Source organism: Macaca nemestrina, chromosome 20 (genome assembly GCF_043159975.1).
Source record: "Macaca nemestrina isolate mMacNem1 chromosome 20, mMacNem.hap1, whole genome shotgun sequence".
In the NCBI taxonomy this organism is placed as follows: Eukaryota; Metazoa; Chordata; class Mammalia; order Primates; family Cercopithecidae; genus Macaca; species Macaca nemestrina.
The window spans coordinates 14,413,578-14,480,809 of NC_092144.1; the positions used below are offsets into that span (position 1 = coordinate 14,413,578).

The 67,232-nt window shown below is 50.2% G+C and overlaps 2 protein-coding genes and 1 pseudogene across 5 annotated transcripts; 2 read left to right on the forward strand and 1 right to left on the reverse strand.

Annotated features, from left to right (window-relative positions):
* Positions 1–12,705: 12,705 nt before the first annotated feature.
* On the forward strand, positions 12,706–20,360 carry LOC105495830 (synapse defective Rho GTPase homolog 1). The gene is made up of 8 exons (XM_011765704.3): positions 12,706–12,835; positions 14,367–14,708; positions 14,934–15,578; positions 15,749–15,963; positions 16,540–16,666; positions 16,860–17,020; positions 17,576–17,801; positions 18,959–20,360. Exons 1-8 carry the CDS (start codon positions 12,748–12,750, stop codon positions 19,360–19,362), a joined length of 2,208 nt encoding a protein of 735 aa, XP_011764006.1. The 5' UTR covers positions 12,706–12,747; the 3' UTR covers positions 19,363–20,360.
* A 7-nt stretch (positions 20,361–20,367) lies between these two features.
* LOC105495883 (ilvB acetolactate synthase like) lies at positions 20,368–32,214 on the reverse strand. 4 transcript variants are annotated; one of them, XM_011766030.3, is made up of 16 exons: positions 32,107–32,214; positions 31,374–31,518; positions 29,870–30,071; positions 29,611–29,738; positions 29,386–29,524; positions 29,187–29,298; positions 25,562–25,661; positions 25,006–25,103; positions 24,754–24,890; positions 23,457–23,591; positions 21,783–21,897; positions 21,527–21,696; positions 21,376–21,446; positions 21,212–21,283; positions 20,928–21,033; positions 20,368–20,816 (listed from the first exon to the last, which is right to left on the reverse strand). In XM_011766030.3, exons 2-16 carry the CDS (start codon positions 31,506–31,508, stop codon positions 20,638–20,640), a joined length of 1,899 nt encoding a protein of 632 aa, XP_011764332.2. In that variant the 5' UTR covers positions 31,509–31,518; positions 32,107–32,214; the 3' UTR covers positions 20,368–20,637. The 4 variants fall into 4 exon arrangements, with proteins under 4 accessions (XP_011764332.2, XP_011764175.2, XP_011764257.2 ...); XM_011765873.3 differs by having other exon boundaries at positions 31,834–32,211; XM_011765955.3 differs by having other exon boundaries at positions 31,830–32,211.
* Positions 32,215–51,650: 19,436 nt separating this feature from the next.
* LOC139360562 (U6 spliceosomal RNA) lies at positions 51,651–51,741 on the forward strand (annotated as a pseudogene).
* The last annotated feature ends 15,491 nt before the right edge of the window (positions 51,742–67,232 follow it).

Below are 67,232 nucleotides of genomic sequence, written 5' to 3' on the forward strand. Positions count from 1 at the left end.
CTGTAGTTCCAGCTACTCAAGGCTGAGGCAGGAGAATCGCTTGACCCTGGGAGGTGGAGGTTGCAGTGAGCCAAGACTGTGCCACTGCACTCCAGCCTGGGTGACAGAACAAGATTCTGTCTCAAAAAAAAAAAAAGTACAAGAACACTTCCATGTCTCCATGTGAAATTTTATTGGATGATTCAAAGCAAATCTTGAGATTCAGGAACTGAGGCTCAGAGAGGAAAAGTGACCATCCCAAGGCCACATGCCAGATCAGGGGCAGAGTGGGGGAATCCAGCTAGGGCTGGTGTGACCTCAAAACCCATCCCCACCCTCCCTCATGATGCTGGTAGCCTCCCAGGTTGGTGACTTGCCCAAGGTCACGCTGCAGTTTGGAGCAACTCAAAGCGTGTACCAGGAGGAGGGAGCAGCCCGGTATGGGACTCTGGGGAGTGAAACGTGGACAAGCCAGCAGGAGTGGCCACTTCCAGGAAAGTGTAAGAAAGATTCACTAAGATTTGGGCTGAAGGTCCCAGAGACAGGATTGGGACAATCCTCCCAATTGTCCATTTGCCAGGAACTTGGCAGGAAATGGAGGTGGTTTTGTTCATGTAAACCTTTGTGGTTGGGGTCCCAAAGGCATCCCTCACCTCTAATGATTTGCTAGAAAGACTCACAGGGCCGGGCGCGGTGGCTCAAGCCTGTAATCCCAGCACTTTGGGAGGCCGAGACGGGCGGATCACTAGGTCAGGAGATCGAGACCATCCTGGCTAACACGGTGAAACCCCGTCTCTACTAAAAAATACAAAAAACTAGCCGGGCGAGGTGGTGGGCGCCTGTAGTCCCAGCTACTCCGGAGGCTGAGGCAGGAGAATGGCGTAAACCCGGGAGGCGGAGCTTGCAGTGAGCTGAGATCCAGCCACTGCACCCCAGCCTGGGCGACAGAGCCAGACTCCGTCTCAAAAAAAAAAAAAAAAAGAAAGAAAGACTCACAGAACTCAGCAACTGTGTTATACTCGTGGTTTACTGCAGTAAACAGATACTGATTAAAATCTGCAAAGGGCGGGGCGCGGTGGCTCAAGCCTGTAATCCCAGCACTTTGGGAGGCCGAGACGGGCGGATCACAAGGTCAGGAGATAGAGACCATCCTAGCTAACACGGTGAAATCCCGTCTCTACTAAAAAATACAAAAACCTAGCCGGGCGAGGTGGCGGGCGTCTGTAGTCCCAGCTACTCGGGAGGCTGAGGCAGGAGAATGGCGTGAACCCGGGAGGCGGAGCTTGCAGTGAGCTGAGATCCGGCCACTGCACTCCAGTCTGGGCAACAAAGCGAGACTCTGTCTCAACAAAAAAATAAATAAATAAAATAAAATAAAATAAAATCTGCAAAGGACCAGCCACAGTGGCTTATGCCTATAATCCCAACACCTAAGAGGCTGAGGCGGGAGGATCACTTGAAACCAGAAGTTCGAGACCAGCCTGGGCAACATGGCCAGACCCTGTCTCTACAAAAAATTTTAAAAATTAGCCAGGCATGGTGATGCACACCTGTAGTCCCAGCTACTTGGGAGGCTGAAGTCAGAGGATCACTCAAACCTAGGAGTTCAAGGCTACAGTGAGCTAGAATTGCACCACTGCACTCCAGATGGGGCAACAGAGCAAGACCGCTTTTTTTCGAGACAGCATCTGGTTCCATCACCCAGGCTGGGATGCAATGGTGTGAGCACAGGTCACTACAATTTCTGCCTCCTGGGCTCAAGCGATCCTCCCTCCTTGGCCTCCCAAAGCAATGGGATTACAAGTGTAAGCCACCATGCCTAGCCCCCATTTAAAAAAAAAAAAAAAATCTGCAAAGGTAAAAGGCAGATAGAGCAGCATCTAGAAGACACCAGGCATGAGCTTCCAGCTGTTTCCTCCCGGTGGAGTTGTGCAGACAATGCTTAATTCTCACTGCCACAATGTGTAACAACAGGTGCAGAGTGTTGCTAACCAGAGGAGCTGACCCAAGCCTTGGTGTTCTGGGCTTTTTTTTTTTTTTTTTTTGACGGGGTCTCGCTCTGTCACCCAGGCTGGAGTGCAGTGGTGCGATCTCGGCTCACTGCAACCTCTGCCTCCCGGGTTCAAGCAATTCTCTGCCTCAGCCTCCCGAGTAGCTGGGATTACAGGCACCCACCACCATGCCCTGCTCATTTTTTGTATTTTTAGTAGAGACGGGGTTTCACCATCTTGGCCAGGCTGATCTTGAACTCCTGACCTCGTGATCCACCCGCCTCGGCCTCCCAAAGTGCTAGGAAGTGTTCTGGGTTCTTATTGGAGGTTGGCCACTGTATTACAATAGTTCCCCCTTCTTCGTGAGGTTTCAGTTACCTACTGTCAACAGCAGTCCAAAAATACTAAATGAAAAATTTGAGAAATAAACACTTTGGGCCGGGTGCGGTGGCTCACGCCTGTAATCCCGGCACTTTGGGAGGTCAACGCGGGCGGTTGACGAGATCAGGAGATCAAGACCATCCTGGCTAACACGGTGAAACCCCATCTCTACTAAAAACACACACAAAAAATTACCTGGGCGTGGTGGTAGGCACCTGTAGTCCCAGCTACTCGGGAGGCTGAGGCAGGAGAATGGCATGACCCCAGGAGGCAGAGCTTGCAGTGAGCCGAGATCACACCACTGCACTCCAGCCTGGGCGACAGAGCGAGACTCTGTCTCAAAAAAAAAAGAGAGAGAGAGAAAGAAATAAACAATTTGTAAGTTTTTTTGTGGGTAAATAGTACGCGTATATATTTATGAATAACATGTCATATTTTGATACAGGCATGCACACATCAGGGTAAATTGGGTATCCATCCCCTCAAGCATTTATCCTTTGTGTTATCAACAATCTGATTATACTCTGTAAGTTATTTTCAAATGTACAATTAAACCACTTTTGACTACAATCACCCAGTTTTGCTAGCAATTCGTAAGTTTCTGGTTTTGGGTTTTGAGACAGTCTCACTCTGTCGCCCAGGCGGGAGTGTAGTGGCACAATCTTGGCTCACTGCAACCTCCGCCTCCTGGGTTCAAGCAATTCTCCTTCCTCAGCCTCCTGAGCAGCTGGAACTACAGGTGCCCGCCACCACACCCAGCTACATTTTTGCATTTTTAGTAGAGATGGGGTTTCACCGTGTTGGTCAGGCTGGTCTCAAACTCCTGATCTCAGGTGATTTGCCCACCTCAGCCACCCAAGTGCTGGGATTACAGGCATGAGCCACTGTGCCCATCCACAATTCATACTTTTTTTTTTTTTTTTTTTTTTTTTTGAGACGGAGTCTCGCTCTGTCACCCAGGCTGGAGTGCAGTGGCCGGATCTCAGCTCACTGCAAGCTCCGCCTCCCGGGTCTACGCCATTCTCCTGCCTCAGCCTCCTGAGTAGCTGGGACTACAGGCGCCCACCACCTCGCCCGGCTAGTTTTTTGTATTTTTTTAGTAGAGACGGGGTTTCACCGTGTTAGCCAGGCTGGTCTCGATCTGCTGACCTCGTGATCCGCCCGTCTCGGCCTCCCAAAGTGCTGGGATTACAGGCTTGAGCCACCGTGCCCGGCCCACAATTCATACATTTTAAATTGCATGCCATTCTGAGTAGTGTGATGAAATCTTGCACTATTCCACTCCATCCCAGCCGGGATGTCAATCATCCCTTTGTCTGGCCCATCTATGCTGTAAACACCCCACCCGTTAGACCCTTACTAGCCTTGGCAGTTATGAGATCGACAAAACAGTATAGCTAGGGTTCAGTACTACCCACGGTTTCAGGAATCTCCCGGGCGTCTTGGAACATGTTCCCTGCAGGTAATGGAGGATTACTAGTGTCCTGGGACTACCATAACAAAAGACCACAGCCTGGGAGGCTTAAACAACAGAAATTTATTTTCTCATAGTTCTGGAGGCTGGAAGTTCAAGGTCAAGTTCAAGATCATTGGCAGGGTTGTTCTGCGGCTTCTCTCCAGGCCTTGGAAGTGGCTGTCTATTCCCTGAGACTTCACACTGTCTTCCTTCTATGTGTGCACACATCTGTGTCCAAACTTCCTCTTCTCGTAAGGCACCAGTCCTACTGGATTAGGACCCACCCTAAAGACGTCATTTTAACGTAATTACCTCTGTCTCTAGCTCCGGGGTGTTTATCCACCAACTCCCCTTGACTGCCACAGAAGTGCTGAGCTCTGCCCAAACCTAACCAGTCCCTCCACCTGCATTTGGTCTTTCAACGAATTGGTCTGTATGTGCCTGGGGCTGGTTAACCCACCAGGTACCAAAAGCATGGCGCTTCAGGCCTGCAGTCAACGAGAAAGAAAATTGGGAGAAGAAAAATACACACATGGGGGGCTAGGTGTGGTGGCTCACACCGGCAATCCCAGCACTTTGGGAGGCCAAGGTCGGGGGATCACTTGAGGTCAGGAGTTCAAGACCAGCCTGGCCAATATGGTGAAACCCTGTCTCTACCACAAATACAAAAATTAGCTGGGCGTGGTAGCACGGGCCTGTAATCGCAGCTACTCGGGAGACTGAGGCAGGAGAATCACTTGAGTCTGGGAGGTGGAGGTTGTAGCGAGCTGAGATCGCATCACTGCACCCCAGCCTGGGCGACAGAGAGAGACCCTGAAAAAAAATAGAAAAAAGAAAAAAAGGAAAGGAAAGGAAAGGAGAAAGGAGAAAGGGAGAAAGGAAAAGGAAGGAAGAAAGGAAGAAAAATACATACATGGCCAGGAGCAGTGGCTCACACCTGTAATCCCAGCACTTTGGGAGGCCAAGGAGGAAGAGAAGACTCTAGCTCCAAATACAGTCACATTCTAAGGGACTGGGAGTTAAGACTTCAACATAGGAATTTGGCAAGGGACGGAAGGGAACATAATTTAGCCCACGGGTGTCCAATCTTTCTGCTTCCCTGGACCACACTGGAAGAAGAATTGTCTTAGGCCACACATAAAATTCACTAACACTAACAATCGCTGATGAGTTAAAAATCGCAAAAAAAAAAAAAAAAAAAAAAAAAAAAAAAAAACCTCATAGTGTTTTAAGAAAGTTTACGAATTCACATTGGGTCACATTCAAAGCCTTCCTGGGCCACATGCGGCCTGTGGGTGGCAAGTTAAACAAGCTTGATTTAGCCCATAACAGCCACATAGATATGGCTGCCCATTTGTGTGACTGACCTTCGCTACTCAGCCTCAAGCCCCTCCAGAGGTCAAACTGATTCAGGGAGGCCCAACGCCTCCGCCGTAAAACACATTTTTGGCATAAACTCTGGCGTGACCTCCAGGTATACAAAGAGACTCTCATCACACAGGATACTCCACCAGCTTGAAGGCAAACTCTTCAGGAGCCAGACAAGGGCCAGACTTTACTTTGGAATGTGCAGGAGAGCCCAGAAGCATGGGAGGAAAGAGGCAGGAGCTAAGGATGATGTGGGGTGTCTGTCAAAGCCCTGCCCACCCAGCCACCTGTCCTCCCCTGATCAGCCACCTCTCTGCAGGCTGCTTCTGCTTCCTCTGGTACACCCAGCCTGTAAAGTCTAGAGGGTCCACACCAGCAACCCAGGCCTGGGAGTTAGACATCAGATAAGCTTTGTTTAAGAGACAGGGCCTTAGCTGGGCACGGTGGCTCACACCTGTAATCCCAACACTTTGAGAGGCCAAGGAGGGCGGATCACTTGAGGTTAGGAGTTCTACTAAAAATTATAAAAACTAGCTGGGTAGGGTGGTGGGCATCTGTAATCCCAGCTACTCGAGAGGCTGAGGTGGGAGAATCACTTGAATCTGGGAGGCAGAGGTGGCAGCGAACCGAGACGGTGCCACTGCACTTCAGCCTGGGCAACAAGAGTGAAACCCCATCTCAAGAAAAAAAAGAGAGAGAGAGAGAGAGAGAGAGGGTCTCACTCTGTTGCCCAGACTAGAGTCAGTGGTGCAGTCATAGCTCACTGCAGCCTCAAACTCCTAGGCTCAAGTGATACTCCTGCCTCAGCCTCTGGAACAGCTGAGACTACAGGTGTGAACCACCATGTCCAGCTGGGAGAGCTCTTGGCATGGCTGCAGGTGGCCAGTTGCTGAGTCTATCCCTGAGGCTGTGCAGAGGCCTAGCCAGCAGGAAAGTTCCACAGCCTTGCAGCTGATAAACAGAGACCACTCTGGAGGTGGCATAGAGCAACTAGAGACCCTCCTGCACCTCAGTTTCAGCTCTATAGCTGTCTGGCCAGATTTTTCCAAGGGTCAATGGGAGGCTCTGGTCAAGCAATGCTGTACCACTGTCACCCAGGTGAGACTGTGCTCTGCCTCAGGAAGCTGATTTATGGTAACAGAATTCATAACCATTCATTATATACAATCATCCTCCTCTCCCTCCAGCTCCTGAATGCTACTCTGATGGCTATCTCTGGGCAGCCACCTCTTTTCTGGTTCCTCTGAGTCTGACTTCCAGCCAGGGAGGCCTAGGCAGGCTGACGTGTTCACTTTCTTCTGGAAGATGCTAGATAGAAGCAAGCCTCAGGTGTGGAAACAAATGGGAATGACCACGGCGGGTGGAGGAAGCTTGGGACCTGCTCCCCAAAATCTTCTCTATCTCCCATTCCCCAGGAACTGAGCACGGCAGGGAGCTGGTAGAATGGAGATGTAGCCCCACGGAACCACGCCCCATGCCCATAGCCTTGAAAACAGCCTAATGTATTCTTCCTTTTGCACATCAAACAGAGGCCTAGAGAGAATGTCTGTGTTTGGAGTCTGCCAGAAGCCAACCCTGAGACAAGGATTCAAGTATTTAGGAAATAAACAGGAAATACTGTAAGTGGGGTGTTATGTGGGAGAGGGAAGGGAAGGAAGTCAGCAAAGAGCGTATTGATAAGCAGGTTTCTACAGTGGGCAGCTGGAGCTTAATCCCGTGGGTGAACACTAGGGGTCAGTGTAGAACATGAACCTCAATCATCCCACACAAGGGTGAGGGAGCTGGGGTATTTATCCATCAACTCCCCTTGACTACCACAGAGGTGCTGAGCTCTGCTCAAACCTGGCAGGAAATGGTCTTTTGATCTTTCAACTAATTGGTCTATATGTATCTGGGGCTGGTTAATCCACCAGGTACCAAAAGCACAGCGCATCGGGCCTGCAGCCAATGAGAACATTTAGGGGAAAGAAAATACACACATGGCCAGGTGCAGTGGCTCATACCTGTAATCCTAGCACTTTGAGAGGTCAAGGAGGAAGGATCGCTTGAGGTCAGGAGTTTGAGACCAGCCTGGGCAACATAGCAAGATCCTGTCTCTACAAAAAAAAAAAAAATTTAAGTTAGCTGGGTATGGCAGTGCATGCCTATAGGCCTAGCTACTCAGGAGGCTGAGGCAAGAGGATTGCTTGAACCCAGAAGTTCAAGTCTGCAGTGAGCCATGATCACACCAATGCACCCCAGCCTAGGTGACAGAGGGAGATCATGTCTCTAAAAATAATAAGGCCAAGCACAGTGGCTCACACCTATAATCCCAGCCACTTGGGAGGCCAAAGTGGGAAGATCACTTGAGCCTAGAGGTTTGAGAACAGTCTGGGCAACATGATGAGACCCTATCTCCACAAAAAAATAGAAAAATCAGCGTGGTATGGTGGCACATGCCTGTAGTTCCAGTTGCTTGGGAAGCTGAGGCAGAAACATCACTTGAGCCTAGGAGGTTGAGGGTGCAGTGAGTTGTGGTAGTGCCATTGCACTCCAGCCTGAGCAATAGAGCAAGAAAAATAAATAAAATAATAATAATAAAGTAAATAAAAATAGCATGAAAATAATTTTTTTAAAAAATTTGAGACAGAGTTTTACTCAGTCGCCCAGGCTGGAGTGCAGTGGCATGATCTCGACACACTCCAACCTTGACCCTCCAGGTTCAAGCAATTCTCCTGCCTCAGCCTCCTGAGCAGCTGGGATTACAGGTGCCTGCCACCATGCCTAGCTAATTTTTATATTTTTAGTAGAGACAGGGTTTCACCATCTTGGCCAGGCTAGTCTTGAACTCCTGACCTCATGATCCACCCGCCTTGGGCTCCCAAAGTGCTGGGATTACAGGCATAAGCCACTGTGCCCAGCCATGAAAATAAATTTTTTTTTAAAGAAAAGAAAAAGGGCCAGGCACAGTGGCTCACCCCTGTAATCTCAGCACTTTGGGAGGCCAAGTTGGATGGATCACAAGGTCAGGAAATTGAGACCATCCTGGCCAACAGGGTGAAACCCCCTCTCTACTAAAAATACAAAAATTAGCTGGGCATGGTGGTGTGTGCCTGTAATCCTAGCTACTCAGGAGGCTGAGGCAGGAGCATCATTTAAACCAGGGAGTCAGAGGTTGCAGTGAGCCCAGATCGTGCCACTGCACTCCAGCCTGGGTGACAAAGTAAGACTGTGTCTCAAAAAAAGGGAAAGGAAGGAAAAAGAAGGGAAGGGAAGGGAAGGGAAGGGGTACACATACAGGCTCTAAAATCTGTACAGCAACTAGCAAAATCCACAAGAATAAGCATACAAACATCATTGTGAAACTTAGAATTCATAACCATTTCATTACATACAATTTGCAGATAATCTGTTCTCACTTATGAAGATTTCTGATTGCTAAGAAAGAATCAGAGCCAATGGTGAATTAAATAGGCTACATGCAGGCAAATAAAGACAACAGGAAAAGTACAAAATGCAAAAAGATTTACAAAAACTAATAATAATAAATATTCATGTGGTATGTGGGTGTCATATGGGTGGGGCTAAGGGTTGCTCTCACCCCCATGTCAGACCCCAGCTCCCCTGAGACTCTGAAGTACCCCATTGGGACCTTAGTCCTGCAGCCTCTACCCTCAACTTATAAAGAGGTATTGTCTTGACCCCTGACTTCTTTCCCCACTGTCAACAGCTGCCTCAAAGGCATCCACGCAGGGATCTCATAGGGAGGAGGGTGCACTCCACCCTTTTATAGACTGATGTCCCCCAAACACACACATCCAAGAAAAGTGAATAGCACCTAGGAGAACTGTATACCAACAGTTGTATAATGAGTATACCAATATATGCATAATGAGAGTCCCAGAAGGAGAGAAGTGAAAGGAACAGAAAGAATATTTGATGAGGCTGGGTATGGTGGTTCATGCCTGTAATCCCAGCACTTTGAGAGGCTAAGGCGGGCAGATCACTTGAGGTCAGAAGTTTGAGACCAGCCTGGCCAATATGGCAAAAAACCATCTCTACTAAAAATACAAAAATTAGCCGGGCATGGTGGCAAGCACCTGTAACCCCACCTACTTGGTAGGTTGAGGCAGGACAATCACTTGAACCCAGAAGGCAGAGGCTGCAGTGAGCCAAGATCACGCCTCTGCACTCCAGCCTGGGTGACACAGTGAGACTCCATCTCAAATAATAATAATAATAATATTTGATGAAACAATGGCCAAAAACTTCCCAGAAGTCCAGAATTGATGAAAGACATTAATCTACACATCCACGAAGCTCAACAAACTCCAAGTAGGATAAACACAGAGAACCACACCAAGACACATTAAAACTAAACACACACAGCCTCCTGGTCCAGGCCTCTTGGACACCCCCTCCTATACAGACCTCCATCACCTGACACCTGATCTCCTACCTGAATATTCAGCAGTGAACAACATAGATAAGCATCACCTGATCACTTGGTGGAGCCCCAGTCTGGACAAGGAGGCAGATAAACCAGAACAAACCACTGGGACTGTTAAATTCAAGTTGTAGCAAGTGTTAGAAGAAAGGAAACTGAGTGATGTGATACTGACTAGACAGAGGTGGTGGACAGAAAGGGCCTCCCTAGAAGGTGCCATTGGACCTAAAGGATGAGAGAGAGGTAGCCTCAGAAGAACAAGGGCTTCCCAGGCAGAAGGAACCGTGTGTGCAAAGGACCTAAGGCAGAAACAGCTTGATGTGAAGGAGAACCAGAAAGGAGGCCATGGTGAGTGAATGGGCAGCCAAAGAGATGAGGCTGGAAGTCTTGTTAGACCACAGTGGGAATCTGGATTTTATCCTAGGTGGGGTGAGCAGTCACAGGAACACTATTCAGCAGGATGGTGCCATAATCTGATTTCAGTTTTAAGTCCACTGTGGGTAATATATGGAGAATGAAATGCAGGGCTAAGGCAGGTTATATTTTCCCAGATGGCCACAATATCTCCCACCCTACATCCATTTGTACAAGGTCACCTTGACTTGCCTCCCATGTAGAGAGGTATAGCCTGTGTCCACTTTCCTTGAATCTGGTGGCAGAAGTGACACAGCATGACACCCGAGCCTGGGTCAGAAGAGATGCAACTTCTTCCTTGTTCACTTTGAGAGGCCTGGGTGGCTGTCTAAGAAGTCTGACTACCCCAAGGCCACCATTGCTGGAAGGAAACCCGAGCCACACGGAGAGGCCTGTGTAGTTGCCCTAGTCCACAGCCCCAGCAACAGCTGATGTCAATTGCAAGACCTCTGAGTGAAGACACCTCCAGATGAATCAGGACCCCACCCTCCACCATTTTTTAGTCACCCCCTAGCCTTGGAGACTTCCCAACTGAGGTACAGGGACAGGCACTGTCAAATCTCCCCTGTCCAAACTGAACCACAGCATCTGTGAGCATCATGTAAAAGGGTATCTGAGACAAGTCTCAACAAATTTAGAAAGTTTATTTTGCCAAGGTTAAGGACACGCATGTGACACAGACTTAGAAGCTCCTGACAACATAAGCCCAGGGTTGTCAGGACCACTACCTTGATTCACGTCTGTAATCCTAGCTACTTGGGGGGCCAAGGCAGGCAGATCACTTGAGCCCAGGAGTTTTTTGTGTTTTGTTTTGTTTTGTTTTGTTTTGTTTTTTGAGACGGAGTTTCATTCTTGTTGCCCAGACTGGAATGCAATGGCACAGTATCGGCTCACCACAACCTCCGCCTTCTGGGTTCAAGCAATTCTCCTGCCTCAGCCTCCCAAGTAGCTGGGATTATAGGCCTATGCCACCACCCCCAGTTAATTTTGTATTTTTAGTAGAGATGGGGTTTCCCCATGTTGGCCAGGCTGGTCTCGAACTCCCAACCTCACGTGATCCACCCGCCTTGGCCTCCCAAAGTGCTGGGATTACAGGCGTGAGCCACCACACCCAGTCAAGCCCAGGAGTTTGAGACCAGTCTGGGCAACATAATGAGACTCCATCTGTACAAAAAGTAGGGAAATTGGCCAGGTATGGTGACATGTGCCTGTAGTCCCACTTGCTGGGGAGGCTGAGGCAGGAGCATCACCTGAGCCCAAGAGGTTGAGACTGCAGTGAGCTGTGGTGGTACCAGCTAGACCAGCTTGGTCTAGTTTTATATATTTTAGGGAGACATGAGACAGCAATCGACATATGTAAGATGCATGTGGGTTTGGTCTGGGAAGGCAGGACAACTCAAACGTGGGGAGAGGGCTTCCAGGTTAAAGGTAGATAAGAGAGAAACAATTGCATTCTTTTGAGTTTCTGACTAGCCTTTCTGAATATGCAATTTACAGAGACAGTCACTTATGATAAGACTAAGATATGCCTTAGTCTGGCTTAGTGAAACAAATAGGCAAGGAAGCGATCAGATATGTGTTTGTCTCATGTGAGCAGAGGGAGTTTTGAGTTCTGCCTGTCCTTTGTCCATAAGGAATTTCCCTGTGGGCAAATTGTGAGGGAAGTGTGTAGCTCTTTTTTTTTTCTTTTCTTCTTCTTTTTTTTAGATGGCATCTTGCTCTAATGACCAAGCTAGAGTGCAGTGGCACAATTTTGATTCACTGCAACCTCCACCTCCCGTGTTCAAGCAATTCTCCTGCCCCAGCCTCCCAAGTAGCTGGGATTACTGGAGCCCACCCACCATGCCTGGCTAATTTTTTTTTCTTTTTTCTTTTTTTTTTTTTTTTTTTTTTTGTATTTTTAGTAGAGATGGGGTTTCACCATGTTGGCCAGCCTGGTTTTGAACTCCTGACCTCAAGTGATCCGTCACCTCAGCCTCCCAAAGTGCTAGGATTACAGGAGTGAGCCACCGTGCCCAGATAGCTTTTTCAACCTTGTAGCTATCTTAGGAATAGAATGGGAGGCAGATTTGCCCTACACAGTTACCAGTTTGACATTTTCCCTTTGGCTTAGTGCTTTGGGGGCCTCAAGATTTATTTTCCTTTCACAATCACGACATGGTTGTTTTACATCATCACGTTTGGGGATGGTTTGTCAAACAGCAGTAGTAATTGGAATTTGGAGGTGAGAGAATTGAGTGGGGAAAGAGTGGCATGAGGAGACCAAGGAAGAGGCTTAAGGTGGGTTGGGTAGTGGGGACGGTCATTGAAACGAATGACACTACGGCTTGCACCAGGTTGAAGCAGTACCTGGGAAGGAGAGCGGTGAGACAGACCCAAGAGAACTTCCTGGATGCCATCACCCAGAGTCCTATCCAGGGAGGGTGGGTGAGGAGGAAGACCAGGGATCGTCACGTCCCATCGAAGCTGGAGCGGATCCGGGCACCCGGAGCCCCCATTCCATCCCCTCCCGGCCCCAGGCAACTACATCTCCCAGCATCGCCCGCTCAGGCCGCGGGAAAGGGAAAGAAAAAAAAAAAAAGTTTGGGCCAAGCATTCCCGGAATGTGCTTCCTGCTGGCTCGGGGTGGGGGGCGGGCGGGGAGGCCCGGGCGGGGCGGGGCGGGGAGGGCGCGGGGCGGCGCGGCCGGAGCCCGGGGCGCGCACTCGGCTCGGCCCGGCCCGGGCCGCAGCATGGCCGAGCCGCTACTCAGGAAAACCTTCTCCCGCCTGCGGGGCCGGGAGAAACTTCCCCGGAAAAAGTCGGACGCCAAGGAGCGCGGTGAGCAGAGATCCGTGGGGGAAGAGAGGGCGCCGAGCCCCGCCCGGCCTAGAAGCGGGGTCCCAGGGCCCCGAGGACAGACGGTGGGGGGGATTAGGGGGAGCCCCCCGCACCCCGCTGCAGACTGCGGTGCCTCCAGCCAGGGGAGGGTAGGGGTCCTGGAAGGAAGGGACTGGGAGGGAGGGGGGCACGGACCGTTATGTGCAGCTGGCCGAGGATGCCAGCGCTGCGGGCTCCTTGGGAGGCCCGGGAGGGGGCCTCGCCCACGACAGGAAATGGGGCTGCGACTGAGAGCCTGGAGGGTGGAGGGGAGGAGGGGCTGGGAGGCCGGGACACTGGGGCCCAGTCAGGCTGGGCAAGGGGCATCAGAAGCCCTGGAGGCGCAGGATGGGAGATGAGGGGTGCACTCCTGCAAAGGAGAGAGGGGCGGCCCGTCAATCAGAGTAGCTGCCGCCCTCTACCTCCCACCTACTAACCAGTGACTGCAACTGCGCCTGTCTTAGCGCCAGGAAACTGTGCCCTTTATACAGATGGGGAAACTGAGGCACGGAGCAATGGGGTAATGTGCCCAGGGCCGGTGACTTAAACAGCTCTTTGGGCTTTGCTACCAATAGAGACCCTAGAGGGTAGACATGGGAGGTGACCAGAAGAGGAGTTCAGCAGAGTAGCAAGTGAAGACCTTAGAGAAATAGCTGCGTGGGATAGGGGGACCCAGGAAGGAAGGAGTTAAAGGAGGAAGGCCAGACCATTCCATGGACGTGCCCCTTCCCCCCAGGCCTTCCCAAAGATTCCCAAGGTTCCCAGGGCAGGGAGAAGGGACAGGGATGCCCAAACACAAACACACACAGGAAACAGCCCAGGACATGAGAGAGGAGAGGAGGGAGGGAAGGGGAAGTCCCAAGGCATTAAGCCTGGGGGGCCTGGCCTGGGCTGAAGGACAAGGGCCCATCCCAGGATGGCGACAGAGTTTGGAAGACAGGAGGGAGGGTAAAAAGGGCAGGAGACTGGGAGTGACTGTGCTGCAGGGAATAGAGAACCCAGCTCCTCACTCCTGAGCACGTAGTGCCTGCTGTGGGCTGTGTACTTTTCCAGAAGGCTCCTGGAAGCCTCCCTGGACATGGAAATCACATCCCCCCATTTCACAGGAGAATACTGAGCCTCAGAGAGGGAAGTGACTTGCCCAAGGCCACACAAGTGCAAAGCTCCATGCCACAGTTATTGAGAGGGGAGAGGAAGTGGAGACTGGAACGCAGTACCTACGGGCCCCAGGAAGCCTGACTTAGAACCCTGAGGCTGCAGGGACGGAGTCCCCTTTTGGGATGTCAGGGATTGAGCAGGGGGCGCTCTAAGCTGATAACCGAGATCACTAGCCTGTGGCTGCCTATTCCAACCAAAAGAGCAGGATCCAAGGAACAGTGACTTATCAGAGGCAGGCCAGGGCTGTACACAGCATCCCACCCACTGATCAATTGCACAGGGCTGCTCTGCAGGAAGTGAGGGGCTGGGTCTCACTCCCCTTGCTCTCCACCAGGCCGCCCAGCCCAGCGCCCAGAGCCCAGCCCTCCAGAGCCAGAGCCCCAGGCTCCCGAAGGGTCCCAGGCTGGAGCAGAGGGGCCCCCTAGCCCTGAGGCATCAAGGAGCCCTGCACGGGGGGCCTACCTGCAAAGCCTGGAGCCCAGCAGCCGCCGATGGGTGCTGGGTGGGGCCAAGCCAGCTGAGGACACCTCTTTAGGGCCTGGGGTACCTGGCAGTGGAGAGCCCGCGGGCGAGATCTGGTACAACCCCATCCCTGAGGAAGACCCCAGACCTCCAGCACCTGAGCCCCCAGGGCCACAGCCAGGCTCAGCTGAGCCAGAGGGCCTGGCCCCCCAAGGTAAGAACAAGCTTCACATCTTCCCCCAGGTGAGCACCAGCCTCACACCCCCTCCCCCTCAGGGGAGCACCAGCCTCACATCCCTTCCCTTCAGGGGAGCACCAGCTTCACACCCCTTCCCTTCAGGGAAACACCAGCCTCACAGCCCCTCCCCAGGGAAGCACCAGCCTCACCCTCCTCCCCTAAGCCCAGGTTCCTGGACCCTGAGGTCTGCTCTCCACACAGGTGCAGCCCCTGCCAGCCCCCCGGCCAAAGCCTCCCGCACCAAGTCCCCGGGCCCCGCCAGGCGCCTCTCCATAAAGATGAAGAAGCTGCCGGAACTGCGGCGCCGCCTGAGCCTGCGAGGCCCCCGGGCTGGCAGGGAGCGCGAGAGGGCTGCCCCTGCGGGCTCCGTCATCAGCCGCTACCACCTGGACAGCAGCGTGGGGGGCCCCGGGCGGGCAGCAGGGCCCGGGGGCACCCGGAGCCCGAGGGCCGGTTACCTCAGCGACGGAGACTCACCGGAGCGCCCAGCTGGGCCCCCGTCGCCCACCTCCTTCCGGCCCTACGAGGTGGGTCCCACAGCCCGGGCACCCCCGGCTGCACTCTGGGGCCGCCTCAGCCTGCACCTGTACGGTCTCGGAGGGCTGCGGCCAGCGCCAGGGGCCACCCCCAGGGACCTCTGCTGCCTACTACAAGTGGATGGGGAGGCCCGGGCCCGAACAGGGCCGCTGCGAGGGGGGCCGGACTTCCTGCGGCTGGACCACACTTTCCACCTGGAGTTGGAGGCCGCCAGGCTCCTGCGCGCCCTGGTGCTTGCATGGGACCCTGGCGTGAGAAGGCACCGGCCCTGTGCCCAGGGCACCGTGCTGCTGCCCACGGTCTTCCGAGGTAGGACACGTGGCTGCAGGGGAGGAGGGGCAGGGACCCCCAAACCCCACCGCCACCCCCGCAGAGTGCCTAGGGGGCTGGGCTCCGGGCAGAAGGTGTGACCTGGAGTAGGGAGGCCGGGGGGGTACATGAAGCTTCAGAGTACCCGGCTCAGGCCCTTGTGTCCTCAGGGTGCCAGGCCCAACAGCTGGCCGTGCGCCTGGAGCCCCAGGGGCTGCTCTATGCCAAGCTGACCCTGTCGGAGCAGCAGGAAGCCCCTGCCACAGCTGAGCCCCGCGTCTTCGGGCTGCCACTGCCACTGCTGGTGGAGCGGGAGCGGCCCCCCGGCCAGGTGCCCCTCATCATCCAGAAGTGCGTTGGGCAGATCGAGCACCGAGGGCTGCGGGTAAGCACCCACCCCACTCCACCCCTCTGGCCCCCAGACCTCAGACCCACTCTTCAGGACACCCTATGTACAGATGCCAGACCCCTACCCCAGGCCTGAGCCACTCCTAGCTCCAATCCCAGCCTAGACAAGGGCAGAAGGCCCCCCCTTGACTGTGGCACCCTGGGCAGAACCCATGGGTCATCCATCGATTTAATAACAGGATCCAAGCCCTCCTGGGGCTCAGAGTCTGATGGGGGAAAAGATACGACTCTAGTCATTCATAAATGTAAAACTAACTGGGACTAGAGTGGGGCGGGGGTGTACCTAGGGTCTGGGAGAGCTTAAAACAAAACCTGGGGTAGTCATGGAAAGCTTTCTGGAAGAAGCATCAGAGTTTCCTAAGTCAGAGGAGGTGGGAGCCAAGACAAGTAGTCCAAGCAGAGGGTTTACAAGGCCAGGTTGTCAAGGTAGTTCCAACCTCCCAGCCCCCAGTGTCCATTGCTGCCGTGGCCCAGAATTCCAGTGCTCACCCCACTGGGCCGATTAGTCTGTGGCCCCAGCAGGAAGATATTCACTCTCTCTTCCCGCCTCCAGGTAGTGGGACTGTACCGTCTATGTGGTTCAGCGGCAGTGAAGAAAGAGCTTCGGGATGCCTTTGAGCGGGACAGTGCAGCAGTCTGCCTATCTGAGGACCTGTACCCCGATATCAATGTCATCACTGGTCAGCATGGCCCCCTCTCCTCTGCCTGCTCACCCCCATTCAAGGCCTCACTTCAAGGCCTTGGGGCTCCTCTGGGACCTCACTCCTCCTATCTGACCTTGCTTTCACCCACCTCCTCTTCCCCCTTGTCTGTGCCCCTCCTTGGCCTTAGAAGCCAGTGGTGCCCTGACCAGAGGGGGCCCTGTGTTCACAGGCATCCTCAAGGATTATCTTCGAGAGTTGCCCACTCCGCTCATCACCCAGCCCCTGTATCAGGTGGTACTGGAGGCCATGGCTCGGGACCCCCCAAACAGAGCTCCCCCCACCACTGAGGGCACCCGAGGGCTTCTCAGCTGCCTGCCGGATGTGGAAAGAGTGAGTTGGGCCTGGTGGGAGTGATGGGACTTGAGAGTGGGCTAATTCCAATAGAATGTTTCACCCATGGCTGGGCCTGCGATGGGCATGAGCTGGCAGCAGCATCATATCCCCAAGAAATAGGTGCTATTAGCATCCCACTTCAAAGATTTGGAAACTGAGGCCCAAAGCAGTTGAGTGAGTTACCCAAGGTCACACAGCCAGGATGTGTCAAAAATGCATACTGAATGCTGGTCTTTCAACCTACAAGGGAGGTTCCTGGCTGAGGGAACCTAGACAAGTTCCATCCCTCTCTGTGCTTCAATACCTTCATCTGTAAAATGGGATTCATGGCAGCTTTGCCTTTCCAATGCTTAGTTACCTTTGGCTTCAGTCTTCCCTCCAGCAAAATAGGCTCATAATACTAATACCTAATGATTAATAGTCTTAACCCGACCACATCCCAGCTATGAGACTGTGAACCTGCTTCCTTACTCTAGCCACCTTAGTCTCTTGCAGGTAGGTGCCCCAGGGGCCTGACTTTGTCTGACTTACATCCTCTCAACCCTCTCCCAGGCCACCCTGACGCTTCTCCTGGACCACCTGCGCCTTGTCTCCTCCTTCCATGCCTACAATCGCATGACCCCACAGAACTTGGCCGTGTGCTTCGGGCCTGTGCTGCTGCCGGCACGCCAGGCACCCACAAGGCCTCGTGCCCGCAGCTCCGGCCCAGGCCTCGCCAGTGCAGTGGACTTCAAGCGCCACATCGAGGTGCTGCACTACCTGCTGCAGTCTTGGCCAGGTGAGCTCATGCCCAGGACCTGCACCACCAGTCTGAGCCAGGCTGCTGCAGTGATGCCACCTTAGGGGACCAATCAGTGTCTTGGGCTTGAAGCAGGCTACGTCCCCTCATGGAGTAAACTGGTACCTGGTTGCCTTAGCAACCAGTTCAGATCCAACCAATCTATCTGTTTTGTCTTTTTTATTATTATTATTATTATTTTGTAAAGACAGGGTTTCTCTATACTGCCCAAGCTGGTCTCAAACTCATGATCTCAAGCCATCCTCCTGCCTCAGCCTCCCAAAGTACTGGGATTATAAACTGAATCACTTTGCCCCACAGAGCAGATTCATCTGTACTTTTTTTTTTTTTTTTTTTTTTTTTTTTTTTTTGAGATCTCTCTCTGTCACCCAGGCTGCAGTGCAGTGGTGTGATCTCGGCTCACTGCAAGCTCTGCCTCCAGGGCTCATGCCATTCATTCTCCTGCCTCAGCCCCCCGAGTAGCTGGGACTACGGGCACCCGCCACCATGCCCAGCTAATTTTTTTTTTTTTTTTTTTTTTTTTTTTTAGTAGAGACAGGGTTTCACCGTGGTAGCCAGGATGGTCTTGATCTCCTGACCTCGTGATCCACCCACCTCGGCCTCCGAGAGCGCTGGGATTACAGGCGTGAGCCACCGCGCCCGGCCAGTCCTGGCTAATTTTTATATTTTAAGTAGAGAGGGGGTTTCACTGTGTTAGCCAGGCTGGTCTTGAACTCCTGACCTCAAGTGATCCACCCACTTCAGTCCTCCCAAAGTGCTGGAATTACAGGCACGCACTACCAGTCCTAGCTAATTTTTGTATTTTTAGTAGAGACGGGGTTTCACGGTGTTGGCCAGGCTGGTCTTGAACTCCTGACCTCAAGTGATCCGCCTGCCTCAGGCCTCCCAAAGTGCTGGGATTACAGGCATGATCCAGGGCACCTGCTGCTATCCATCTTTGATGCAGTCAGAGGCCCTGCCTCTTGACATGCCAATCAGAGGTCTAGTCGCCTAAGCAACCAGTTCTAGCTCCGCCGGTGACACCCTGAAACGGTCGAAGGCCTCTTCCCACAGGCCAATCAGGAGCCTAGTTCCCTAAGCAGCCAATCAGAAGTCGGCTGTCTCCTCCGTGTATGACCCGCCCTGTCTCCCTTCAGATCCCCGCCTGCCCGGAGAAGCTCCAGATGTCGCGCCGTACTTACGACCCAAACGACAACCACCTCTGCACTTACCGCTGGCAGACCCCGAAGTGGTGACTCGGCCCCGCGGCCGAGGAGGCCCTGAGAGCCCCCCGAGCAACCGCTACGCCGGCGACTGGAGCGTTTGCGGGCGGGACTTCCTGTCTTGTGGGCGGGACTTCCTGTCCGGGCCAGACTACGACCACGTGACGGGCAGTGACAGCGAGGACGAGGACGAGGACGTCGGTGAGCCGAGGGTCACCGCTGACTTCGAAGATGACTTCGATGCACCCTTCAACCCGCACCTGAATCTCAAAGACTTCGACGCCCTCATCCTGGATCTGGAGAGAGAGCTCTCCAAGCAAATCAACGTGTGCCTCTGAGCCAGAGGACAGGGCGGGACCCCGGTTACAAAACTGGGCGCCCGGTGGCGAAGGCGGTGCCCTGGTGACCAAGGAGAGTCAGACCTGTTGCCCAGGCCGAGCTCCTGGTTGTTAGGGAGTTACCATGGGACCAGTCGCATGTATGGCTGAGACTCATTCCCCGTTTCCAGGGCCCAGTATTTGGACACTAGTTGCGAAGTCTGGGTACTGGGGATTTTAGGGACCAGAGGTTGTGACCATCTTTCCTGAGCACCAAGGGTTTCCCCTTTTGTTGCCAAAAAGGCAGTTCTCGCGCTTGCTAGGCTGGCCTCTCTTGCCTCCCCTTGACCGGGTCAACACCAGTTACGGTGTGCATCACCCTGGAGTGGTGAGTCACCTCTAGTCGGCCCTCTTGCTGCTGCCAACCAAATCAGTATTAGCTTTGAGCACTGCACTCTTGTTTCTCCCTCTCTTGGACGACACAAGGACTAGAATGAGGCACTGTTTGTGGGAGGCAGCCCCTATCCTGGGTTCCAGCATGGACACGGGCAGCCTGGGGCTTATGGAGAAACAGCTGGTTTCCCCCACCCTTTTCCCGGGAAGACCCCACGATTGGCCTCTAGTCAGCAAATGGAGATAACAGAGTCTGGCCTTTCCAATCCCCATCCCTTCATCCCCACCCCTGAAAAAAAATTGAGCACTTAAACCCCTCTCTTTTGGAGGGGGACCCCCAAAGCGTCAGGCTGGGGGCAGTCTGGTACGGAACATATTTATTGCCTCCATGCATGTGTGTGTGTGTGTCTGTGAGGACTGGTGTGCGTGGACACGTCTGGAGCGTGTGGGGCTCTTTCAGGGACCACAGAGGAGGGTGCAGTTGGCAGTGCCCAGCCACCCTGAAATCCCCAGTAATGGTGCCTCAGTGGGCCCCAGAGTTCCAGTGGGAGAGTATAGTTCCCTCCTGTCTCCCTCTTCTTTTCCGCACCTCCATCTTTGTGGATAATAAATCAATATGCACAGGTTCTGAGACTGAGTATGTGGGCCCACGTGGGCCAGAGGTGGTTTATTCAGTCTCCGTAAGAGAGGGGACAAAGGGCATAGTTGGGTCCGTGGAGAGGAGGGTCGAAGAGCTCACAAGGGAGCCTCTCTGAGCTTTGACCCCTCCATCCCCTCCTCAGGGAGGTTGTGGAGTCATCGGGCCTCATGGGATAGGCCCAGGGCAAGCAATGATGAGACTCCAAACCAGCTGGACACAGTCCAGCCGCAGGAAGGCAGCCAAGCATCCTGACCCACAAGGCCCTATACAGCAATGGAGCCATCGCGGAAGTCCGTCCTCCCAATGAGGATGTTCACCACGACCGGGTGGCCGTCTCGGCACTGCTGCTGGGCATCGTGCAGCACCTTGACCACCTGATCCTCGTTCTCCCGTGAGAGCAGCAAGCCCCGGGCCCCCAGACCCATGGCTGCCTTGTGATATTCTGAAAGAGGAGATTAAGTCAGATGGTGGCAAGGATTCAGCCCACCGCACGTGCAGCCAGCCGGGACTGAAACAGCCTCCTGTCCTCCCAACCTTGCTGAGGCCCCCTCACCAGTGTAGGCCAGGCCACAGGCCACGTTGCTGCCCAGAGACGGCACCTGCTCCCGAGAAATCTGCGTCCAGCCAGCATCATTCCCTACCAAGGCCATTACTGGGATCTACAGAAAGAAGATGAAGGCAGGCTGTAGCCTTCAGCCCCATGACTTGGCCAGCCAGAGGACAGAGACAGGGACAGGGCCTCTGCCAGACAGAAGGCTCCCTCCCCACCTCAGCCCACCCCTGGTGACATCTCCCAGAACCCCAGGCCCTAAGCTTCCCTCAGGCCAGCCCAGTCACCTTGTGTCTGACGAACGTATCCAATTCGATGAGGCTATAGCCAAAAGCTCCATCCCCAAACAGGCACCAGACCTGGTGGGGAGGGGACCCAGGATGGTTAGAGTGGATCAGGGCCCAGAGAGCAGCAAGTCTCCCAACTCCAGTGCTCAACTCCAGTGCCTCACCTCGGCATCCGGCCGGCACAGCTTGGCCCCAAGTGCAAATCCTGCGCCAACTCCCAGAGTCCCAAAGGCCCCTAAGAGGACCAAGAGCAGGTGGGTGTGAAGGCGTCCAGATGAATGGTGCCCACTGCCCCTGGCGGGAGCCTTTCCTTACCAGGATCCAGCCAGCGCAGGGGGCCACGGGGCTGTACCAGATGGGCGGCAGTGCCCACAAAGTCCCCGCCATCCACCACCAGAATTGAGTTGTCAGGTAGCGTTTCCTCCACCAGCTGCAGCACCCGCACTGGGTTCAGGTGCTGGGCCACAGGCATCGCTGCCTTCTCCCTGCAACAGGACAGCGAAGGTCACCAGCGCTGGCAGCAGTGTCTGCCGGGAACCCCCTGCCCACATCCACTCCACCCAGGCCCCACCGAAAGGTCTGCTCCTTCTGCCGGTCAGCTTCCCGCAGCTCCTCCACCCAGTCTGGGGCCCATGTCTGGCCCTGAAGGCCCTCCACCAGCTTCAGCACGAAGGAACCCACATCTCCTGGGGAAGGAAGAGGACACAGCTGTGCGGAGCTGGCTTCCTCCTGTTCTTCCAGCACCAGAGGCCTCAAAACAGCAGGAAGCCAGCAGCAGCATCAAGCAGGCCAGGGGTGCTCCTAGGAAAAAAACAGGTGAAACACCCCAGAACCAGGGGAGGGCAGCCCAGGTGAAAAGGGAGGTCAAGACCCAAGAAACAACAGTTAAGGAGCACAAGGCAGGTGACAAACCCAAGCTGGCCTCGTCCCCTCCCTCTACCTCCTTCTGCCTGGGAAACAATGAAAAGAGCTACATCCACCAAGCACATCTTTCAATTCCAGGCACGTGGAAGCGCACGGCAAACGTTACTGAAGTGAACTAACAAACAGCCCGTGATGTATTATGTATTTTTCACCACCCCATTTTTCTTTTTTTTTTTTTTTTTTTTTGAGACGGAGTCTCACGCTGTTGCCCAGGCTGGAGTGCAGTGGCGTGATCTCGGCTCACTGCAAGCTCCGCCTCCTGGGTTCACGCCATTCTCCTGCCTCAGCCTCCTGAGTAGCTAGGACTACAGGCGCCCGCCACCGCGCCCGGCTAATTTTTTGTATTTTTAGTAGAGACGGGGTTTCACTGTGGTCTCGATCTCCTGACCTTGTGATCCGCCCGCCTCGGCCTCCCAAAGTGCTGGGATTACAGGCTTGAGCCACCGCGCCCGGCCACCACCCCATTTTTCAAAAGATCAAATGGAGGGTCCGAGAAGGTGAGGCTCTCCCACTGTTCATCTCCAGTTCAGGCCTCCTCATTTCTGTCCTGGCCATTTTTAGCAGCCCCGCTGGCCTCCATCCGGCCCCCTTCCAGCGTGCCATCCACGGCTGCTGAGGGGACCTTCCCAACACGGATGCAACGGTGCCACTTCTCTGCTTAACACAAGAGCGTCCTGTCGCCTAGGCTGCAGAGGAGTCAACATCCTCAGAACAATGAACAAGTTCAAGTCCAAGGGGACTCAAATAAGGGGAGGGCATAGATACAGCAGGAAGACAGGCTAAGGGGCCAAAGAGTGTGCAGTGGGCACACTGAGGGCAGTGGGCAGTGTGGGAGGGAACGTAATCACATGCATGTTTTCAAGCTTCCCTCTGTGTCCACCCCACCATCTGTTCCTACAGAAGCATCGATTAGGCCGGGCGCAGTAGCTCTGGTCTGTAATCTCAGCACTTTGAGAGGCCGAGGCAGGAGGATCACTTGAGGCCAGGAGTTCGACACCAGCCTGGGCAACATAGTGAGATGCTGATTCCACAAAAAAAAAAAAAAAAAAAAAATTAAAAATTAGCCTGGCATGGTGGTGCACGCTTGTAGTCCCAGCTACTCAGGAGGCCTCCTCTCTAAAAAATAAAAATTAAAAAAAATTAAAAAAAGAAGCATTCATCAGTTTGAGGGCCAACTATTTGTCTCTGGTTGACAGGCTGCGCCCTAGGGCAAGGTCTGGGCCTCGATCACCGTACCAGGTTCAAGCCAGCTGCAGCAGAAACCAGGAGGAGAGGGACCGGAAGGAGCGCATATGTGTACGGGGGGGATTAGGGGGCTCACCCTGCACAGCCTCCTGGGGCTTCCAGAAGACGTCTGAGTTGAGCAACATATCTTCCCGGTTACGATTGACAATGATGATCTTGCTGCTGTGGCTGAGGACACGGCCATACGATAGGCGAAAGTCACACACGGTTCCTGGGGGGGAGGACAGGAATACAGTGGGTAGAGGCCCCCTGTCCTCTACCTTACTTGATCCATTGTGGTGGACTGGATGCAAAAGACTCCCTGTTCCTCACCGAGTCTCCTTGCACCTGTGCCACCTGCAGTGACCTTGAAGCTCCCCACACCCCCTGAATCTGGGCTGGCCTCATGACATGCTTTGGCCAACAGGATAGGGCAGAGGCGGGTTGTATTTTCCCAGAATGGCCACAATATCTCCCACCCTACATCCACTTGTACAAGGTCACCTTGACATGCCTCCCATGGAGAGAGGTGCAGCCTGGGTCCCCTTTCCTTGAATCAGGTGGCAGAAGTGACATAGCATGACACCCGAGGCTGGGTCAGAAGAGATGCAGTTTCTTGTTCACTCTTAGAGGCCTGGGTGGGGCCAAGGAGTGTGCTCTGTCTGCGAAGTCTGATTACCCCGAGGCCATCATGCTGGGAGGAAACCCGAACCACAAGGAGAGGCCTGTGTAGTTGCCCTAGTCCACAGCCCCAGCAACAGTTGGCATCAATTGCAAGACCTCTGAGTGAAGACACCTCCAGATGACTCAGGACCCCCTCCCCCATTCCTGCAGACTCTACTTCAAGAAGCCACACAGCCTCCACTCTCTCTCTCGAACAACCACACTCCCCCAGCCCCACAGTTTTCTCATCCTTCACCAAGTCGGCTGGCCCAGGCTAGCCTACTGGAGGATGAGAAACAAGGGGGCCATGGAGACAGGGATGAAGAACCCTATGACCCCAGCTGAAGCCATCCCAGACCATCTGCAGGGCCAGCCAATCCCCATACAGGTGAGCGAGCCCAGCCTGGATCAGCACAGCTGCCTTCCTGCCTAACCCAAGAGCAGACTCACAAATGAGCCCAGTCAAAACCACAGCTACCACCTACCTTATAGGTGGGTCTTGAGAAATCAGAAATGCATTTTTAGCCATTGAGTTTGGGGATGGTTGTTACAGGGCAGTAGCTAACTGATACACCTATTATGTGTCTGGTAGGGTTCAAAGTGCTCTATGTGAAAATGTGTATCAAGTACAGTAGGTGCCCACTAGATGTTCATCCTCCTTTGTGTGAAGCTGGGTAACAGGGTGAGGGGGTTCCTGGGGGAAGGAGGGAAAGGAAGAGGCTCAGGCCCACCTGCTAGGACAATGACATCTGCCTTCTTCAGGGCCGCACTGCGGTTCTCCCGGATGTGGAGGGAGTGGTTGCGGCCTAACAGCCCCCGTGCCATCCCCCCAAGGAAGCAGGGAACACCCAGGGTCTCCACGGCAGCCCTAGGAGTCCAGACAGAGCAGAGGTCAGTGTGGCCGGGGCCTCCCGCCTCCCCAAGAGCACCCAAGGACCGGGAACTGGGAACGTGAAAACAAGGGCAGGGCTGGGGCTTCTCACCGAAGCTTGTCGGCAGACTTCGGGGTGAGCAGGGCCTGACTCCCTAGCACCATTAGGGGCCTCTTGGCCCGGCTCAGGATCTCCACACAGCGTTGAACCTGGGGCGAGAGGTGGGGCTCAAAGAATTGTCTTTTTATGTTTTTTTTTTTTTTTTTGAGACACAGTTTCACTCTGTTGCCCAGGATGGAGTGCAGTGGCGTGATCTCAGCTCATTGCAGCCTCCACCTCCCAGGTTCAAATGATTCTCCCGCCTCAGCCTCCAGAGTAGCTGGGATTACAGGCGCATGCCACCATGCCTGACTAACTTTTGTATTTTCAGTAGAGACAGGGTTTCACCACGTTGGCCAGGCTAGTTTGAACTCCTGGCCTCAAGTGATTTGCCCACCTTGGCCTCCCTAAGTGCTGGGATTACCACCGTGAGCCACCGCGTCCGACCAAAGGGCCACCCTTGAGTCGCCATGAGCACCCAAGATCAAGGCCCCAATACTGACTCAGGGAGAGGGTCAGGGGGCCCTGCTGGGTAGGGTCCTCAGACAAAAAAAGAGAGGTAATTCACCTGCTGCGGGGAAGCCTGGGGGATGTCCAGGGGCAGCGGTCCCTCGGGCTGAGGCTCCCATGCCCCAGCAAAGAGGTTGGCCAGGTAATTCTCTAAATACCTGCAAGAGGGAGGGGAAAGAACCAAGTTTCCAGAATGAACTACAAGGATTCCAGGATCTGAGGGAGGAGAGGGGCCAGGAGAAAAGCCAGGAGCAAAGTGACATGGGGACAGGGATGGGGAGTAAGAAACCTCAGGGGCAGACGAACCCTGGTGGCCAGGTCTCCAGCAGCCTGTTTCCCCTCAGTAGCCTCTGGGGTCCACCCTAACTCCACGTAGACCCTCAGAAGCAAGGAAAGCAGGCTCAGCATGCCAGGATTAAGCCTGTGGGTCCAAGAGATGTGCGCTCAAGTCCTGGCTCTGTCACTTCCTAGCTGTGCGACTTAGGGCAAGTGACTTCACCCTTCTGAGCTTCTTGCCTCTGTCAATGTAAATATGAACCTCCCTCTCCAGGTTCAAGGATCTGTCCATTTAGGTCATGAGGCGCTTTGCGTAACACTCGATCCATGGGAGTTCTGAACACTATCCTCTCCTGCTTTAAACAGGACCTTCTGGTCTCCTTGCTCATTGGGCCCCAGGGCCCCAACTTTCCTGAAGGACCTGTGCAGGGCCCTGGAGACACAAAGATAGATCCTGCCCAGCCCTGCCCTCAGGGGACGCTCTGTCCAGCCAAAGAGAGACGCATGGGCATTGGCAGGAAACAGTCGGAGCTCAGAGCCAGAAGCCTCTGCTTTCACTGTCAAGGACAGGCTGAGACAGCACAGAAGCAGCCAAGGATGGAACCGTGGGAAACCCCGCAAGTAAAGAAAAGGCAAGGGAGGCTAAGGCAGAAGGACTGCTCGAGGCCAGGAGTTCAAGGCTGTGGTGAGCTATGATCATACCACTGCACTCCAGCCTGGGTGATAGAGCGAGACCCTGTCTCAAAACAAAACAAAACAAAAAAGGCAAGATAAGAGATAGCCTTGTGAGAGGCAGCCGGAGAGAGGGGCAAGGAGGAGGAGAAGGGGAGGGACTGACTAGGAATTGAAACCTCATCTCTACTAAAAATACAAAAATTAGCTGGGCATGGTGGACTGCACCTGCAATCCCAGCTACTGGGGGGCTGAGGCAGGAAAATCTCTTGAACCCGGCAGGTGGAGGTTGCAGTGAGCTGAGATCGCACTACTGCGCTCCAACCTGGGGGACAAAGTGAGACTCCGTCTCAAAAAAATAAAGAATGAGGCCATAGAACAAAATCACTACTGCCTGAGCTGACCCTCAGGGGCTTCACACACATCCGGAGTACCTGACTACCTTGTCCACTGGTGATGCCCCGTGCCTGTCCTGGAACCTGGCACATGGCTGCTGCTCGCTAAATGTATAGAAAGGAAGGGCCGAGGACAGGCAAAGGGAAGGGACTGAGGGGAAGGGAGAGAAATAGGAAGAAGAGGAAGAGGAGAAAGGAAAGGAGGAAAAAGAGAACAGGCCAGGCCCGGTGGCTTATGTCTGTAATCCCAACACTTTGGGAGGCCGAGGAGTGTGGGGAAAAGAAAGAGAGATCAGACTGTTACTGTGTCTATATGGAAAGAAGCAGACACAAGAGACTCCATTTTGTTCTGTATTTGAGATGCTGTTAATCTGTAACCCAACCCCCAACCCTGTCCTTGCAAGAGACATGTGCTGTGGTGACTCAAGGTTTAACGGATTTGGGGCTATGTAGGGTGTGCTTTGTTAAACTAGTGCCTGAAGGCAGCTTGCTGGTTAAAAGTCATCACCATTCTGTTAATCTCAAGTACCCAGGGACCCATATACTGCGGAAGGTCGTCGCAGGGACCTCTGCCTAGGAAAGCTAGGTATTGTCCAAGGTTTCTCCCCATGTGACAGTCTGAAATATGGCCTCGTGGGAAGGGAAAGACCTAATCGTCCCCCAGCCTGACACCCGTGAAGGGTCTGTGCTGAGGACTAGTATAAGAGGAAAGAAGGCCTCTTGGCAGTTGATAGAGAAAAGCATCTGTCTCCTGCCCATCCCTGGGCAATGGAACATCTCAGTGTAAAACCCGATTGTATGTTCTATTTACTGAGAAAGGAGAAAACCGCCTTAGGGCTGAAGGTGTGACATGCTAGCGGAAATGCTGCTCTCGATGCACTAAAAAGGTTTATGGAGATATTTGCATATGCATATCAAGGCACAGCACTTTTCCTTAAACTTACTCATGTCACAGAGATCTTTATTCACATGTCTTTCTGCTGATCTTCTCCCTACTATGATCCTATTATCCTGCCACTTCCCCTTTTCCAAGATGGTAAAGATAACGATCAATAAATACTGAGGGAACTCAGAGACCGGTACGGGTGTGGGTCCTCTGTATGCTGAGCGCCAGTCCCCTGGGCCCACTTTTTCTTTCTCTATACTTTGTCTCTGTGTCTCATTTCTTTTCTCAAGTCTCTCGTTCCATCTAATGAGAAACGCCCACAGGTCTGGAGGGGCAGGCCACCCCTTCAGAGGAGGGTGGATCATTTGAGGTTAAGAGTTCAAGACCAGCCTGGCCAACATGATGAAACCTCGTCTCTACAAAAAATACAAGTATTAGCCAGGCGTGGTGGCGAGCGCCCGTCGTCCCAGTTACTCGGGAGGCTGAGGCAGGAGAATGGTGTGAACCCAGGAGGTGGAGGTTGCAGTGAGCCAAGATCGCACCACTGCACTCCAGCCTGAGCAACAGAACGAAGACTCTGTCTCAAAGAAAAAAAAAAGGAAAGGACAAAGATGTGAGGGAAGGAAAGGAGGAGGAAAGGAGAGGGCTCGAGTCTGGGCTCTGCAAATTTTTTTTTTTTTTTTTTTTTTGAGACAGAGTCTCGCGCTATCACCCAGGCTCCCAGGCTGGAGTGCCATGGCGTGATCTTGGCTCACTGCAAGCTTCACCTCCCAGGTTCACGCCATTCTCCTGCCTCAGCCTCCAGAGTAACTGGGACTACGGGCGCCTGCCACCATGACCAGCTTTTTTTTTTTTTTTTTTTTTTTTGTACTTTTAGTAGAGACGGGGTTTCACCGTATTAGCCAGGATGGTCTCGATCTCCTGACCTCGTGATCCACCCACCTCGGCCTCCCAAAGTGCTGGGATTACAGGTGTGAGTCACCGCTCCCGGCCTGGGCTCTGCTACTTCTTAGCTGTGTGACTTTGGGCAAGTGACTTCACCTTTCTGAGCTTCCTCCTCTGTAAATGTAAGAATGAACCTCCCTTCTGAGGTTCAAGGATCATCCTTAAGGAGGAGGAAAACGAAGAAGACGAGGGGAAAGGCGGGGAGGAAAGGGAGGAGAAGAGGAAGGAAGAGGGAGGAGGAAGAAGAGATGATGATGGAGGAGGAGGAGGAGGGCTGTCCTGAGCCTCTCCCCTCTGCTGCCTCCATGAGGGCCACCTTGCTTTTCCCACCCACCCAATTCATTCCTGCCCCAGGACCTTTGCACATGCTGTTCCTTCTACCTGGAATGCTCTCCCCACAGCTGTCTCCTCCCACTCCACAAGTGAATCAAAGGAGGATGGACACAGGCTGGAAGCTGCAGGAGAGGACGGGGGATAGAGGAGAGAATGGCAGTGGTGGGGCTATTCACCAGGAGACCACTCGGCCCACGAGGCCCTTGCGTGGCTTGGCTGGCACCATCTCCTTCTGGACCATGAAGTAGGGGTACAGCACGTCAATGGGCAGCTCCACAAACACTGGACCTGCAGGGGCAGGGAAGACGCTGAGTCCACAACATGTCCCCAGCCCCTCGGCCCCAGCACTGCTCAGCATCACCATCCTCCACCTACCTGGGGTGCCCGACTGGGCAGCAGCCATCGCAGCCCTCAGGGTGGGCACGATGTCCCTCACCCTCCGCACAGACGCACAGAACTTACAGAGTGGCCGGAAAAGGGACAGCTGATCAATGGCCTGGAGCGCACCCCGGTTCTGGCAAAGACAGAGGTGTGGTAGGGTTACCACATGAGCCCTTTAAGCCCCACCTAGGCCCCCACCAGCCCCCAAGGACTGGGTACCTGCAGCAGAGTACTGGCGGCCCCACCCAGAAGCAGGACTGGGGACTGAGCCATCTGAGCATTCTTCACCGCCGTCACTGTGTTAGTGAGGCCAGGGCCTGCTGTCACTGCCGCCACACCCACCGTTCCTGGAACACAGAGCCCATCACAGCCATGCCCACTCTCTTGGCCATTCTCCCACCTCTGAAAAACCCCAACCCTCACAGACACTGTATCCCACAGTCCAACCGATCCCCAGCCCTCTCCGCAATGCTCTCACCGGACAGGCGGGCCATAGCATCAGCAGCAAAGACGGCCGTGACCTCATGGCGTGTGTCCACCACACGGATGCCCAGTTTCTCACAGGCCACCAGCAGTGGGGAAATGTGCCCACCGACCAGCGTGAAGATGAACCGCACGCCATGGGCCCTCAGCACAGCGGCCACGTTCTCTCCACCATGCCGGACGCTTGCCTTGTCCACCTGGGCCCAAGGACAGGTGGAGCAATAAAGTTAAAGGTCAGGGCAGAGGGCAGCTGGGAAAGGGGGCAATCACCCTGCCCCAGGTAAGGGGGCAGGAGCAGGGTGAGAGGTCAAGAGAAGCTTGGTCTTGGTTAGGCATATATTATACTACACACCAGGCTCAAAGCAAGGCATAACATCTTATCAGATCCTCTTGTCACTACATCCCTCTTAAGCTGAGGACATCAAGACTTACCCAAGTAAGAATGAAAGTCCAATAGAACCCACGCTCTTAAGTGCCCCACTGTTACACTGCCTGTCTCCAGGATGGCAGGGCAATCAGGGAGAGAGGAGACGGTTATATAACCCAGGGAGTTTGCCAGGGAGCCATCTGCTGTGACTCCTGACTGTCCTCCAGTATCCCTGCAGGGCCTGGCAGCTGGGCTCCTGATTCCAGCCTCCCTGATACCCTCCTGATAGACGCTAAACAGGCCCAGGGCTTAGTTGACAGGCTGCCAGCCACCATGTGCCTGGCATAGGAGTGAGCTGCTGGCATAGACTGTGCCGAGGCCTCCCAACTCCAGCTGCCTCACAGCCCTACACATCCAAGGCTTGCTTTAAATCTCTGCAAGTCCTGAAGGTCAGTGGCATGACTCTTGGCTAGCAGAGGAAGGATCAGAGAAGGGTTTGGGGAGGGAGAGGTCAAGCTTGGTCCCTGCTAGGAGAGAAAGGGTTAAGAAGGAAGTCTGAGGAAGGGGTAAATTTCAAACAGGTGCAAGGAGTTCGGGGGAAGCCTGTGGGGTCAGCTCTTTCCAAACATGTCACCTAGGGCAAACCACCACACAATCTCTCCGAACCTCAGCTTCCTCTTGCAGAAAATGAGGCAGAAAGAACAGCACCTACTTTCAAGGAAAAGGTTAACGGGTAGATAAGAAAGTCTACAGTACTGTCAGCAGAGGGCAACTGTTATGAAACTCACTGCCACCCCCTTGCTGGTGCCTGCCCTCTGCCGCACTTATCCCATCCAGTTTAGGGGTGCTGTCCATCTGTTCTGTGAAAAGAGTCACTGGGGAAGGAGGTAGGTGGGGTGCAAGTGCCCGGGCAGCGGCAGCTTCCATATTGTCTCTCACTAGTGGCAAAGTCCAGGCCCCCATACGCAGCGTGGCAATGGAGACAGGGCCCTGGACACAGCCTCTTACCAGTCCCTCTGGACTAGTCGGGGCTCGCTTTCCCACCCTGTGCAATGAGTGAGCTGGAAGCAGCACCACGAGGTCCCTCCCTCTTTGACTGCCCCCAGCCCACCTCCCATTCTATGTCCCGCACCTTGTGCAGCAGCTGATAGAAGAGCCCCAGGCGGTGCGCGGCGCCTAGCAAGGCGGCCACCAGCGTCCCGCAGGCCAGGAGCAGGAAGGAGGGAAATAAGCTCCCGGCAGGGGCGGCGGCCTCGGGGGTCTCCATGAGGTGGCACCTAAGAGAGAAAGGGCACTTCCCAGATTTGGGCGCGACAGGGAACCTATCCGGAAGAAATCGCGCCCCCTCTCCCAGCCCGGATTCAGGACCACGGCCCTTGCCCCCAGTTTCTGTGCGGCCACGCCCCCAACCCTGCCAGCCCACGCCCTTTGTGCGCCTAGGCTCGGAGTGAAGCCACGCCTCTCTGTGACAAGGTCACGCCCCTCGCGGGCCTAGCCCCAATCCTTTATGTCACCACCACTCCCACCCAAACTAGCCACCACAGGTCAAAGCGGCGACGACAGCACCACAGAGTTATCTTCCACTTACCTACCTGTCAGTGGACAGGCAGAAGCCCGTCCTCTTTCCACAACGGGACCCCAAAACTCAGCCCCAGGAGTGAGCCCGCCCCACGGTACGTCACCAAGAGGCACGAGGTCACGCCCCCAGGTTAGCTGGCGCGACCCTCCACGCAAGCCACGCCTCTCCCTTAGAGAGCGCACGGGCCCGAGCCTGGACCCAGACCCCGGGCTACGGGTCGAGGTCACATCGCATCAGGATGTAGTTCTCCCACACCAGCTCGACCCCCGAGGCTATGCACTTTCACCTCTAGGCTATGGCGTTGCCTCCTGCAGAATTCGGCCAGCTCCGTGTCACGTGACCCGGGAGCCCGTCCTTGCCCGGGTCGCCTACTTGGCTCAGCGGCGCCCCGTAGTCCGGCCCGATGCGCATGCGCACAGTCGGAGCCACGCTCCGGGGCCACCCGAAAGAGCCTTGCCTCTACTGGCCGCCTGGCGCACAGACCCCGCCTCCCCTCGCCTTTCATTGGCTCGCACTGCAGGCCTCACACCCATTTTATTTTTTTAAAACCTGGAGGCCACGCCCCCCGGCGGCTTCAGGAACCCAGACCTTTGGGGGCCCACCTTCCGCAGCCTTCCATTGGTCAAACAATGTAATCCCGTAGGTTCAGGCCCTCCGAACACAGCTCGCTTTCCACACCAGCGGGGCTGTATGTACCACTGCACTCTAGCCTCGGCGACAGAGCAAACCCTGTCTCACAAAATAATAATACTTAAAATGGTAAATTTTATGTTATGTATGTTTTCCACACTATAAATGAATATGCATATATATGTGTATATTTTTTATATAATATAGTAGCAAGCAAAGGAACTCAAATTGAGTCACATTCTATAAAATGCCTAACCAGGCCTCTCTAAAACTGTCAAGGTCATGAAAAACAAAGAAAGACTGAGGCACTGCCACAGACTAGAGGCAGGAAAGGAGATGTGACAAGTAAATTAAATATAGTACCCTGGACTGGATCCAGGAATCAAGAAAAGGACAAATTTGCCGATAAAGCTAGTGAAATCCAAATAAAGTCTGGAGTTGAGTTAATAGTAATGAACCAGTGTTAATCTTTTTGTTTCAGTAAATGTATTATGGTTATATGTTAACATTCAGGGAAGCTGGATAAAGAGTAGATAAAAATTATCTTGCTATCTTTTTTTTTTTTTTTTTTTTTTTGAGACGGAGTCTCGCTCTGCCGCCCAGGCTGGAGTGCGGTGGCCGGATCTCGACTCACTGCAAGCTCCGCCTCCCGGGTTCCCGCCATTCTCCTGCCTCAGCCTCCCGAGTAGCTGGGACTACAGGCGCCGCCACCTCGCCCGGCTAGTTTTTTGTATTTTTTAGTAGAGACGGGGTTTCACCGTGTTAGCCAGGATGGTCTCGATCTCCTGACCTCGTGATCCGCCCGTCTCGGCCTCCCAAAGTGCTGGGATTACAGGCTTGAGCCACCGCGCCCGGCCTTATCTTGCTATCTTTACAGCTTTTCTGTAAAGCTAAAAAAAAAAAAAAAAAAAAGTCTTAGTAGCAAGGATACAGTTTTCCAGAGAGAGAGAGAAAGATGTTGTAATAGATGTAAATTCTTTCTTGGGAGACAAAGCTTTAACACGCTCCAAGACTAATTATCTGTCCTATCTCTCCCCAGATAAAGAAAGATTGTCACTAGAGAAATGTCCAAAAACCTTCTCAGCCGAAGGCTGAAACAAATCAACAGTCCCTGAAACAAATATACACAGAGGACAAGTGACTTTTTTAAAAAGGGAAATGAGCCTGGCATGGTGGCCCATGTAATCCCAGCACTTTGGGAGGCCAAGGCAGGAGGATCGCTTGAGGCCAGGAATTTGAGACCAGCTGGGGCCAAAAAGTGAGACCCTGTCTGTCAAAAAAAAAAAAAAAAAAAAAACCGGCCAGGTGTGGTATCTCACACCTGTAATAGCAGCACATTGGGAGGCTGAGGCGGGCGGATCACGAGGTCAGGAGATGGAGACCACGGTGAAACCCCGTCTCTACTAAAAATACAAAAAATTAGCCGGGCACGGTGGTGGGCGCCTGTAGTCCCAGCTACTCAGGAGGCTGCGGCAGGAGAATGGCCTGAACCGGGAGGCAGAGCTTGCAGTGAGCCGAGATCACACCACTGCACTCCAGCCTGGGCGACAGAGTGAGACTCCGTCTCAAAAACATAAAAATAAATAAGTAAATAAATAAACGTAGCCAGGAGGCGGAGGTTGCAATGAGCTGAGATCACGCCATTGCACTCCAGCCTGGGCAACAGAGCAAGACTCTGTCTAAAAAATTTAAAAAAAAAAAAAAAATTAGCTGAGCATGGTGGCAGGTGCTTGTTATCCTAGCTGCTTGGGAGGCTGAGAAGGGAGGATTGCTTGAACCCAAGAGGTCCTGGCTACAGTGAGCTGTGATCATGCCACTGCACTCCAGCTTGGGCAACAGAGCAAGCAAAAACACCCTGTCTCTTAAAAAAGGGGCGGGGGTGGGGCAGGAGAGGGAACAAATACCGTGTATCAAAATTGATTGATATTTAAAGAGAAGTGCAACAAATTATGGAGTTAGAGGGATACAGTAAGGGCCTCTCTTAAGACGAGCAGGAGGACTCTCTAAGTAGGTGAGAGTTGAGCAGAGAGACCAGGAGGAAGTGAGGACATGGGCCCCACAAGAATCTGGGGAAAGAGTAATCCAGGTAGAGGAGATGGCACGTGTAAAGGCCCTGAGGTGGTTTATTAATTTCCTTTGACAGCCATAATACATTACTACAAATTGGGTGGCTTGAAACAACAGGAATTAATTTTCTTACACTCTGGAGGCCAGAAATTCAGCGTGGAGGCATCAGCTGGGCTATACATTCTCTGAAGATCTCTGGGGGAGGATCCTTACCTCCTCCAACTTCCAGAGGCTCCAGGCATTCTTTGGCTTGTGGCTGCGTCACTCCAGTTTCTGCAATATCTTCAGATGGCCTTATTCCCTGTGCCTGCATCTACTTCTTTTTTTTTTTTTTTTTCTTTTTTTTTTTTTTGAAACAGAGTCTCACTGCGTGTCCCAGGCTGGAGTAGAGTGGCGCGATCTTGGCTCATGGCAACCTCCACCTTCTGACTTACAGGCACACGCCACAACACCCAGCTAAATTTTTTTGTATTTTTAGTAGAGACAGGGTTTCTTTTTTTTTTTTTTTTTTTTTTTTGAGACGGAGTCTGGCTCTGTCGCCCAGGCTGGAGTGCAGTGGTGCGATCTCGGCTCACTGCAAGCTCCGACTCCCGGGTTCACGCCATTCTCCTGCCTCAGCCTCCCGAGTAGCTGGGACTACAGGCGCCCACAACCGCGCCCGGCTAATTTTTTTGTATTTTTAGTAGAGACGGGGTTTCACCGTGGTCTCGATCTCCTGACCTTGTGATCCGCCCGCCTCGGCCTCCCAAAGTGCTGGGATTACAGGCGTGAGCCACCGCGCCCGGCCAGAGACAGGGTTTCACCAAGTAGACCAGAGTGGTCTCGAACTCCTGACATTGGGCAATCCACCTGCCTCAGCCTCCCAAAGCACTGGGATTACAGGCATGCGCCACCAAGCCCAGCCCTCCTCCTCTATGTCTTATAAGGACACTTGATGTTGCATTTAGGTACCACCCTAATCCAGGATAGTCTCATCTTGAGACCCCTCACTTCTGCAAAAACATTTTCTAAATTACGTCACATTCGCAGGTTCTGAATGTACATTTTAGCATCTACCATTCAACTCATTACAAATGGGATGGGCTTTGCATGTGCAGAGAAAGTCAGGAAAGCTAGGATCGCTGGAAGAAAGAGAGCAGAGGAGGCAGGGAGGAAATGCTATCAAAGGCTGGACAAAGGCCAGACAGGTGTGATTTTACAGACTGCGGGAGGACTGCAAATTTTATTCTAAGTGAATTGGAAAGCCAGAGAGGATTTTGAACAATATGCAACCACACAATCTGCACGTGCTTATTCGTAGGAGCTCTATTTGCAATAGCTGAAAACTGGGGAAAAAAAAATCCCTTAAGAAAGGAATAAACTGTGATTCACCCATACCATGAAACGCTGCTCAGCAATAGAGGGCCAACTACTAAAACGCAACAGGCAAGGTGCAGTGGCTCACGCTTGTAATCCCAGCACTTTGGGAGGCCTAGGCGGGTGGATCACCTGAGGTCAGGAGTTCGAGACCAACCAGATCAACATGGTGAAACCCTGCTCTATTAAAAATATAAAAAATTGGCCAGGCACGGTGGCTCAAGCCTGTAATCCCAGCACTTTGGGAGGCCGAGACGGGCGGATCACGAGGTCAGGAGATCGAGACCATCCTGGCGAACACGGTGAAACCCCGTCTCTACTAAAAAATACAAAAAACTGGCCGGGCGCGGTGGCTCAAGCCTGTAATCCCAGCACTTTGGGAGGCCGAGTCGGGCGGATCACGAGGTCAGGAGATCGAGAACATCCTGGTTAACACGGTGAAACCCCGTCTCTACTAAAAATACAAAAAACTAGCCGGGCGAGGTGGCGGGCGCCTGTAGTCCCAGCTACTCAGGAGGCTGAGGCAGGAGAATGGCGTAAACCCGGGGGGCGGAGCTTGCAGTGAGCTGAGATCTGGCCACTGCACTCCAGCCTGGGCGACAGAGCGAGACTCCGTCTCAAAAAAAAAAAAAAAAAAAAAATACAAAAAACTAGCCGGGCGAGGTGGCGGGCGCCTGTAGTCCCAGCTACTCAGGAGGCTGAGGCAGGAGAATGGCGTAAACCCGGGGGGCGGAGCTTGCAGTGAGCCGAGATCGCGCCACTGCACTCCAGCCCGGGCGACAGAGCGAGACTCCGTCTCAAAAAAAAAAATATATATATATATATTAAAAATTAGCCAGGCGTGGTGATGGGTGCCTGTAATCCCAGCTACTCAGGAGGCTGAAGGAAGAGAATCTCTTGAACCCAGGAGGCAGAGGTTGCAGTGAGCTGAGATCGTACCATTGTACTCTAGCCTGGGTGACAAAGCAAGACTCCATCTCAAATAAATATATATATATATATATATAAAACTAGCCAGACATGGTGGCATGCAGCTGTAGTCCCAGATACTGGAGGCTGAGGCGGGAAGATCCCTTGAGCCCAGGAGTTCGAGGCCGCAGTAAGCCAAGATTGTCCTACTGCACTCCAGTCTGGAAGACAGAGCAAGACCCTCTGTCTTGCTAAAAACATAAAATACAACAAAACAGAAAAGCAGAGAAACACACAACACTTTGGATGAATCTCAACATAGCCTGATTGAAAGAAGCCAATCTTGGCCGGGTGTGGGGCTCATGCCTGTAATCCCAGCACTTTGGGAGGCTGAGGCGGGTGGATGACCTGAGGTCAGGAGTTCGAGACCACCCTGACCAACATGTTGAAACCCCGTCTCTACTAAAAATATTAAAAAATTAGCCAGGTGTGGTGGTTGGCGCCTGTGATCCCAGCTACTCAGGAGGCTGGGGCAGGGGAATCACTTGAACCCAGGAGACAGAGGTTGCGGTGAGCCAAGATTGTACCATTGCACTCCAGCCTGAGCAACAAAAGTGAAACTCTATCTCAAAACAAAAAAGAAAGAAGCCAATTTCAAAGGTACCACTAATATGATCCATTTATACGATATTCTCCAAGAGTGACAAAACCATGCTGTGGGAGGAGAGATCAGTGTTGCCAGGGGTTAGGGAAGGGTGTTAGAATAAAAGGGGCAGCATAGAAGGTTTTGGGGGTGATAGAACTGTTTTGTATTGTGGTGGTTGCTTATGTTACAATTCTAATTATGATAGTGGTTACCTATGTTAAAATTTTTATTGAACTGAACTCTGAAAATGTTCAATTTTATTGCATGATCCTGTAAACACTAAAATTACATACATATAATTTTATACATATATGTGTAAATAAATAATTATATGCACACACACAATGTCCATAAATAAATAGTATTGTTTAAAGACACACTGGTGTCAAACCAAAGTGGTACCTTGAAGTAACCAGAAGGTTTGAAAGAGAACTGGAAGAGGGACTCAATTTCTGCCTGTTCAGTTCAAAGGCGTCTTTGATGTTACTCGCAGGAAACGCTACTGTTAAGTGTTTCAAGTCTGGGGAAGCAATGCACTTACCACACCCTCATATCCTCGTCAATCCTTATTTTTATGAGTTTCGTAGTAAGTATAGAGTCTGGAAATGTCACAGAGGGAAGCGATCATCAATGTCAGTTCCTCTCTTTGATGACTTGTGAGGCACAGAGGCGGGTGATCTCTGCAAGTCCCAGCGAGTGGTTCAGAGTTAAACTGGTTCCCAGATTTCCTGACTCTTCCCAGTGGGCATGAAATGCCTGTGTTTCTAAACGCTCCTACAGCCTTTGAGAAGGCTCCTTAGGCACTTAGAGTTCCTTCTAAACTGATGCAGGCCCCTAATCCTGGCTTTCATCTCCTTGGGCCAAGGACAGCATTGTGTAGGCTTCCAACCATCGTCATGAGGTGTGAGTCCTAACTGGCTCCACACCTGTAGGAGGTAATGCGTAACAGGGAATGGTGGAACTGGTATTTCCATCCACTCAAGCAAATAAATGAAAACCAACAAGCTCTCGCCACTGGGGAAAATAATCCACAGAAACCACAAAAACATTACTAAAGGAGTTGTTAGTAATGTATAAATGAACAGGTTCCCAAAATTTAAAAGAAAAATGGAGTCACCCTACATAACTTTCAATGTGCTCAACATGCCCCTCAAAACTGAAAAGGAGGCTGGGTGCTCATGCCTGTGATCGCAACCCTTTGGGGGGCCAAGGCGGGAGGATCGCTTAAGAGTTTGAGACCAGCCTGAGCAACTTAGAAAGACTCTGTTTCGGCCGGGCGCGGTGGCTCAAGCCTGTAATCCCAGCACTTTGGGAGGCCGAGACGGGCGGATCACGAGGTCAGGAGATCGAGACCATCCTGGTTAATACGGTGAAACCCCGTCTCTACTAAAAAGTACAAAAAACTAGCCGGGCGAGGTGGCGGGCGCCTGTAGTCCCAGCTACTTGGGAGGCTGAGGCAGGAGAATGGCGTGAACCCGGGAGGCGGAGCTTGCAGTGAGCTGAGATCTGGCCACTGCACTCCAGCCTGGGCGACAGAGCGAGACTCTGTCTCAAAAAAAAAAAAAAAAGAAAGACTCTGTTTCTACAAACAATTTAAAAATTAGCCAGGTGTGGTGGTGTGCACCTGTAGTCCCAGCTACCTGGGAGGCTGAGATGGGAGGATTGCTTGAGCCCAGGAGTTTGAGGCTGTAGTGAGCTATGATCACGCCACTGCACTCCAGCCCAGGCAACAGAGCAAGACCTTTTCTCAAAAAAGAAAAATTGAAGCCAGGCACGGGGACTCACACCTGTAATCCCAGTACTTTGGAAAGCCGAGGCAGGCAGATCACTTGAAGTCAGGAGTTCGACACCAACCTGGCCAACATGGTGAAACCCTATCTCTACTAAAAATACAAAAATTAGCCAGGCCTGGTGGCATGCACCTGTAATCCCAGCAACTCAAGAGGCTGAGGCAGGAGATTCGCCACTGCACTCCAGCCTGGGCGACAGAGCAAGACTCTGTCTCAAAAAAAAAAAAAATTGAAATTGAAATCCAACATCCTGGGTTGAGCTGACCCATAGAAGCTTTTTGTTAATAGCCCAAAACTGGAAAAAACAAAATATTCCTCGAGAAGTGAATAGCTTTCAGTATTACGTTATGGCAAACCACTAGGTAAAACTGTGATGTCTTCAATAACAGAGCAGGTACTGATGGAGTCTCCAAGCTTTGGAGATGTCATTGGAAGAACTCAGACTATTTGTGTGTGTGTATTGACTACTTCTGGCTACTATTAATAATGAGAGAGATGTACTGTAGCAAGTGGAGATGGAAAGGAATAGAATTACATCAATGAGGCTGGGCCTGGTGCCTCACACCTGTAATCCCAGCACTTTGGGAGGCTGAGGCCAGTGGATTGCCTGAGCTCAGGAGTTCGAGACCAGCCTGGAGCTCAGGAGTTGGAGACCAGCCTGGGCAACACTGTGAAACACTGTCTCTACTGAAATACAAACAATTAGCAGGGCGTGGCAGTGGGCACCTGTAGTCCCAGCTACTCAGGAGGCTGAGGCAGGAGAATTGCTTGAACTTGGGAGGGGGAAGTTGCAGTGAGCCGAGATCACACCACTGCCCTCCATCCTGGGTGAGACAGTGAGACTCTGTCTCAAAAAAAAAAAAAAAAAAAAAAAAAAGAATTATATCAAGGGAGGCTCTTTCTCCATGCAGGCTACAGTTGAAATGAACTGACTGTGGTGATTCAGGGCCTCACAGGGCTTCAAAGCAAAACATCTCCTGCACCCACAAAATGAAGCATCCATGCAAGATGGCTCTGCTGAGGCAGCGGGTTCTCAGCAGCTTCCCACTTGGCACTCTCTTCTAGACCGTGAGAGTCAACCCAGGAGCAAGAGTACTGCCTCCCCTCGCAACTCTGCTTTTCAGAAAGCTAAGAGTAGCTGTCACTATGATAAGAGAATACCGCCGGGCGCGGTGGCTCATGCCTGTAATCCCAGCACTTTAGGAGGCCAAGGCGGGCGGATCACGAGGTCAGGAGATCGAGACCATCCTGGCCAACGTGGTGAAACCCTGTCTCTACTAAAAATACAAAAATTAGCTGGGTGTGGTGGCCCACGCCTATAATCCCAGCTACTCGGGAGGCTGAGGCAGGAGAATGGCTTGAACCCAGGTGATGAAGGTTGCGGTGAGCCGAGATCACACCATAGCACTCCAGCCTGGGCAACAAGAGCGAAATTCTGTCTCAAAAAAAAAAAAAGAAAGAAAGAAAGAAAAGATGAGAGAATACCAAGGTCCAGGCATAGAGGCTGTAAGCCTGGCCTGCTTTGGCACAGTCTTTTGACTGTGATTATTTGACATTAAATAAACAATCTCAGCGGGGAGCAATGGCTCATGACTGTAATCCTAGCACTTTGGGAGGCTGAGGCGGGTGGATTACTTGAGGTCAGGAGTTCAAGACCAGCTTGGCCAACTAGTGAAAGCTCATCTCTACTAAAAATACAAAAATTAGCCTGGCATGATGGCGCATGCCTATAATCCCAGCTACTCGGGAGGCTGAGGCAGGAGAATCGCTTGAACCAGGGAGGCAGATATTGCAGTGAGCCAAGATCGCGCCACTGTACTCTAGACTGGGTGACAAAGGGAAACTCCATCTCAGAAAAATAAAATAAAATAAAATAAAATAAATAAAATAAAATAAAATAAAATAAAAACAATTTTGGCCGGGAGCAGTGGTTCATGCCTGTAATCCCAGCACTTTGGGAAGCCAAGGCAGGGGAATCAATTGAGCCCAGGAGTTTGAGAATTGGCCTAGGCAACAAAGTGAGACACAATCTCTGCAAAAAATTTAAAAAATTAGCCGAGCATGGGGGTGCATGCCTGTGGTCCCAGACACATGGGAGCCTGAGGTATGAGGATCCCTTGAGCCCACAAGGTTGAGGCTGCAGTGAGCCATATTCACATCACTGCAGTCCAGCCTGAGTAACAGAGGAAGACCCTATCTCAAAAAAAAAAAATCCCCCAAATTTGTGTCATGAGCCCACTCAAAATTGTACCAGCAAGAAATTAGATGAGAAAGCTTCAGAAATGGCCTTGGGGCATAGAAAACAATGAAGGGCCCTGCTAGAGGACAAAACCAAGGACCATGGAGGACAATGGACAAAGGACTTACTCTCTGGCAATGCTGCCCTTCAAGGAGTCTTCACAATTTCTGCCTAATAAAATTTGTATTTGTTTTGTTTTGCTTTTTACAGACTGGGTCTTTCTCTGGCGCCCAGGCTGGAGTACAGTGGCACAATCATAGCTCACTGCAGTCTCAATCTCCTGGGCTCAAGCAATCCTCCCATCTCAGCCTCCTGAGTAGCTGGGACCACAGGCACACACCATCACACCCAGATAATGTTTTGTTTCTTTTGTAGAGATGGGGTCTCACTATGTTGCCCAGGCTGTTCTCAAACTCGTGGCCTCAAGCAGTCCTCCAACCTCAGTTTCCCAAAGTGCTGGGATTACAAGCATGAACCACTGCACACCTAGTTAATTTCTGCATAATGAAAATTTCATATTGCAATTCATTGACTTTTGTGTATTTCCCATGCTTCCATTGAAGTTGGGGTTTTTTATTGTTTGGGAAATTGGGGGCAGAGGGGTTTGTTTGTTTGTTTGACTATGGTTTTATCATTTATACTACATGTAGACTAGAGGGAGCTTTCTAAGTTTGTAGGCCACCACCAGACCATGAGAAACCATACCAGAGCTCAATGGAGGAATGTTATATTTCAAACTGGACCAGTGAGTGGATGAGTCATGACTAGATGAGTCATGACACATCTAGACTATGTCTCTTAGATAGGGATGGTCTGTGTATGAGAATAAGGAGGTGCACGTACATTGTATGCAGTGGTACTAGTTCATCTAGTTCTGCCTGTTTAGAGAGAGGTGATTTAGATATTTCAGAACCAAGATATCTACAAGAGAAATAAACTCTTATCTTGCCAACTCAATGTTGCTAACTGGCTGCCTTTCATTGCGTATCTCTTTTAACTTAATTTCTATTTTTAGTTGTGGCAAAATACACGTAACATAAACACTACCAGTAGGGTCATTTTTAAGTCTCAGTGGCATTAAATACATTCACACTGTTGTGTAACCATGACCACCACCCATTATCAGGACTCTTCCATCTTGCGAAAGTGAAACTCCATACCCATTAAACACTCACTCCCCATTCTCATCTCCCTCAGGCCATGGTAACTCGTGTTCTACTTTCTGTCTCTATGAATTTGAATGCTCTGGGTACCTCATAGAAGTAGAATTATCTGGGTACCTCATAGAAGTAGAATTATACAGTACTTCTTATTTTGTTATTGGCTTATCTCACTTAGCGTACTATCCTCCAGGCTCATCTATGTCGTGTCAGAATTTCCTTCTTCTTAAGAATGAATAATATGGCCGGTCACGGTGGCTCATGCCTGTAATCTCAGCACTTTGGGAGGCCGAGGCGGGCGGATCACGAGGTCAGGAGATCGAGACCATCCTGGCTAACACGGTGAAACCCCGTCTCTACTAAAAAATGCAAAAAACTAGCCGGGCAAGGTGGCGGGTGCCTGTAGTCCCAGCTACTCGGGAAGCTGAGGCAGGAGAATGGCGTAAACCCAGGAGGCGGAGCTTGCAGTGAGCTGAGATCCAGCCACTGCACTCCAGCCTGGGCGACAGAGAGACTCTGTCTCAAAAAAAAAAAAAAAAAAGAATGAATAATATTCCGTTGTATGGTGGTATGTACTACACCATGTCTTATTTATTCATCCATCCACTGAAGGGCAGTTGGGTTGCTTCCAACTTTTTTGGCTATTGTGAATAATGTTGCTCTGAATATGGGTGTACAAATACCTCTTCAAGAGCTTGCTTTCAGGTTTTTTGGATGTATACCCAGAAGTAGAATTGCTAAATCATATGCTAAATCCATTTTTAACTTTTTGAGGAACCACCTGTATTCATCCATTCTCATGCTACTGATAAAGACATACCTGAGACTGGGAAGACAAAAAGGTTTAATTGGGCTTACAGTTCCAATGGCTGGGGAGGTCTCAGAATCACGACAGGAGGCAAAAGGCACTTCTTACATGGCAACGGCAAGAGAAAATGAGGAAGACACAAAAGTGGAAACCCCTGATAAAACCCCGTCTTTACTAAAAATACAAAAATTAGCTGGATGTGGTGGCACACACCTGTAATCCCAGCTACTCGGGAGGCTGAGGCAGGAGAATTGCTTGAACCAGGAGGTGGTGGTTGCAGTGAGCCGTGATCATGCCACTGTACTCTAGCATGAGTGACACAGAGTGAGACTCCAAAAAAAAAAAAAAGAAAAAGAAAAAAACCCACACAGGTTTATTATCTCAAAGTGTTTATAGATCAGGAATCTTAGTTGGGGCACAGCTACTCACAGGCTGCAATCAAAAAGCTGGCCAGAGCTGCGGTCTTATCTGAAGGTTCAAGTGGGTAAGGACCCTTTTTCTAGTTTACTTTTGTGGTTTTAGCATGAATTAAGTTACTTGAAAACTGTTGGACTAAGGGCCACTTCCTCACTGGATGTTGGCTGTAGGCTACACTCAGTTTCTTGCCTCTCCAAATAGGCTGTTGGCTTCATCAAAGCCAGCAAGAGAGAGATTTTGCTACCAAGAAAGATGCCAGGATCTTTGTAATACAATCATGGAAATGGCATCCACTCAACATTTTGATATTCTACTGGTCAGAAGCAAGTTACTCAAGAGAAGGGAATTATATGAAGTCATGACTACCGGGAGGTGGGATCATTGGGGGCCATCTTAGAGGTTCCCTGCCGTACTGTCTGCTCTTCTGTATTTTAGGGCTCCAGTGCCTGACCACTTGCTTCCCCAACTTCTAGCATCACCTTCTCTCCTTCTAGTACTAGAAAGGCATTCTCCTCCCACCTTATCCTTATAGTAAACTTTACCCTCGCTTTCCATGTGACCATGATGACAATCATTTCAAGGGAATGTGATTTATGGGAAAGTGGCAAGGATTTCAACACACACATTTGTTTAGGCTGGGTGCAGTGGCACATCCCTGTAATCCCAGTGCTTTGGGAGGCCAAGGCAGGAGAATTACTTGAGCCCAAGAGTTCCAGATCAGCCTGGGCAATGTAGTGAGATGCCATCTCTTTTTTTAAAAAATTAGCCAGGTGTTGTGTTGTGTGCCTGTAGTCCCAACTAACTACCCAGGAAGTTGAAGCAGGAGGAGCCCTTCAACCCAGGTGTTTGAAGCTGCAGCGAGCTATGAATGCATCACTGCACTCCAGCCCGGGTGACAGAGTGAGACCCTGTCTCTTTAAAAAAAAAAAAAAAAATCGGCCGGGCGCGGTGGCTCAAGCCTGTAATCCCAGCACTTTGGGAGGCCGAGGCGGGCGGATCACAAGGTCAGGAGATCGAGACCACAGTGAAACCCCGTCTCTACTAAAAATACAAAAAATTAGCCAGGCGCGGTGGTGGGCGCCTGTAGTCCCAGCTACTCAGGAGGCTGAGGCAGGAGAATGGCGGGAACCTGGGAGGCGGAGCTTGCAGTGAGCCGAGATCGCGCCACTGCACTCCAGCCTGGGCAACAGCGTGAGACTCCGTCTCAAAAAAAAAAAAAAAAAAAAAAAATCTGTTTAGAATTTTCAAAATAGTATCCTTGTGAGAGTCATATAATCATGTATATGTTTAAATATGCAGAATGAGCAGCAGAAATAGAAAACAGAGATGCAAGGAGAAACATTGTAAAGGCAAGGCACAGATGTCTACATGAAAAGTTAGAGTTATATGAGATGATGACTCAGTTTCCCCAGCATGATCAGAAGAGTATTGATGGGGAGAGTTTCCCTTAGGCTTGGCCTATTTTCTTCTTAGGCAATTCTACTTGTAAGTGTATCAACTGGATTCAACAGGAAGTGGAAGACACACTGCTTCTGGATAATTTGGGGGAAGTTTTTCAAAGGGGCTCTTTGTAACGATGTGCACAAAGTTAAGGGCTGGTGCAGCACCCCAGAGCTAGCAACACTGGGGAGCTGTTAACACTTACTAATGCCTGGTGGTGCAGGGAAGAGAATGCTTACAGATGCCCAGAGAAAGTGGCTTTGTAGAAGGGCCTATGGCCCCTAGTGAAGACAGCAGCCAACTACAGCAACCAGGCATCTGGTATCTCTATAGTCTCCCTGACCTTTCTTTCCTTCTGACCTCCATCTCCTGACAGTGCCTCCAATTGGCCAAACCCAACCAGAAAACCAGAGGGTGCCAAGCTCATCAATGTGGTCCATATAGGTTGGTCTCCCGAGACAGCAAGCAAAGTAGACCTTTTGGGACAAATAGAAAACACAGCACATAAAGCACTGCGCATATCATATTTTCCTGGAGAATTTTATGGTGTCAGCTTCATCATCAGTGTTCAGCAAACTTTCCTTTTTCTAATTCCACAAAGTATAAAGGTAGGTTATTGATTGAAGATCTTTCTTCTTTTTCAATGTAAGCATTCACAGCTATGAATTGCCCTCTGGGCCCTGCTTTTGCTGCATCCCATAAGTTTTAGTATGCTTTGTTTTCATTTTCATTCATCTCAAAGTACTTTCCAATCTAACATAATTTCTTCTTTGACCTCCTGGTTAAGAGCGTGTTGTTTCATTTCTGCATAGTTATAAAGTTTTGTTCTGTTACTGATTTCTTATTTTATTCCATTGTAGTCAAAGATACTTTGGATTATTTCAATCCAACATCAGCATCTAATTAAACAAAAGTGAACCACTAAAGCACAATGAGACACCACTTTACATCTATTAGGATTGATATGATTTTTGAAAACATAAAATAGGCCAGGCACAGTGGTTCAGGCCTGCAATCCCAGCACTTTGGGAGGCCAAGATGGCAGATCATGAGATCAGGAGTTCAAGACGATCCTGGCCAACATGGTGAAACCCCCTCTCTACTAAAAATACAAAAATTAGTCGGGTGTGGTGGCACGCACCTGTAGTCTCGCTACTCAGGAGGCTGAGGCAGGAGAATCACTTGAACCTGGGAGGCGGACCCTGCAGTGAGCCAAGATTGTGCCACTGCACTGCAGCCTGGGCAACAAAGCAAGACTCTGTCTCACAAAAAAAAAGAAAAAAAGAAAAAGATTAAAAAAAAAAAAAACTACTTATTAGTGTGACAAAATAAAAGAATGCTGAGGACAGTGTCAGTCCAGATCAATGCTACTAGACACAACCTTCCACAGTCCACCCTCAAGGAGCTGCCTTAATAGCACCCTCCACTGGTGCACATCAGACACTGCAGACCACCATACATTGCAGTCAAGTCCAGGAATTGAGACAAAAGAAAAAGCATCCATTCCTGAGCTTATGCCAAGTCTCAGGCACTATTAGTTGACAAAGTCTATCTCATTTAAGGCATGGGAGTGAACCCTGTTTACCAGATGGGACAACTGAGTCTGTGGAGGTACACATGCTAATAAAAACCCTAGAGTGTCTGGGCTCAGTGGCTCACATCTGTAATCCCAGCATTTAGGGAAGCCAAGACAGGAGGCTCACTTGGGGCCAAGAGTCTGAGATCAGCCTGGGCAACAGAGTGAGCCCCTATCTGTACAAAATTAGAATTTTCAAAATTAATCGCGCACAGTGGTGAACACCTGTAGTCCCAACCATGTGGGAGGCTGAAGAGGGAGGATCACTTAAGCCCAGGAGCTGGAGGCTGCAGTGAGCCATCATTGTGCCACGGCACTCCAGCCTTGGCAACAAAGCAAGAACCTATCTCCAAAAGAAAAAAAAACTAGAATAGCATGAAACGTAAACCAGGTTTTTGTTTGTTTGTTTATTGTTTTGTTTTGTTTTGAGACTGAATTTCACTCTTGTCTCCCAGGCTGGAGTGCAATGGCGCCATCTCAGCTCACTGCAACTTCCACCTCCCGAGTTCAAGCGATTCTCCTGCCTCAGCCTCCCCAGTAGCTGGAATTACAGGCGCACATCATCACGCCCGGCTAATTTTTGTATTTTTATTAGAGACAGCGTTTCACCACATTCGCCAGGTTCGTCTCCAACTCCTGACCTCAGGTAATCTACCTGCCTCGGCCTCCCAAAGTGCTGGGATTACAGGCGTGAGCCACTGTGCCCTGCCAAGCAGGTTCTTATTTAAAAACACCGCGGCTCCGCGCCAGGCTCCTCCTCAGAGCCACCCTCACTTCCTTGTTCCTCAGAGTGTATACCACAGGGTTCAGCAGTGGCGTCACCACCGTGTAGAACACGGCCACCAGGCGGTCCTGGTCGGGGTTGGCCCCGGACTCCGGACGCAGGTAGACGATGGAGGCGCAGCCAAAATGTACCACGACCACGGTGACGTGGGCCGCGCAGGTAGAAAAGGCCTTGCGCCGGCCAGCTGCGGAGGGAATCCTCACGATGGCTGCCACGATGAAGGCATAGGAGAGGAGGATGAGGACGAAGGAGATCAGCACCACCAGGACGCTCAGGAAAAAGATGCCCAGCGCCTTGTGGGTGCTCTCGGCGCAGCTGAGCTTCAGCACCGGGGCAATGTCGCAGAAGAAGTGCTCCACGCGGTCTCCGCGGCAAAAGGGGGATGAGAAGATCATGCTGGTCTCGATCAAGGCCACCAAGAACCCACAGCAGAAAACCAGGGTTCCCAGGCAGAGGCAAGCGGTGGGTCTCATGATCATAGAGTAGCGCAGGGGGTGGCAGATGGCCACATAGCGATCATAACCCATCAGGGTAAGGAGGAAGCATTGACTGCATCCCAGACCCAGGAAGAAAAACATCTGAGCCCGACAGCCAGGGATGGAGATGGCCTGGCTCTCCATCAGCAGATGAGCCAGCATGTTGGGGATGGTGACCAGCGTGTAGCAGGTCTCTGAGAGGGACAGCACCGCCAGGAAGCGGTACATGGGAGTGTGGAGCAACCTGTCCGTATGGATGATGGTGACAATGGTGACGTTGCCACCGAGGGTGACCAGGTAGGTGAGGAAGAACAGGGTGAAGAGTGTGGTCTTCAGGTGTGGGAGGCTGGAGAATCCCACCAGCAGGAATTCTGTCACCAGCCGGGTCCCATTTTCCTGCTGCTTGTAAAGAGACAGAGAGGAGACAACAGAATGGGTAAAACAGAGTGATTCATAAGGGTCTGCAATGCATCAGGTAGCAGTGGGGAAAGAAAATCATTCCTGGCCAGGCACAGTGGCTCACGCCTGCAATCCCAGCACTTTGGGAGGCCCAGGTGGGTGGATCACCCAAGGTCAGGAGTTCAAGACCAGCCTGGCCAACACGGTGGAATCCCATCTCTACTACAAATACAAAAAACTTAGCTGGGTGTGGTGGTGGGCACCTGTAATCCCAGCTACTTGGGAGGTTGAAGCAGGAGAATCGCTTGAACCCAGGAGGCGGAGGTTGCAGTGAGCTGAGATCATGCCACTGCACTCCGGCCTGGGTGACTGAGTAAAACTCCATCTCAGAAAAATAATAATAGTAGTAATTCCTGTTTTGCAAAAACCGAAAGGGACACTCAGAAACATAAGTCCTTTGTTTTCCTAAGAGTCACACAACTAGCAAGTGACTCTTCCACAGATAAGAAAATCAGAGGAATGTATGAGAAAATGATATTTGGTATGTGGAAGGAAAATGGTAAGTTTGAATTTCCCAAGAAACAGATGCTTGATAAGGATTCAAGAGAAAACATCCTATGTAGAAGATGATTTCAAATGACATGCGTAGGGAAGTGGGAAGTGAAACAAGCAAGGTAAACAGCCAATTCAACGCACATCACCAAGGAAGGTACTGCCGTGGGCCACTGGAATTTAATCTTATGCGCAGAACCCTTGGACGTGTCCAGGAATATACACTTCTGTGTTTTTCTACCTGAGGTATGAGGGAGCTTGGGAATATATCTTCTCAGTCCCATTAGCCACTGGTTGAAGGTTTCTCTCAGGAGGCATTAAAGTGCCAGCACATGCCGCTTGCCATGTCTACAGAAAATTCAAAGTCTGGCTGCTGAGCAAGAAAACTAAGAGCCATGGGGATGTAGGTGAGAATTTTACAGGGTCTGCTATAGTTCCATGTGAAAACGAATATCTGTCCAGGCACAGTGGCTCATGCCTGTAATCCTAACACTTTGGGAAGCCAAGGCAGTTGGATCACTTGAGGCCAGGAGTTCAAGACCAGCCAGACAAACATGGTAAAACCCCATCTCTACTAAAAATACAAAAATTAGTCAGGTGTGGTTGTGTGTGCCTGTAATCCCAGCTACTCAGGAGGCTGAGGCAAGAGAATTGCTTGAACCCAGGAGGTGGAGGTTGCAGTGAGCTAGGATCATGCCACTATACTGCAGCTTGGACAACAAAGCAAGACTCTGTCTCAAAAAAATGAAAAACCTTAGGAAGGCAAATCTGAAATGAACCAAATAACACTTTCAGGAGAGTGAGGTCGGCAAGATTGTGGAATAGAAGTTTTCTGTCTTTACTTACTTCACCTACCGGAAATCCGCTGGCAACTCTTCAAAGTCAAGAATTCTATCATTAATATCAAGACCTTGGGAGTGAGGCTGAGATGCCCCCTCATACTGAAGAGCCAAAAAAAAAAAAAACAGTCATGGTGAAACAGTAAGAGGAATGGTTCTCTCTGACTACACTGCCCCTCCCTGGGGCCAGCAGGACACCATATGCTGAGAGTTCTCCTGGACCCATGGTTTTTGCAGTAGAAGGGATGAGTTGGAAGTGAGCATTCAGCTTCTCTACCATTCTGGGATGCTTCACGGGTAGCTTGCTCCTATCTCGTCCCACTTGAGATGCTGGGAATGCCGGCATGGCTGGACACCAGGGGTCAGTTGGGTCAAAGAACAGCGGAGAAGGGGCTCACAGGAACCAGTTCATGGGTTTTGGTGCTTGCTCTGCATCCCCACCAACAGAGGTGCCGATATGGTTAGGGTATTTGTCCCCACCCAAATCTCACGTTGAATTATAATCCCTAATGTTGGAGGTGGGGCTTAGTGAGAGGTGTTTGGGTCATGGAGGCAGATCCCTCATGGCTTGCTGCTGTTCTCACAATAGTGAGTGAGTTCTTGCAAGATCTGGTCATTTAAAAGTAAGGAGCAATCCCACCCCACTCTCTCTCTTGCTCCTGCTTTTGTGATGTGAATTGCCTGCTTTCATTCTGCCTTTCACCATGAGTAATGCTTCCTGAGGCCTCCCCAGAAGCAAAGCAGATGACGCCATGAAGCATGCTGGCACCATGCTTCCCGTACAGCCTGCAGCACTCTCAGCCAATTTAACCTCTTTTCCTCATGAATTACTCAGTCTCAGGTATTTCTTGATAGCAATGCCAAGAATGGCTTACTACACTTGACACACCATAGAAACTAGCAAACAGCATCATGTGCAAGAAACATGGTGCATGTTGTTGTTCCTAATAACATTACCACCCAGCCAGGGAAAACAACATCCAACCATGCCTGATCAGAGACAACTGAAGAGCCCAGCCAGCAGCCACACATGATGGCAGAGTCCAGCCAGTGCCCTTACAAGACTGTGGAGCACATTCAGAAAAATCACTCAACCTCAGAGAACAGGAAGCAACTCAGCCCAGTTAGAGAACCCCACAGCAAAGTCTGCCTGTCCAGAGTTTCAACCAGCCAGCCCATCCAAAATTCCTAAACTAAATAATAAAGGTCTACCACAACCAAATTACACCTGCAAAGGCTGGAAAGGATGGCTATCTCCTCAAATATAAAAGCGACTACATAGGACACAGGTTTATGTTTAAAAAAAAAATGACACTACTAGAAAAAAAAAATAAAGCTCCAGTAACAGACCCAGAAGAAAAGGAAATCTATAAAATGCCTGAAAATGAATTCACAATGATTCTCTAAAAGTTCAGGAGTCTAAAAGAAAATACAGATAGAAAATTAAATGAAATTTGAAAAAACTCTATAAACAAAATTAGAAGTTTGGCAAAGAAGTACAAACAATTAGAACCACAAATAGAAATCCTAGAAAGAAAAAACCATAATAACCTAAATGAAAAGTTTGATACAAAGTAGGAGTAAGAGTGTAGAGATATTTTATTTCTGTGATCAAAGTTAAGTGGTTATCATCTTAAAATAATCTTTTAACACTATAAGATGTATTTTGCAAGCCTCATGGCAAGCACAAAGCAAAGGCCTATAACATACACAACAAATCAAAAGGAAGAAGTCAGAAATCAGTGTTCGCTTTGGCAGCACATAAACTAGAACTGGAATGATACAGGGATGATCGTGGCCCCTGCACAAAGATGACATGCACATTCTTTTTTTGCTGGGGGTTGGGGGGTGGAGTCTCGCTCTGTTGCCCAGGCTAGAGTGCAGTGGTGCGATCTCGGCTCACTGCAAGCTCTGCCTCCTGGGTTCATGCCATTCTCCTGTCTCAGCCTCCCGAGTAGCTGGGACTACAGGCACCCACCACCACGCCTGGCTAATTTTTTTGTATTTTTAATAGAGACGGGGTTTCACCGTGTTAGCCAGGATGGTCTCGATCTCCTGACCTCGTGATCCACCTGCCTCGGCCTCCCAAAGTGCTGGGATTACAGGCATGAGCCACCGCGCCCAGCGGACATGCACATTCTTGAAGCATCCCAACATAAAGCTTGTTTTAAAAGGAAGAAATCAAAACATACTACTAGAAGAAATCATTTAAGCACTAAGAAAAACAGTAAAAGAGGGAGAAACAAAAAGAATACATAAAATAACTGGAAAATAATCAGGAAAATGGCAATAGTAAGTCCTCACCTGTCAACAATTACCTTGAATGGACATGAATGACATTCTCCAATCAAAAAACATGGGGTGAAGGAATAGATAGAAAGGAGCACCCAATCATGTGCTGCCTACAAGAGACTTAATTCACCTGTAAGAAACTCAGAATGAAAGAGATGGGATGGAAAAAGATATTTTAGGGCTGAGCATGGTGGCTCACACCTGTAATCCAATGCTTTGGGAGGCCAAGGTGAGCAGATCACTTGAGGTAGGCATTCGAGACCAGCCTGGCCAGCATGGTGGAACCCCATCTCTACTAACAGTACAAAAATTAGCCGGGCATGGTGGCATATGCCTGTAATTTCAGCTACCAGGGAGGCTGAGGCAGGAGAATCACTTGAACCCAGAGGCAGAGGTTGCAGTGAGTTGAGATCACACCACTGCACTTCAGCCTGAGCGACAAAGCAAGACTCCGTCTCAAAAAAAAAAGAAAAGAAAGAAAAATATATTCTACCCAAAGGGAAGCCAAAAAACAGCAGGGATTATAATCCTTATGTCAGGGGAAAAAAAACAAAAACAAAACAAACTTTAAATAAAAAACTATAAAGAAACAAAGAAAAACATTATATAATGATAAAGGGATCAATTCAGCAACAGGATACAACAATCATAAATATATATGCACCCAACAATGGAAAACATAAATGTATAAAACACACTCCCTGAGGGATTCATGTCATGAAAAAGTACGAAGGTTTACTTCAAATCTTCAGAAACTGAAGTAAAATGAAACCCCAAGCCAAGAAACTCAGACTCCACTTAAGAAATCCAGATCTAGGCCCAGCGTGATGGCTCATGCCTATAACCCCAGCACTTTGGGAGGCCGAGGCGGGCAGATCACAAGGTCAGGAGTTTGAGGCCAGCTTGGCCAATATGGTGAAACCCCATCTCTACTAAAAATAGTCAGGTGTGGTGGCGCATGCCTGTAGTCCCAGCTACTCAGGAGGCTGAGACAGAAGAATTACTTGAACCTGGGAGGCGAAGTTTGCAGTGAGCTGAGATCAAGCCACTGCACTCCAGCCTGGGCAACATAGCAAGACTCTGTCTCAAAAAAAATAGAATCCAGATCTAATAAAAAGCATACTGGCAGACATGCCCTAAATATGTCTGAAATAGGCCTTTTCATGGTGAAGTAAACAACACCAAAGAGAAGAACAGAACCCTTTATAGAGACTGTGATAGAAAGTCAATCACATGGAAGACTGCACAGTGAAAAATAATGAGATATGACTATTTAAGAAGTATAATTACTTAACATGACAAAACATTGTTAAATTGAAACAAATTTATAGGCAAATCACAAACTAGAACAAAGTTGTGATAAATGTTTAACTCTTACAAATTAACAAAAACATGAGCCAGGCTCAGTGGCTCATGCCTACAATGCTAACACTTTTGAGAAGCCAAGACAGGCGGATTGCTTGAGCCCAACAGTTTGAGATCAGCCTGAGCAACATGGTGAAACCTCATCTCTACCAAAAAAAAAAAAAATATATATATATATAATATATATATTTATATATATATATATAAATTAGCCAGCCATGATGGCACGTGCTTGTAGTCCCAGCTACTCTGGAGGCTGAGGTGGGAGGATCACTTGAGCCCAGGAGATCAAAACTGCAGTTAGCCATGATTGCACCACTGCATCCAGCCTAGGTGACAGAGAGAGACCCTGAGAAAGAAAGAAGAAAGAAAAAGAGAGAAAGAGAGGAAAGAAGGAAGGAAGGAAGGAAGGAAGGAAGGAAGGAAGGAAGGAAGGAAGGAAGGAAGGAAGGAGCTGGGCGCGGTGGCTCACGCCTGTAATCCCAGCACTTTGGGAGGCTGAGGCAGGCGGATTACAAGGTCAAGAGATCAAGACCATCCTGGCCAACATGGTGAAACCCTGTCTCTACTAAAAACACAAAAATTAGCCAGGCATGGTGGCGGGCGCCTGTAATCTCAGCTGCTCAGGAGGCTGAGGCAGGAGAATCGCTTGAACCTGGGAGGTGGAGGTTGCAGTGAGCCGAGATGGCGCCACTGCACTCCAACCTGGCAACAAAGCGAGACTCTGACTCAAAAATAAATAAATAAATAAATAAGAAAGAAAGAAAGAAAGGGAGAGAGGGAGGAAAGAAGGAAGGAAGGAAGGAAGGAAGGAAGGAAGGAAGGAAGGAAGGAAGGAAGGAAGGAAGGAAGGAAACGAAAGGAAGAAAGAGAAAGAAAGGAAGGAAGGGAAGGGAAAGGAAAATGCGTGGGACCACTCCCCAACATTCATGGAGCTCAAATAAAGACCCATATACCATGTGACTGAATATTTACAGTTAAAAGTAAAGCTAATAAACAGTTAAGTAAAATATGCTCTAACTCATCACACTGACTGACAACCTTCATAACAACATGAACAAACAGACTTCAGTTTAGGATTTCTGCACTCTTTAGAGTTCCACTCCAGAATGTGATGCTGTGGAGAGCACTGTGTGCTCGTTTCTAGCCCATGTCCTATCCCCTTCTCTTCCCACCCCAGGTGTCACTTAGCACTGCAAGGGGCCTTGTGTGTATGTGTACAGCTATCCCAACCATGTATGTTCAAGATGCAGCTACACCCTCCATCAGCAACCACTGCTTAACCACACCTAAGGAAATACACGCCAGCAGTGTGGTTCACATTAGAAGAAAGAAGTCCCACCTTTTGGCCCTGCTAGTGGCTTGGAGCCACGTGGGCAGGGACTTCTAAGGTCTTGTACAGCGTCCTCTATAATGGAGTGCAAGCTCAAGGTAAACACATACTCTTGACTCTGTAAACTCTTCACCCCTTGGGATGGGGTAGGACAGAACAGGGTCAGAGTAGTCCTCAGATGCATCAGTGCCAGGGTAGGGTCCCTCTTGTCCAAGGCTAACAGTGGTCCTCTAATACCCCAGTATAAAATCAGCGGATGACCCTGATTTCATTATGATATAATGTATACATGGATTGAAACATCAAACTCTACTCCATAAATACATAGAATTATTATGTGTCTGTCTAGATAATTTCACCTCTAGATTTTTCTCATTGAAAAATAACTGCACGGCCGGGTGCGGTGGCTCAAGCCTGTAATCCCAGCACTTTGGGAGGCCGAGACGGGCGGATCACGAGGTCAGGAGATCGAGACCATCCTGGCGAACATGGTGAAACCCCGTCTCTACTAAAAAAATACAAAAAACTAGCCGGGCGAGGTGGCGGGCGCCTGTAGTCCCAGCTACTCGGGAGGCTGAGGCAGGAGAATGGCGTAAACCCGGGAGGCGGAGCTTGCAGTGAGCTGAGATCCGGCCACTGCACTCCAGCCTGGGCGCAAAGCGAGACTCCGTCTCAAAAAAAAAAAAAAAAAAAAAGAAAAATAACTGCACTTAGATGTATAGGAATGTTCATGATTGCATTATTTAAATTTTTAAAGAGGACATGACCTAAGTGTTCTACGGGCGAATGCCCTTAACAAACAAGGGTAAAACAAAATACCGACACTCTAATTGAAAAATATATAAAGCATAAAAATAATAAGACATTATTAAAGTCATATATTTGAGAATAGATAATAATATGGAAGGAATTCTCATCTATGGGTTGTGTGAGAATGGGATAAGAAACAGTACCGGGCGTGGTGGCTCATGCCTGTAATCCCAGCACGTTGGGAGGCTGAGGCGGGTGGATCACGAGGTCAGGAGATCGAGACCATCCTGGCTAACATGGTGAAACCCCGTCTCTACTAAAAATACAAAAACTTAGCCAGGCATGGTGGCGGGCGCCTGTAGTCCCAGCTACTCGGGAGGCTGAGGCAGGAGAATGGCGTGAAGCCAGGAGGCAGAGCTTGCAGTGAGCCGAGATTGTGCCACTGTACTCCAGCCTGAGCAACAGAGCTAGACTCCGTCTCAAAAAAAAAAAAAAAGAAAGAAAAGAAACAGTAAAAATTCTATGATGACATTCACATACATTCTTTATGCTTTTTTGAATTTCCCAAATTTCCTACATCAATTGCTAGTTTGTGTCAATAGAAGAAATAACATTTCTTAGAGGAATTTTTTTCTCTTGATAAACTCTTCCTGGTTAATCAATCTAGTTTGACAGAGGAAGACAAAGGTTGAGGTACAGAATGCAAAACATGCTAAAACCATTTGTAACTAAAGTGTTTTGTTTTGTTTTGTTTGAAATCGAGTCTCACTCTGTCACCCAGGCTGGACTGGAGTGCAGTGGCACAATCTCAACTCACTGCAACCTCTGCCTCCTGGATTCAAACGATTCTCCTGCCTCAGCCTCCCGAGTAACTAGGATTACAGGCATCTACCTGCCATCAAGCCCGGCTATAATTTGTAATTAAAGTTTTAAGAAATAATCTGAAGAGGAAGTGCCTGTGGAAGAAACCCTTTAAGGTATTATCACAGGCCCCCTTCAGGTATAAGCCAGCCCCTTCTTGAGCATCATATGGGAGGGAATTGGAAAGGAAACCCCCCTCGATATTTGCTCAGTGTAGGAGTGTCCTCTACCACAATTAACCTGCCTCCACTTGCTTGCCTCCAGTGATGAGAAGATCACTACCTATTTTTAAAAATGCCCATTACCTAGAGCAGAAATCTCATGCTCAAGGACAGCCCCTCAGTGGCCAGCAGAAATACCAAGTAGAGCTCGGTAATTTTGCAAGCCTGGATTTGAATGCTGGTGCCTTACCAGGAACAGGGTGACCTTGGTCAGCTAATTTTGCTCCTCTGAGCTTCATCTATGAAAGTGGAGATTGATCTTGTGAAGTCACAGGTAATAGGAAGATGCCCTGACAGTGTTAGGAATCTTTTGGTCTCTAACTTTTTTTTTTTTTTGAAACCGATTCTCGCTCTGTCTCCCAGGCTGGAGTGCAGTAGTGCAATCTCGGCTCACTGCAACCTCTGCCTCTGGGTTCAAGCAATTCTCCTACCTCAGCCTCCCAAGTAACTGGGATTACAGGTGCCCACCACCACGCCTGGCTAATTTTTTGTATTTTTAGTACAGTCGGGGTTTCACCATGTTGGCCATGGTTGGCCAGGCAGGTCTCGAACTCCTGACCTCAGGTGATCTGCCTGCCTAGGCCTCCAAAAGTGCTAGGATTACAGGCGTGAGCCACCACACCTGGCCAGTCTCTAACTTCTTGTGAGGACACCTGGGATTCTTATTCTGTGCTCTGCACTGCTTGAGAGGCAGAGCGTAGCAGGCATAATTTGCTCACATTCTCAGTCCTGGCGTCAGGATTGGAACCCAGGAGCCTGTCTCTGGAGGCTGTGCTTTCGGGACTGTGAGTTTCAGCGGCTCACCTTTCATTCCACACATCTTCATGAACAGCTCCTCTGTGCCAGGTGCTGCTGAGGGCATGAGAACACAGCAGGGAACTAAATGGGCACAGATCCCTGCCCTGGAGGAACAGAAGGTATTAGGGGAGGCAGCTGGGCAATAAGCCACAAACAGGATAACTCAACAAGTGAGTTACATCAGAGCTAAGTGCTAGAAACAGAAAAGAGGACCTAAAGGGAGAATTGGGAAATCAGGAGAGAGTAGCCATTTTTAATGGGATGGTCAGGAAAGGCCTTGTTGATGTTTAATCACAGTCAGCTCAGAATTTTTTCTTCCTTGACTACCCCAATTTTCTGATCTCAGCTCTAGGCTAAAGATGGATCAGGGTGGCTTCTCCAGCCAGGCAAAGACCCCGAATTCACAATTGAAAAAGAGTGAGGGAATGAGTCAAGAGGGAGGAGAGCATTCCAGGTAGAGGCAACAGCATGTGCAAATGCCCTGTGGCTGCACCGTGCCTGGTACAGGAGCAGCAAGGAGGAATGGTGAGGGAGAGAAAATGAGGGAGAGGGAGCAGGTGAGGACAGGGAGGTGACAGGGAGGTGTTGTCTAGGCCTTGTAGGTCAAGGGGAGGATTAATCACTTACTCCTAGTGAGGTGGGAGCCGTGGAGGGCTCTAAGCAGAGGCGGGACATCCCCAGGCTCAGGTGTTCCCAGGCGCCCTCTGGTGGCTGTGGGAAAACAGTGGGCGTGAGACATTGGACACCAGGTTAAGAGGTGACTAAGCTGGTCCAGAACGATGATAATGGGACCAGTGTGGACCATGTGGGCCCATGGAGGTGGGCTGGCCATGGTGGGCACATGGAGGTGGTGAGGAGTTGCCCATCTGGATGGGTTCTGAAGGTGAAGCCCAATGGATTTCTTTCTTTCTTTCTTTCTTTCTTTCTTTCTTTCTTTCTTTCTTTCTTTCTTTCTTTCTTTCTTTCTTTCTTTCTTTCTTTCCTTTCTTTTTTTTTTTTTGAGACGAGTCTCACTCTGTCGCCCAGGCTGAAGTGCAGTGGCGCAATCTCGGCTCACTGCCAGCCCTGCCTCCCGGGTTCACGCCATTCTCCTGCCTCAGCCTCCTGAGTAGCTGGGACTACAGGCACCCGCCACCACGCCCAGCTAATTTTGTTTTTGTATTTTTAGTAGAGACAGGGTTTCACCGTGTTAGCCAGGATGGTCTCGATCTCCTGACCTTGTGATCTGCCCTCCTCGGCCTCCCAAAGTGCTGGGATTACAGGCATGAGCCTCCGCGACCGGCCGACCAATGAATTTCTTGATGGGTTAGAAGTGAGTTTAGAGACAGGCTGTGAATGGTGGCTCATGCCTGTAATCCCAACACTTTAGGAGGCCAAGGTGCGCAGATCACTTGAGATCAGGAGTTCAAGCCCAGCCTGGCCAACATGGTGAAACCCTGTCTGTACAAAAAATGCAAAAATTAGCTGGGTGTGGTGGCACATGCCTGTAATCCCAGCTACTTGGGAGGCTGAGGCAGGAGAATCACTTCCACCCAGGGGGCAGAGGTTGCAGTGAGCTAAGATTGTGGCACTGCACTCCAATCTGGGCAAGAAAGTGAGACTCCATCTCAAAAAAAAATTAATTAAATAAATAAATAAGTCAGGCACAGTGGTGTGCTCCTGTGGTCCCAGTTACTTTGGAGGCTGAGGTGGAAGAATTGCTTGAGCCTAGGAGGTTGAGGCTGCAGTGAGCTGTGATCATGCCACTGCACTCAGCCTGGGCAACAGAGCGAGATCCTCTTGAAAACAAAAACAAACAAACAAACAAAGCACATTTCCATTCATTCATGTATTCATTGAACAAATATTTAAATATTTTTTATTAAAAAATTTTTTTGGCTGGGCACAGTGGCTCATGCCTGTAATCCCAGCACTTTGGGAAGCCGAGGTGGGTGGGTCACCTGAGGTCAGGAGTTCAAGACCAGCCTGGCCAACATAGTGAAACCCCGTCTCTACCAAAAATACAAAAATTAGCCAGGTGTGGTGGCACACGCCTGTAATCCCAGCTACTCAGGAGGCTGAGGCGGGAGAATCACTTGAACCCAGGAGGCGGAGGTTGTAGTGAGCTGAGATCGCACCATTGCACTCCAGCCTGGGCAACAAGAGTGAGACTCTGTCTCAAAAAATATTTTTATTTTTTTGAAAACAGAAGTAGGCCGGGCGCAGTGGCTCATGGCTGTAATCCCAGCACTTTGGGAGGCCGAGATGGGCGGATCATGAGGTCAGGAGATCGAGACCATCTTGGCTAACACAGTGAAACCCCATCTCTACTAAAAATACAAAAAGTTAGCCAGGCGTGGTGGCGGGCGCCTGTAGTCCCAGCTACTCGGGAGGCTGAGGCAGGAGAATGGTGTGAACCCGGGAGGCGGAGCTTGCAGTGAGCCAAGATCACGCCACTGCACTCCAGCCTGGGCGACAGAGCGAGACTTGGTCTCAAAAAAAAAAAAAAAAAAACCAGAAGTAGGTTCAAAGAAAGGTGGTGGAGGAGCTGGCAGCATCACACTGGGGGATAGGAGCAGGGCCAGCCCACCTGGAGTTCAGCAAGAACTCTGTCCATCTCAGTATTGCTGGGGGTGGGGACGCACAGCACCTAGAGCTCTCAAACCAACAACCTGGTCCCTCTCCGTTCTCATCTTGGAGGTGGCATCTGCCCCAACCCCCTGCACCAACCCCGGACAGAAGGAAAAAGAAAGGAGGAAACCCCAAATGTGGCTGAACATTAACCCTGAAACAGCTGAGGAGCTGTGACTGAGTTTGCCGAAATATGTCCAGATTGCAGGCCTGATCCAAAAGGAGGTCAATTTACAGGAGTAGAATATTCCTTATTTGCCCACCTGGAGCCCATGAAAATTGCACCCATTGAGAGCACCCAGGCTGGTTTCTTGCTTAGTGAAAGAGTTACAGGGAACCAGTAGGTGCTGAGCTCAGGGACCAAGCCAATGCCACCTCCACAGTGCAGGGGAGAGGGGACCACATAACACTCCTGAGAGCTGTCTGGAGCCGGGAAGGCGAGCAATGCATGGGATTGGGGTCTGGAGTCTTTCCCTTTCCTCTTTCTTCTCATCAGGGAGACCCCCAAAGGCCCTTCTCCTCCCCTTTCAGCCCCACCCTAAATGACTGTGTGTGTGTGTGTGTGCGCGCGCGCACGTACTCATGAGACTCTAGGGCATATGCGTGTCCACACCCTACATCTTCTCTGTCTGCTTGCACACCTGTTCACACCATAACACTGTGTCTGCGTGTGTGTGACTTTTCAGGCGTCTCCCTTTGGTTCCCCCAGATGCGCCTCCTTTCCTTTCTGGGAAAATCTCATATTTTCCTCCAGCCCATGTTTTGCAGTCGGCAAAAAACGGATCAAACGCCTTTCTGGGAAACTCCATCCAAGAGTGTCACTGCTCAGCCTTTGCTGGGTTAGCTCAGTCCCTCTACAGTTTCTCTCTCTCCCCATTTGTTTGTGGATCTGAACCTTAAGGCCAGGGATGGGCCGGGGTGGCTCCTTCAGCCAGGAAAAGCCTCTGAATTCACACTCACCATTGCCAAGGGAGGCTCCTGCAGGGCCTGCTGGCATCGCTCTGTTCACCACCTAAAAAGGGAGGGGCTGAGGATACAGCTCCCATTATGCTGAGGGTCCCCAGAGCTGCCATCCCAGGGGTTCCCTGAACACTAACAAGTCCCACGGAGATCAGGCAGGTGCACCCTGAGGGGCTTTTCCCTCCAGGAAACTCAAGACCCCTGGGTCAGCTTCCTCAGCCCGCAGGTCCTGAATGCACAGAGCGGGAAAAGGACTAATTACCATTTCTCTTTGTGGATGACAGTCAGAAATACACTCATCACTGCATTCATGAATGCTCCTACTACCCACCCATGCTAGGCAAGGCTGCTTCCTTAGGAAATGCACCCCCAGGCCCTGCCCTCGAAAGAGGGAGGAAGCAGTGGATCATTTGATGTTGTTCTACCAATGTTGCCCGGGCTTAACATATCTGGGTGATCTCAGCCTTCTCCATCCCTCCTTCCCTAGACCATTAATTACCAAATCAGCATTCTTCCTCTCCAAATTCTCTCTGTCCCTTCACCTCCACCCCAACTCAGGACTGCATTATTCTTACCTGTTGCAAAAACCTGCAGTGTCAACTTCCTCCAGTTTGACCTCTGCACTGACCACCAGGACAGAAAACTCAAGCTGTGCTCCTCCTCTACTCATGCATCTTCCATGGCTCGCCATTGCCCTCAAAGTTTAAAATTCCTCCATCTTCACACCCAAGACCCTTGTGGTATGACCCCTGCCACCTTTTCTACCTCTAAATCCAATCATTGCTCCACTTATAACAACATTCACACATTTATTAAATTACAACAAGGAAGGAAATTCCTCCTCTAGAACTCCTACTTTAGGCAAACTCCAACTTTCCCTAAAATCTCACCTCCAGCATCACCTTCTCCAGGAAGCCTTCTATAAGAACCCCCAAGCTAGTCATATGCAGTATCTGGGCTACCAGAGGTCCTGGGTTTTCTCTTCACATTGTCTGTGTTCCTCTGTGTCTCCTGTTAGCTTGTGAGGTGTCTTGGACCTGGCCTCATCTTATTCCTTTCTCCAGGAGCATTAAACTTAGATGATAAATCCCCTCCTTGCAATGCTCCTTTCTCTTTCTTTTCATGGTATATGCTTCTTCTCTGGCCACTCTTCCTTAGCCTCCTCCTCTTCTGACCCCTAATATGATAATTCCCCAGGGCTCAGTCCTAGACCTCTTTTCTCTCCCTAGCTGGTAAGTACAGACTCATGATTCTGTGTACCCACTCTATGCCAAAAAGCCTGCATAGTTTGGGTTTCCCCCAGACACAGACTCTGAGACAAGGATTCTAGTGGAAGTAAGTTTATTTGGGAGGTCATCCCAGATCTGAAGAAGTGAAAGTAGGAACAGGAGGAAGTTTATAAAGCATGTCCTATCAAGTAAGTTATCCCTGTAAGCAACTGGGGTCAATCCCACTGGGGACCTCTGGGTGGCAGCATAGAACATTCACCACAGAAGGGCAAGGGAGGTGAGGTATGTATACACCCACTCCAGCTGGTCATTGTTGAGGGTTGCTCCTGAGTGCATTAATTATCCAATAATCCTGCCCTGCTGTATGTGTGGATGGAGTAAGCTTTGATGTCCAGAGAAAGCCCTCAGACAAATAGATGCAAGCACTGGGTGTTGGAAATCAGGACAATATGCAGCAAAGTGGTCAGAGAAAGTGGATGTGGGCAGGGGACCAACACCTTCTGCTGCATGTGGTTTGTCCACTTCATTTCTGACCATTCTTTGTCACTCTCTTTCTGTACTTTCGCTGTTCTGATATTGAAGCAGCTCATGGCTTCAACCTTGACTCTCTTCTCTCTAACTGATTAGTACAATCATATGGTTTTAAATATCACTTCTATACCAATATTCCCCAAATCTACATCTTAGATCAGCCATCCACTCTGAGCTCCAGATGCATAAATCTAACAATCCATCATCAACCAATGTGAGGTGGGATGTCAGAAAAAATGTCAGAGTATGGACCTCCATAAAGTATGTCCTCCATAAAGAAATGAAAAAGCTAGAAAAAATTGTTAGACTAAATTTTTGAGAATTCTAGAAATTAACTAAAGTCTTACAGCAACTCTGAGAGCATGTATTCAAAAAATTACTGAATATCAGTGAGAACAGCATACTAGTTAGCATTTTAATATATCTGGTCCTATCCCCCACTCTCCAGCTCCACGGTCATCTTGAAAAATAGCATCCCAAACTCTGGTGCAGCCTGACATCCACCAGAGAAAACAAAATAGAGCCAGAACCCTTTCAAGCCTCATTCCCAAATAATTGTCTTTTTTATTTTTGTTTTTGTTTTAATTTTTTTTTGAGATGGAACCTCTGGAGCCTCTCTCTGTTGCCCAGGCTGGAGTACAGTGGTGCGATCTTGGCTCACTGCAACCTCCACCTCCCGGGGTTCAAGCGATTCTCCTGCCTCAGCCTCCCAGGAAGCTGGGATTACAGGCACGTACCACCACGCCTGGCTAATTTTTGTATTTTTAGTAGAGACAGGGTTTCACCATGTTGGCCAGGCTGGTCTCGAACTCCTGACCTCAATGATCCGCCCACCTCAGCCTCCCAGAGTGCTGGGATTACAGGTGTGAGCCACTACACCAGGCCAAGAATTGTCATTATTTATCATGCTAGTGATTCCCTGCAAGATCCCATTTGCAAAGCTCTCTGTATTTGACATGGTTCTGAGATAAACCCATGCAAAAAGAGTTCTCCTTGGGGGTCCTTTGTTGACAACAGCTACAGGAAAGTATTTTAGCTTCATGGATGCCTGAGGCAGTGAGTAACAGTTGAGACAAATAGATTAAACCAAAAGCTAGGGAATGAGCTGTCTATGGAGGCTTTGAAAAGCTCAGATAAGGCTGGGCACAGTGGCTCCTGCCTGTAATCCCAGCACATTGGGAGACCAAGGAAGGTGGATCACAAGGTCAGTAGTTCAAGACCAGCCTGGTCAACACGGTGACCCCGTCTCTACTTAAAAATACAAAAATTAGGCCAGGCGCGGTGGCTCGCACCTGTAATCTTAGCACTTTGGGAGGCCAAGATGGGTAGATCACCTGAGGTTAGGGTTCGAGATCAGCCTGACCAACATGGAGAAACCCTGTCTCTACTAAAAATACAAAAAATTAGCCAGGCATGGTGGTGCATGCCTGTAATTCCAGCTACTCAGGATGCTGAGGCAGGAGAATTGCTTGAACTCAGGAGGTGAAGGTTGTAGTGAGCCGAGATTGTGCCATTGCACTCTAGCCTGGGCAACAAGAGCAAAACTTCATCTCAAAAAAAAAAAAAAAAAAATTAGCTGGGCATGGTGGTGCGTGCCTGTAATCCCAGCTCTGGGGAGACTGAGGCAGGAGAATGGCTTGAACCCAGGAGGCGGAGGTTGCAGTGAGCCGAGATCATGCCACTGCACTCCAGCCTGAGCAATAAAAGTGAAACTCCATCTCAAAAAAAAAAAAAAAAAAAGGGAAAGAAAGATTGGTAGATAGATAGAAAGATAGATAAATGAAAGATGATAGAAAAATAGAAAGATTCATAGATATAAATAGACAACAGAGGACAGAGAAGCATAAGATAGATATAGATGGATGAAAGATAAACGATAGATGATAGATCTAGATAGATAATAGGTAAATGATTGACATGCTAGACAGATGAGCATGCACAGAATGTAGGCAAGGAATGTTACTATACCTTGGGGCTCACAATGGTGGACAGACTTTATTGCTTCTAGGCCAAAAGGGCCAAGCAGAAGAAACAATAACCCAGACCCACAGAGGGTAGGTAGCTGGAGGGAGAGCACTGCAGGTACCCTGCAGGCAGGTAGCCAGGGAGATAAATACATTCCACCCTCTAATCCCTCACCTGTGTCTCTCATTGGCCAAACCCAAGTGGAAGGCAGAGAGTAAGGAAACCCATTGATGCCATCCACCTCGGTCATTCTCCCAGAGCACAGAAAAGAGTGGAGGAAGATGAGTGCAGATCTGGAGGCAAAAAGCACTCAGCTGTTTATCATTGTCCTCTCAGTCAAGAAACTAACTAGGATGTCAATTCCAAAGTCCCCAACCCTTCCCAACTTCAGCCTGCCAATGAAATCACATACATACGAATCTTCGAATCTCATTAGTTAATTTTCCCCAATCACCAATGCAGGCTTCCTAGTCCTCAACCTAATATCCTTCCTGCAGTCATTCCAGGGAGCTCCCAGTGTGGATGAGTCTCACGTGTGCTTACAAATAAGTCAGCTCCACGAGGTACGAAAGTAGGTTCCTCCTGTGGGACACTCTTCTTCAATATTCTGTTGACATAAAGCCAAGGTTGCATGATAGAGTGGACAAAGTGGGTAGGGAGAATGATTTTCTCCGCATTTGTACAGCACTTGGGAAGAAGAATACCCAAACTTGCTTAAGCTCCAACAGATATTTTATTTTTTATTCCCAAGAATCTACTCATGCATAAAGCTAGATGGACTCCTCTTGGACCAACGATTCCAGTGCAAAGAATTTATTCACAAGATCATTCCAGAAAGCTCTAGTAGGATTGAGGAAAAGTAGGTTGCTGCTGTGTGCAACTGGGGTTTAATGCCAAAGAGCATCTGTTGGGAGACTCTGTGCATCATATCCATGAATTCCCCCAGAGAGTGGTGATGAAGCTGGGGTATTTATCCACCATCTCTCATTCATCCCTCATATGTTGAGGGTTGCTCCTGCCCCACACAAGAGGAAGTCCCCAGGTGGAAAGTCTCAGGTGTTCGCAGTCAGATGCTGTAAGCAAGCACTAGAATGGTAAGTTCCAAGGGGATACAGGGGTGCACCCCCCATACATCCCCCAACTAGCCTGAAATTCCATAAAAGCAGAGACTGGGCCTATATAATTCACCATTTTATTCTCAACAACTTGTCCGGGAGTTTGCACACAGTAGGTGCCCAATAAAGGTTAGAGGGTAAGGGAATAAACATAAAATAAAGTTGAGACAAACATAAAAGAGACTGTTTCATCTTCAAAGACTTAGTCTAAAGGGGGTGGGGAGGAGTAAACATTTATTAGAAGCTTCCACAAAATTCATGCTTCTGCAAACCTGATTGCCCCTAAATGTAGCACACCAGTAGTTCCAAAGAAAAGACCTTAAGACATGCTTTAAGAAAACAACAGGTGTGATTCTGCCTCCCATGTGACAATTGGCAGTATCTGGAGACATGTTATATTGGTTGTCACAACTGGGAAAGGGGTACTGCTGGTAGCTAATGGGTAGGGACCAGAGATGCTGTTAAATATCCTACATTGCACAGGACAGCTCCCCACAGCAAAGAATGATTTGTCCCCAAATGTCAATAATGCTGAAATTAAGAAACCTTAGGTTAGAGAGTGGATACATGAACCAATTGGAGTCAACAGAAAAATCAACTACAAGGTCGAGTGCAGTGACTCATGCCTGTAATCTCAGCACTTTGGGAGGCCAAGGTGGACGGATCATCTGAGGTCAGGAGTGTGAGACCAGCCTGGCCAACATGGTGAAATCCTGTCTCTACTAAAAATACAAACATTAGCCAGACATGGAAGCGGGCACCTGTAATCCCAGCTACTCAGGAGGCTGAGGCAGGAGAATTGCTTGAACCCAGGAGGCGGGGGTTGCAGTGAGCCGAGATTGTGCCATTGCACTCCAGCCTGGGTGATAAGAACAAGACTCTATCTCAAAAAAACAGGAAGAAAGTAAATAAAAGTAAAATACTAGAAGTTTCTCTCTCCCCTGGAAAGAGCAATATGGCACCTATTTTGATAACACAGAGAGAGGGCTGGAGCTGTGTGATGTAGGGAAGAGAGGTTGTACTGGGTGCCATGTGGAGGATGTAGATGAAACTGATGCCCAGAGAAAGTTGTAGAGATGAAGAGAAACTGAGCCATTGTTGACTACATTTGAACCACTAGATCAAATCTTCCCTGAAGTTGGTCCTTTTAATTTATATGAGCTAATAAACCCCTTTCTTGTTTAAGCCAGGAGGCTTTTGTGTCATTTGCAACCAGGAGCACTCCAACTGACAGAATCAACGAACACTAAATCCTATCCTCCTTTCCTGAAGACACCAGTGTAAACCGAACCTT

Coding starts and splice junctions, on each gene's coding strand:
- LOC105495830 (XM_011765704.3), top strand. CDS start 12,748: ATGGCCGAGCCGCTACTCAGGAAAACCTTCTCCCGCCTGCGGGGCCGG. Junction 15,964..16,539: donor TCGAGCACCGAGGGCTGCGG/GTAAGCACCCAC, acceptor TCCCGCCTCCAG/GTAGTGGGACTGTACCGTCT. Junction 17,802..18,958: donor CCTGCTGCAGTCTTGGCCAG/GTGAGCTCATGC, acceptor GTCTCCCTTCAG/ATCCCCGCCTGCCCGGAGAA.
- LOC105495883 (XM_011766030.3), bottom strand. CDS start 31,508: ATGGAGACCCCCGAGGCCGCCGCCCCTGCCGGGAGCTTATTTCCCTCC. Junction 23,592..24,753: donor AGATGTCATTGTCCTAGCAG/GTGGGCCTGAGC, acceptor CCTCCCCCCCAG/GAACCGTGTGTGACTTTCGC. Junction 21,447..21,526: donor CCTGCGCTGGCTGGATCCTG/GTAAGGAAAGGC, acceptor TGGTCCTCTTAG/GGGCCTTTGGGACTCTGGGA.